Source organism: Arachis stenosperma, chromosome 4, assembly GCF_014773155.1.
Source record: "Arachis stenosperma cultivar V10309 chromosome 4, arast.V10309.gnm1.PFL2, whole genome shotgun sequence".
Classification (NCBI taxonomy): domain Eukaryota; kingdom Viridiplantae; phylum Streptophyta; class Magnoliopsida; order Fabales; family Fabaceae; genus Arachis; species Arachis stenosperma.
This window is the reverse complement of record NC_080380.1, coordinates 133,955,533-134,027,621: the sequence shown is the minus strand read 5'-3', so window position 1 is coordinate 134,027,621 and position 72,089 is coordinate 133,955,533. Positions and strand designations below refer to the sequence as shown.

General features: G+C 32.7%; 6 protein-coding genes across 8 annotated transcripts in view; 4 read left to right on the top strand and 2 right to left on the bottom strand.

The window, feature by feature from the left end:
* LOC130976047 (shaggy-related protein kinase theta-like) overlaps window positions 1–447 on the top strand; it is a 4,899-nt gene extending 4,452 nt beyond the window's left edge. For both annotated transcript variants that reach the window (XM_057900788.1, XM_057900787.1), the window contains one exon: window positions 8–447. In XM_057900788.1, the coding sequence (XP_057756771.1) occupies window positions 8–69 (62 nt within the window). In that variant the 3' untranslated portion in view covers window positions 70–447. The remainder of the gene's footprint in view (window positions 1–7) is intronic.
* Window positions 448–15,894: 15,447 nt separating this feature from the next.
* On the top strand, window positions 15,895–19,141 carry LOC130972918 (E3 ubiquitin-protein ligase At1g63170-like). The gene is made up of 5 exons (XM_057897259.1): window positions 15,895–16,642; window positions 17,459–17,578; window positions 17,693–17,825; window positions 18,084–18,245; window positions 18,722–19,141. Exons 1-5 carry the CDS (start codon window positions 16,104–16,106, stop codon window positions 18,890–18,892), a joined length of 1,125 nt encoding a protein of 374 aa, XP_057753242.1. The 5' UTR covers window positions 15,895–16,103; the 3' UTR covers window positions 18,893–19,141.
* Window positions 19,142–22,975: 3,834 nt separating this feature from the next.
* On the top strand, window positions 22,976–37,833 carry LOC130973613 (cuscuta receptor 1-like). The gene is made up of 8 exons (XM_057898234.1): window positions 22,976–23,422; window positions 24,008–24,169; window positions 24,344–24,505; window positions 33,928–34,080; window positions 34,169–34,255; window positions 34,891–35,037; window positions 35,165–35,311; window positions 35,575–37,833. The coding sequence occupies exons 1-8, from the start codon at window positions 23,032–23,034 to the stop codon at window positions 37,713–37,715; spliced, it is 3,390 nt and encodes a 1,129-aa protein (XP_057754217.1). The 5' UTR covers window positions 22,976–23,031; the 3' UTR covers window positions 37,716–37,833.
* Window positions 26,472–28,346, top strand: LOC130973614 (uncharacterized). Its single transcript, XM_057898235.1, has 2 exons — window positions 26,472–26,520; window positions 26,596–28,346. Exons 1-2 carry the CDS (start codon window positions 26,508–26,510, stop codon window positions 27,015–27,017), a joined length of 435 nt encoding a protein of 144 aa, XP_057754218.1. The 5' UTR covers window positions 26,472–26,507; the 3' UTR covers window positions 27,018–28,346.
* A 2,562-nt stretch (window positions 37,834–40,395) lies between the features above and the next one.
* LOC130976733 (BON1-associated protein 1-like) lies at window positions 40,396–41,341 on the bottom strand. Its single transcript, XM_057901652.1, has one exon. It carries the CDS (start codon window positions 41,127–41,129, stop codon window positions 40,512–40,514), a length of 618 nt encoding a protein of 205 aa, XP_057757635.1. The 5' UTR covers window positions 41,130–41,341; the 3' UTR covers window positions 40,396–40,511.
* A 7,497-nt stretch (window positions 41,342–48,838) lies between these two features.
* Window positions 48,839–49,744, bottom strand: LOC130977107 (BON1-associated protein 2-like). Of its 2 annotated transcripts, none has more exons than XM_057902121.1 (2): window positions 49,137–49,744; window positions 48,839–49,055 (listed from the first exon to the last, which is right to left on the bottom strand). In XM_057902121.1, the coding sequence occupies exons 1-2, from the start codon at window positions 49,641–49,643 to the stop codon at window positions 48,945–48,947; spliced, it is 618 nt and encodes a 205-aa protein (XP_057758104.1). In that variant the 5' UTR covers window positions 49,644–49,744; the 3' UTR covers window positions 48,839–48,944. The 2 variants fall into 2 exon arrangements, with proteins under 2 accessions (XP_057758104.1, XP_057758105.1); XM_057902122.1 differs by having other exon boundaries at window positions 49,143–49,744.
* Window positions 49,745–72,089: the final 22,345 nt, after the last annotated feature.

Below are 72,089 nucleotides of genomic sequence, written 5' to 3'. Positions count from 1 at the left end.
GATGCAGAACTAGCGGATGCACCCGATGAGTTGCGTCGACGTCTAATTCCAGAGCATGCAAGAAATTAATTGAAGCAATTGTGACACATTATTTGTAGATATGGTTTTTTGATGATTAATTAGATATTCAAATTAAACCAGCAATGCTTTCACATACATACATACATACATATATAATATAATATTAATAATTTTATTATATTATATTATATAATATATGTATGTACATATATATATATATCTTCCATAACAGACAACAGTTTAGGTTTCTTTGCTGTCCAACCTATGCACAAACATGACACAAAATTATGAACCTTAACATGTACACCTCACCGTGTAATAACCTCTTTATGATGGACCATTTTTAAAGACCACCATCCATAATATCAAGAGACCATGTTGTTATTAATTAGTTTATTTGATCAATTGTAGGAATGTATGGTTGGGGATAGGGTTACATTGTTGTTTAATTAAGTAGATTTTTTGATCGATGTATACCTCAATTATCAAATATAATTAATTAATGATCAGTTCTTAATTCCAATCCTTTTATCCCCTATTTTATTAAAACTTCACTGTTTTTTCAATGGATTATGTGGAGTATTCAGGTCATTATAGATTCTTTTTGGCGTTTGTTTATTTAATTTATCTTGTTTTTATTAAAAGAAACAAAGATGCTAAGACTTATTATTATGAATTAAAAAATATATTCCACAAATAAAGTTTAATGCTTTATTGCTTTATATATATAAGTTTGCTGACTACTAATAAACATTGTACATCATAAATTAACCTCAATATATTGTATAAAAAAATTACAAATTTTAACATTTATTGTTAATTAATTGAGTGAAGATGGTATATTTAAGAAGCTACGACCCACCAGATCAAAATTGCAATTTTATAATTTCAGAGACAAAACTATGCAATTTATCAAAAGAGAAAAAAAAATCATTAATAAGCGGTGGCAATGGAATTATTGTCAGTTGAATATCACTATTTAACAACTCATACCAATTGATGAAACTGGCCCACAACATTTGAAAAGTCCACGGCCAATGTTAACGCTTTGATTTAATTATTTGGTTCGTCCGTTGAGTTCTCATAAAAAATATCGACTTCTGAGTCTGAAATATATATTCTGAATTAGTTACTCTTTAAAACAAACAAGCAAACAGAAACCAACAAATTTTCAATTCCTTGTTCCCAAAGAATCCCTTTATTCTATTGACTACATTGAATCCAGAATATAATTACCTTCATTTTCAACATTAAAACCTCTTTCACAATCAACCCCCCACCCTCTTTTGCCTTGGAAAATAATTTAGAAAACTTTCCTCTTATTAAAGTACATAAAAGGTAAAATGCATGAATGATAACATTATCAAAAAAAACATTTTTTACTCTTCATGAGTGATTTTTTATGGTATATTTGTATGAATTTATAAAAAAATAACATTATCAAAATAGAAATAACATTATTGTTTTTCTTAAAAAAGATTGCATGAGAAATAAAAAGGTTATATATATTTTTTTACTTTATATATTATTAATTAAACATTAAAATGTATCATATAATATTCTCTTATTACAATTAATTTTTTTTAAATTAAAGAGTTCTTTTTGTCTTCTTATTTTTTTTGTATCTTCTATCTTCCTTTCTTTTTTTTTTATCTATTATTCTATTATATATTATTACTAATTAAACTATATAAATTTTATAGGTCTCGAAAAAATGAGAGTTTAAACTAAGGCATTTTTTTAATTTTAAAACAAGTTATTGAGCAAGCAAAAAATTTTTCTCATTTTGTCTTTAAAGAATGAGAGAAAATGACCCCAACATACATATATTTTTGTTCAACTTAAATACAATGAGATCTAGAATTATGGTGGAGTTCACTATAATAATGATCAATATGATTATAAATACCAATTCAAAGATCAATTAAAGACAAATGAACTCAAATCGATTCTACCCTAAGACAAACAAAACTACAATTCTAAACATAACCAAACCAACTAAACTAAGAATGCCAAGACCAAATCAAAACCAATATTAAAACACAATTAAGAACAGAAACAATATTTTAATTTTTCTCATTACAAAAAAATAGTGAATGTTGTTGGATTTATTGGCGGAATAATAAAAATTATTCGTCGGTAATATGTTTACCGCTAGAATCAATCTAATGGTATAATTCTCGCCAATAATAAATTATCATCGGATTTTTAATCCGTCGATGGATACGATGGATTTTGCAACTGATTATTTATTTAATCTGCTAATAGTTTTGGCACTCTATTATTTTAATTTCTTTCCCGCCTATTTATCATCGAATACTACCTCCGGTAAATCCCTTTTTTTACGCAATAGATGGTCAAATTCTTTTATTTTTATTTTATTTAGTTTTTTGTATAATTAGTAGTCAAATTCTAAATATAGAAACCAAATAAGATAAATTGAATATCAAATGTACAAAAAAAATTAATAGTCAAAAAAATAAAATATACAATGAAACAGTCTACAACAAAACTCTAATATAATTCCCCTGGTTCGATCCTGCTGAGGCAATGGACTATGCGGTGATATTAGTGCCCCTGTAGCAGTGCCAGTGCCACCAGCAGTTCCGCTATCACTGGCCCGCATCTGCTCTTGGTACACCGCCATCTGTTGCTCTATCTGCTGAAGTCGTTCCAGCTCCTATCTTTACTTCAACCTGAGAGAATCTGTGTTTGAGACTCATGTGAAGATCTCTTGATACTTCTTCTCACACATTGTTATTTGATGCAAACCTATCAATGAAAAATTTAAGATTAGTAGTTTACTCAAAAATTATATATTTGAAATAATCTATAAACCTCAATTAGATTTAGATTTTTTAAAAATTTCGGCAGAGTTTCATCTATAAATAGAATGTGCCACAAAGTCTATCCGTCAACAATAAACTCTAAATAATTCACAAACAAACTGATATAGAATTATATGATTTAAGTAAAAACATCCATCAACAATCAACTAGTATGCATATAAAACTAAATATCTTAACAATCTAAATCTACTAACCTAAATCTGACCTATCTTAACAACCTAAATCCACTAAAATTAGAAAATTGAGTGTAACTAAATTAAACTAACTAACTAAAATAGTATATATATAAAAGACTTAAAATAATACTCACGCGGTCAAACCATCAGGCCAAATCATCATCCATACGATGGGAGCTGATGGAGGGCCATCTAGCTGGGATCTGTGAGAGAATTTTGGCACCGTGCTATCTGTCATTGGAGGCGTCGTCAAAACAGTGAGCTGCTGAGCGGATGGAGGTGGTGGAAGAGTGTACTATGATGAAGCGGCTGGATGAGTTTCTAGTTGTGAGGGTGGTGCAGCAGAAGGAGCCACGTAATTGGGATTAGGGACCATGATGAACGGCTGATCCTGTATGTGTACCCATTGTCTGTGACATTCCAGGAGAAGTTGGAGTTGAGGACAATGACCGAGAAGTCCCAAAGGTACTAGAAGACACCCTTCTTCTACCACGATCACAAAGTTGATTCGTGACACATTTGCCTATCGTCATGTTTGCAAAGAGCATACAAATTACATTCAAATTTGTAACCATTAAATTTCCCTAAAACTTTCGAAAACATAATTTTTTACTTAGAATTAATCAAATTAAAATCTTATAAAATCTTATAAAAGTCAAATTTGCAACAACAATTCTCATTATTCTTAATTTTCAATTTCATTAAAATCTTATAAAAGTTTTGACAAAATCTCTCTTAAAATTCAAATTTCTCCACCCTTAAAAAATTTCCTCCAAACTAAATATTTCTCAACCCTACTCAACTTTTCAAATATTAAACAATTTACTCAACATAAATTTTTTTATTTTGTTATCTTTATTTGTCTTTAAGTCGTTATTAATTTTTTCAATCATTAAGGCAATAAATAAGAATTCAAATCCTAATCCACCCACTAAGAAGCTTCAAAAATTATTACTAATAAATTTTATTAGTAGAGCTAGTAATCCCTTTTTAATCTTTAATCAACTTTTACTCATTCATTTAAACAAACTTCAAAAACATAAATCATAATACCCTAAAATGTTAATCAACTTAAAAACCTAAATCATAATATATTAATTAACAACTAAAATCTAAATTAATCCTAAATTTAACTAAAACAAAAAGAGAAATTAATTAGAAAATGATCCTATTACCGAAAAAAGGAGATAGGTGGCTAGAGGTGGTTGCCAGTGGTCGTCGGAACGTCAACAACTGTTGCTGGAGGCAGAAGGAGCATCGACGGCAGAATGCTGGTGGTGGTTGGTGATATAGGAGCGGCTGGTAGAAGTGGAGAGAGAGAGAGAGAGAGAGAGAGAGAGAGAGAGAGAGAGAGAGAGAGAGAGAGAGAGAGAGAGAGAGAGAGAGAGAGAGAGAGAGAGAGAGAGAGAGATAGGGGGCGCCAGAGCCTCGGAGGGCTGAGAAGCACGACTGTTGAGGGAGAGATGAGAAGGTTAAAGAGAGAGGGAGGCGAGACGGTGAGAGGAGAGAGAGAGTATGAGTGAGTGATTTAAAATGAGGAAAAGAGGGTTTGCGGTTCAAATTTAGGGCACAATTACCATCAGATTTACTAGCGATTTATTTGACGGTAAAACTTCACAATGCTCCAAAACGCAACGTTTCACTAACCCAGGTACCATCAAATTTATCCGCCTGTAAATCTGACAGTAATGCACGCGCTAATTACTCTTTTTTTCCTCCAAATATTACCGGTGAATTTATAACCATCGAAAATTTGAATCCGACGGTATTTTTTTCGGCAAATTTATTACTAAATATGTTGATAAATTCGACGCTAGCATGCAGTGATAGTCACGCAAGTAGTGTGGTGGTCTGCTAACCCGAGTTGACTGGCGTAAGGAAACTATAAAAGAAGGTGCAGATGAACTATTTTGATGCAAGGACTTAGACGATGAACTATTTTGATGCAAAGACTCAGATGAATCCCCAACATGCTGATTAACAACTAAAGGATGGGATGAATGAGATGCAAATGCAAAACGGAAAGATGCGACACTATTCAAAGAAGAATAATCACAAGTAAAAGGATTGAGTAGTGCAAGATACGAACAATGGTTGGGACCAACAGATTTGGAGGTATCCATAGCAATATTAAAATTGGACAGCATGTATGGAAAGGAAGATTCATAAAACTCCACATCCATTGACAAGTAAAGCTCCCTAGTGCCAAGATCAAATAAAAGAGAAAACCTTTTGTACTTGATTTAAAACCAAGAAAATGGCTCTTTCTTGCCCTCTTATCAAACTTCTTCCTACCGTGAGTGATGAGCGGATATTTTATACGCTTTTTGGGGGTAATTTCATGTAGATTTTAGTATGTTTTAATTAGTTTTTAGTAAAATATTATTAATTTTTAGGCAAAAATCATATTTCTAGACTTTACTATGAGTTTGTGTGTTTTTCTGTGATTTCAGGTATTTTCTGGCTGAAATTGAGAGAGCTGAGCAAAAATCTGAGTTAGGCTGAAAAAGGACTGCTGATGTTGTTGGATCCTGACCTCCCTGCACTCGAAATGGATTTTTTGGAGCTACAGGAGTCCAATTGACGCGCTCTCAATTGGGTTGGAAAGTAGACATCCAGGGCTTTCCAGCAATATATAATAGTCTATACTTTGCGTGAAGATAGATGACGTAAACTGGCGTTCAACGCCAGTTCCATGTTGCAGTCTAGCGTCCAGCGCCAGAAACAAGTTACAAGTTGGAGTTCAACGCCCAAAACACGTTACAACCTGGCGTTCAACTCCAGAAACAGCCCAAGCACGTGGGAGGCTTAAGTCTCAGCCCCAGCACACACCAAGTGGGCCCCATAAGTGGATTTCTGCACCAATTATCTTAGTTTACTCATATTCTGTAAACCTAGGTTACTAGTTTACTATTTAAACAACTTTTAGAGACTTATTTTGTATCTCATGACGTCTATAGAACTGAATTTTATATTCCTTGGCAGCATGAGTCTCTAAACTCCATTGTTGGGGGTGAGGAGCTCTGCAGCGTCTCGATAAATTAATGCAATTGTTTCTATTTCTCCATTCAAACGTGTGTGTTCCTATCTAAGATATTCATTCGCGCTTAATTATGAAGAAGGTGATGATCCATGACACTCATCACCTTCCTCAATTCATGAACGTGTGCCTGACAACCACCTCCGTTCTACATCAGATTGAATGAGCTTCTCTTAGATTCCTTAATCAGAATCTTCGTGGTATAAGCTAGAATTGATGGCGGCCGCTCTTGAGGATCTGGAAAGTCTAAACCTTGTCTGTGGTATTCCGAGTAGGATTCAAGGATTGAATGGCTGTGACGAGCTTCAAACTCGCGATTGCTGGGCGTGATGACAAGCGCAAAAGGATCAATGGATCCTATTCCAACATGATCGAGAACCAACAGCTGATTAGTCGTGCTGTGACAGAGCATCTGGACCGTTTTCGCTGAGAGGATGGGAGGTAGCCACTGACAATGGTGACACCCTACATACAGCTTGCCATGGAGGGAACTTTGCACTTTTCCATGGATGGAATATTACATTACAGAAATTCAGAAGACAAAGCATCTCCAAAACTCCAACATATTCTCCATTACTGCATTACAAGTAATTAATTCACGCTCTTTTATTTTTCTAATAATTCCAACTGATAATTTTAATTGATATCCTGACTAAGAATAATAAAATAAACATAGCTTGCTTCAAACCAATAATCTCCGTGGGATCGACCCTTACTCACGTAAGGTATTACTTGGACGACCCAGTGCACTTGCTGGTTAGTTGTGCGAATTGTCAAAGAGTGAGATTGCATTTCGTGCACCAGTGAGCTAATATAGATGCATAGGCTAAACAACTGAATGTTCTAAGGTCACTAATATCAACATTTTTCCCATATAAAGCAAAAAAGGGTGTTTGATACTTTAAAATAGGAGATGGCAGCCGATTAATTATATCCGTAGCCTGACCTATAGCAAAGTTCCAAAAACATTTAGGTAAACCAGATTGAAACATCAAGGCTCTTGCCACATTGAGTAGATGTTCATGCTTCCTCTCAATAATACCATTTTATTGAGGGGTTTCAACACAAGAGGTTTAATGTAAAATACCTTATGTTTGGTAAAAAGTAGTTAGTTTAAATTCCAAACCATTATCCGAGCGAAATTTTGATTTGAGTTTGAAATTGTGTTTTAACAAATTTTACAAAATTCTGCATTAATGAACCTGCTTCAGATTTCAACTTCATAAAGTAAATCCACACAAATCTTATTTTGTCATCTACTATTGTTAAAAAATACTTGAATTCTTGCATTGAAACAACTAAATTAATTCCCCAAATGTCTACATGTATCAAATCAAAGCTACGTGCACTTCTTAACTCGCTAAGAGGAAAAGGTAACCGCTTTTGTTTAGCCAAGTGGCAAGAATCACAATATCTATTACATTCATGCCTATTAAATTTTACACAAGGATAAACCTTCCTAACACTTTCAAATGCACTATATGGTAAGTGACCTAGCCTATTATGTCACAAATTAGTAAGAGAAAAGTGATGATGTAATACCAAATCTGCTATCCCGATATTCGAACTAAAAGTTGTTTTGTTGTTATTATTCTTCTTTGGTTGATGTATGATGTTGTCCATAGATATAGAAGGAACTAATGCTAATGATACATGTAAATTAGCTGGTGTATCTAACATGTACAATCACTTACATGCTCTAGCTGTGCGCCTGTGCCAATCTTCTTCAAGGAGGTCTGACTCTGTATTTCACCACCATTATCAGTAAAAACACATTTACAATGCAAGCTTTTTGTAGACTGAGATATAGAGAGTAAGTTGAAATTGAAACTAGGTATGTACAACACATTAGTGAGATATAATGTGTTTGAAAATACCACAGTTTCACAAATATTTGAGGTTGCCTAAGATCCATTTGGTAATTTCACCAAAATCAGCCTAATATGCCTAAATTTTATAAAAAAATGCAGTGAGTGTGACACATGATCAGTTGCTCCTATGTCAAACACCCAAGAATTTGAGAAAAAAGTTTTTACCGATAATAGATGTGCAATATGTGAGCTTATCGATAATGTGTAAACAACTAAAGTTGTACCTCCTTATCTTGTGTTGGAATTACAGGTTTCTTTCATGCTTTTCATGGCAAGCTTGTGCACATTCCCATTGAAAAAGGGCAACTAGTGCATCTCTCAAACTCTAATTGGATAATAGTGGATCGTCCTTCTCTTTGTCCTGCTTCAAACCACTGCCATTGTTATCATTTACCTCAGTAGCAATGTGATTAGCTGCTGCTAAATTGTTCATTTTCCTTGGCTGTTGCTGCCTCTGGAGGTATGGTGGAAATTCATGCTTGAAATAGCATGTGTTCACCAAGTGTCTTGCCTTATGACAGTATGACAGTTTTTAGGTGAGTTTCTTCCACTTTGTTTACCTCTTCCACATTGCATTCCTCATCCTCTCCCTCTAGGGACGCTATTATCATTGAAATTGTGAGTGGAATTGGCAAGAGCTGCGAAGCTCCTGGTTTCAGTATCCATCCCACAGATTTGTCTCTCTTGTTGAGTAAGCAAAGGGAACATTTCATTCACAGTAGAAAATAGCTTCATCAGCATAATCTGTTATCGAACGCCACTAAATTGCTCCTTCAGTTTGCACAAAAATCGAACCGCATAGTTTTTTCTTCGGTAACTCCTAACTACTTCAAGTCACATTCACAAGTCACATCACAGCTAATACACACTGGAACGGGTTCGAAACTCTCATTGTCTTCCCAAACTGCCTTCATTTTTGTGTAATATTCTGTAATATTCAAGTTCACCTACTTCATAGCATATAATTCTTCTTTTAATTCCACAATTCGAAGCAATTTTCCATGGTAATATCGATGCTTCAAGTCTTGCCATAGATCTGCTGCACTTTCGTGCCAAGCTACACTCTAAACTATGTCACTGTTTAGCGAAAAATTAATCCATGACACTATGTACATGTTACACTTATCCCACGCCACAAACTTGGGATGGTTCTTAATTGGTTTTGCAAGTGTACCGTTAATAATTCCGATTTTATTCTTCGATCTCAAAATTCTCTTCATAGATCTAGACCAGGAGTTGTAACGATAGGTATTTAACATAACTGACACTATAGAAACTCCAAGATTCTCACCTCGATTGAAGTAGTAAACACTCGACGGATTTGCTAAAGCACTCGCACTTGACCTAGCTCCATTCGAGTTCGGATCTGGAAACCTAGAGTTGGAAAGCTTCAATAGCAAATCTCGCTAAGCTTCGAAGTTCCGCTGTGGTTAGATCTAAGTTCTGATCGTGATTCTTTTCTATTTCTAAAATGGATATGTCTGTTATTAAAGCAAAATCACAGCTTTGATATGCAACTATTATTCACTTCTCGTTAGATTCCGATTTTTTTATGCTCACCACATCAGGTAAAAACCGTGCTAAAAATTAGAATTGAGAGATGGATATGTGATAAGAATACAAAAAAAATTGGTGAAAAAAATAAACTTCTCATTATGCAAAAAAATAGAAAGAAAAATCACAGTATAATATTTTTGGCTACTTCTATATATAGCTATTACTAATAGACAATAGCTAATTAACTTAATTACAAATGCTAAAAGAACTATCTAACCTGATAATGAGTGAGCCTAACTCTTTTACAAATATCACAACTAACTATTAGTAAAATATGCTAAAATAATAAAATTAACTAATTTTCATCTTCATCCGTTTCATTTCTTTAACTTGATCATTGACTTTCAAATTAAATTTTATTACACTTGTTATCTAGGAGTATATTCCAAAGTCCGTAAAAGAAAAAATATAAGATCCAATAACTGATGTACATAACCACATATGTACATATACGTTGAATTTTAGATTTAAATTTTATTTTTGAAAATATTAAAAAGAAAAGATCCGCAAAATATCATCAAACTGGTGAGCTTCTTTTTAAATTACCTGTATTTTCAATAGTGCAAGCTTAATAGTTCACGACCAAAAAAATACCCTTAATAGTTCAACCTTTTTATATTTAATATGGATACGTATGATTATAACAAATATAAAGTGTTAAAAAATAAATATTTTATACAAATTATCTTAAATTTTTGTAAAATAAAAGTAGGGATGTCAACGGGGCAGGGCGGAAGCGGGGGATGCCTTCCTGCTCTCCACCTCGCCCCTAGATTTGCTTCCCATTTTCGTCTTTATTTTCTGTCGTGGGAGAATATTGCTCCATATTCCCATTCTCCACAGGATCCCATTTTTCGCAGGGACTCCATTCCCCATTTATCTGATAGTTCTAACTAATTATTAATTTCCATATGAATAGAGCTGCAAGTATCCATCGTATATAAAAATAGACATAGTGGGTGGACACAACGGCGACCCAGAGGATGGAGCAGTAGACGAGGTGGGAGATGCGACAACAGAGAGAAAAATGGATACGACGACATAGTTACAGAAAGGGACGCCGCAAATAGAGAGCACGATGCAGTGAGAGTGATGGCACCGTTAGGTGTGACGATGCGTGTAACACCCTACCATACAGAGTCCTATGCTTAAGTCATAATTCAGATATGGCAAGGTATTACGACCTCTAAAAATAAAGTTTAATACGTATAGCACGTAGTGTGAATAATGATTATCACTAGGAGCCTCTGGAGAAAAGGGATAAAACAAAATCGATAAACTGAAAGGCGCAACACTCCGATCGATAGCATAACGTAACGGATAAAGGACAAAGCTAACGCGAGCTTATATATATACAAAGGAGTGCCAAAAACATGAATATCAAGACTCGAGATCCGGTTGCGAATATAACCGATCCGAGCATATAAGTATATACATAAATAAATAGAGCGAGGAACCTAAAGGAAAACCCAAAGGGCGGAAATACAAAACCTGCTCTCCAAAACATCCTCTAAGAGGAAGCAACACAGTATGTATTATTTAGTGGAGATAAAAGTATCTAAACAAAGACATAAAACTAAAATAGAGTCCCGAGAACAAAGGATCTTCGCTAAACCAGAAGCCTCCAGCATGCCTCAGCGAGAAACCTCACGTCCTGCATCTGAAAACTACAAAATCCGCATGGGTAAGAACCAGAGGTTCCCAGCATGGTAACAGTTCCCACATATTTAACATGTAATATCTTGGGAAAGCCGAAGGCAATCCTAGAACTTCCACCAGATAAATCAAAGCTTATAAATAGACTAAACCATAAATGGCAACTGAGTAAAGATCTTCAGTCTAACTAATACTTCTCTTTCCAAATCCTGCAGACCTCCTCCCAACCACCAGCAGTACTATAATATGGCAAACACAATTATATCAGACAAGGAGATATACAAATAGAGAACATATACGACATTTAGACAATTAGCGAGTAATACACAATCAAATAGGCATTCCAAACAATTCACATAATATGCATATGATGTATGACTGTCCTAATGGCTGATGAGTCTCATCTGTCGATTATAAAGCCAACTCGACAAGTCCCGGTAGCTAACCGTTGGACTGTCCCTCTGTCGTGCATCCCCAACTCGAGTTATACTCAACATAATTCATAATTCATATCCAACACCCTCACTGGTGTATATTCACGGGGGCGAGCTCATCCGGAACTTTTACAGTGTTCAGCCACACTTATGACATAAAGTCAACAGAGTATCGAATCTTCACCTAGAGCACGTGGTGGCTAGCTACTGCTTTCACCCAGGAAAACTCGTATCTCAGATAGTGGAAGTACAACAATTCACATTTCAATCAATAAGCATGTATGCATTTCATACTCAACCATAATTCAATAATGGCTCCACCGTAATTCGACATTAACCCAGCCATCCGACTCATGATTAAATCTATAACCAGCCAATTCATTAATAAATACAGCCTTTCAGCTCATGGCACATAAAGCACGTCTACCGTTATTCTCCGTACCTCATACAATCATCTTTGATCATCATTGATCATTAGTTATCCCCTTTCTTCATCCACAAATTACCACATCCCCTAACTCTTTTCTCTTAGCTAGGCATATCATAATAATTTAAGATATAAGGGGTGAGATCAAATGCTTAGAAGCAGGAAATTTGGCTTTAAAAACTCAAAAATTAACTTTGGAAAGAAAATAAGGTCACGTGTGTGCGCCACCCACGCGCACGCGTGGAAAGCCACAAAGTTTATCGACGCGTATGCGTCGTCAACGCGCACGCGTGGATGGAAAAATAGCCAAGTGACGCCTATGCGTCCACCACGCGTACGCGTGGGTGCGTTTGTGCCCCATGCACAAACTGGCACAATGCTCGCACAACTCTCGGAAATTAGGCTGGGCAAATTGATGCAGCTCACCGACATGTACGCGTCGGCCACGCGCACACGTGGGTAGTGAAAACGACGCGTACGCGTCTTTCACGCCTATGCGTGGATGCGCGTTCTGTCAAAAATTTTTCTAATTTAAAAGCTGCATAATTCACAACGTCAAACCCCAATCTTCCGACGGATATAACTTCTTTGTTTCAAATCATTTTTGGCCCGTTCTTCGAACGACATGAACATCCCGGATCCAATTTTATTTCTAAATAAGTTTGACACAAAACAGGAATCTGGAGTCCAAGTTATGCTCCGTCAAAGTATGCCCAAAAACTATATTTTCATACAAAACCACAAAGTGCCATTTTCAAAACAAGCAAATTTCAACCCTTTTCAAAATCAACCAAAACATACCCATTTCAACCCTTTTTGAAATCAATCAAAATATACCAAAAATCAACTTCAAGCATCCTCAACTCACACATTGACATTTTTATTAAATTCACTAACATCATCCAACCATTTTACCCATCTCAATCAAATGGCTAAATTACAAACACATTAACATGTCATACATTCTTTCTCATCCCAATTTTTAACAACATTATTTCCAATCATCCATCACTACATATAATCACTATCACTTTCACTATCAACATGGTTTCACCCACAATTCAACCTCAATCAATCATTAAGCATATATCAAACATGCATATTTCTCATACATCATACCATCAACACATCCATGTTCATAATTATATATATGACCACACAATATATCTCAACCATTCAACAACCTCAACAATTCAATCCCTATCTTAGGGCCTCTAGCCCAAGTATTTTCCACCGTAATACATTTTAGATACAGGAAACCGAGACCAAACCTTAGCCGATTTCCCCTACTCAACTGGAGCACTTCCAATTCACTTTTTCACAAGCTCTCAAGGTCTCAACACTTCCAAGAACAGATTTTTGCACACCAAAGCCCATTTTCAAGCTTTTCAAAATCTCAATCAAGCTTCAATATATATATAAAATGCCTAAGCCACAATATCACACCAAAACACAAAAGCTCAATACCCAAAACCACAAATTCAATATTCTCACTAGGGTTTGAGATATCTTACCTTACCCAAGAACCAAGGGAGCTTGAACAAGCCCTCCTCTCAAGCTAATTTGATCTTAGAACCTAAAGGAGCTCAAAATCTCACATTTTTGTCCATGAAACTCGAAAATAAGAGCTAAAATTCGAAAAAAAAAAGTGGCTTACCTCAAGATTAATTGTATGAATTTTGTAAAGTTCTTCGCGGTGAACGCGTGGCCGCAAACAGTACGGCAAACGGAGCTCTAGATCAAAAGTTATGGTGGTTTAAAGATCAACTAAGGGTTAGAACTTGAGAGATTGTTCTTCCCCCTTGTACCACCATTTTCAGCGTGAATTAGTGTGTTGTGAGGAGAGAGAGTGCTGAAAATTAGGGTTTTGGTTAAATTAGGTTAGGCCAAGGGTCCAATATGGGTCCGGGTGGTCCGGTTTAGCCCGTTCGATTCAATCTTGGTCCGATTTCTATAAAATTGGTATCAAAATTCTCGTCTCGATCTCCTTTATCATATTAAGCCATAAAAATCACATTTTTGGCTTTTTAGAATAAATTCTCATTAATGGGTTAATTAGCCATTAATTAACCGGGTTTTACAATGCGGTGAGAAGGGAGAGTGGCGAGAGAGTGGTTGCAGAGACATTGGATGGAGTATGGACAGCGTTAGGGATTTTTGTATTGAAGAATGGTTATGCAAATGAGGATTATGAGTTTTGGGTTTCTATATACATATATGTGAAATGACTAAAACACATATATGAGAAATAAACTATTAAGGGCAATTCAATAAATTTATGAATTTCGTGGATTAGTGGGGATGGGGCGGAGATCTCCGCTCGAGTCCCCGCGTTTGCCTTGAAGAAATTTTGTCCCCCATCCTCATCCCCGCAGAAAAAATTCTCTACAATCGGATCCCATTCGGGACAATCTTCGCAGAGATCCCCGCGTCTCGAAAAGTTTACCATCTCTAAATAATAGTTATTATAATTAACAGAGTATATGCTTAAATATCTTTAAAAAATTTTGCGTTCAAAGTTTTTATCGTTAAATATTTTTTAGGATTAACCACCAAAAAGTCCCCGAATTATTCAAATGCTGACAAAAGTACACCCGAATTTTATTACTGATAAAAATGCCTTCAAATAATTTAAAAATACAACAATAATAACCAACAGTAAGTATATATTTTCAAAAAATACCTTAGAGATTGAATTTTGATGCAATTTTTTACAAGCATGATTATAAAAATAATATATTATTATACATAAAAATTGGTAATTTTTTGTTAAGTATATAATTTTTTTATAATTGTTTTTGTTAATAACCAATAATACTTTTAAAAAATCACAAAATAATATATACTTAACAAAAAATCACCAAATTTTAAGAATAATAATATCTTATTTTTCTAATTATACTTGCAAAAAATTGCATCAAAATTCAATTTCTAATGTATTTTTTGAGAAATACATATTTAATGTTAGTTTTTTTGCAAGATTATCTAACATTAAATATGTATTCTCAAAAAATATATTAGAGATTGAATTTTGATACATTTTTTTACAAGTATGATTAAAAAAATGAGATATTAGTATCCTTAAAATTTGGTAATTTTTCGTTGAGTATATATTTCTTTGTAATTTTTTTTGTTAACAACTAATAATACTTTTAAAAAATCACAAAAAAATATATACTTAGAAAAAAAATTATCAAATTTTAAGAATAATAATATCTCATTTTTTTAATTATTCTTATAAAAAATCACATCAAAATTCAATCTCTAAGATTTTTTTTGAAAATATATATTTACTGTTAGGTATTGTTGTTATGTTTTTAAATTATTTAAAGATATTTTTGTCGATAGTAAAATTCGGGTGCATTTCTGTCAGTGTTTGAATAATTCAAGGACATTTTTAGTGGTTAAAACCTATTTTTTATTATACTAAGATTTCTAAATGTTATAAAAATAATATATATATCTTTTTATTCCACTTTTAAAAATTTTGGTTATTCAAATTAAAACAAATTTAACAACAATAAAAATTTATGTCTTACTTTATAAAATTAAAAAATTTTAATATAATTTTTTTTAAAACAAAAATATCCGACACAGAATTCCGTAAAAACTATTCCGAGTTACACTGGAAGTTAGTAGTTACCTTGTAATGCATTGTCTCTTACAACACGTGTTAATGTCATAAAACAATTTTCTTACACAAACTTCAGTTTAGTGAGGTTTTGATTAAGTGATTTGAAATTTAGACACGTTACAACAAAGATTAAAAAACATACAAAGTGAAATCACAGTTTTAACCCTCGGTTTTCCAAGGAAATCACAATTATTCAGCTCCAATCCAGTTCAACAGTTAAAATCTCACACTGTTGATTCCAAATGAATTCACTTTCCGCGATTCAAAATCCATTTTTCACTTCACCCAAATAATTTCCCTTCAGAAAAGTTTCCATCTTCGGCTTCAATTTCAATTAACCATTTCTCTCAAAAACCATAAATTCTCACAAACCCCAATTTCATCTTTCGACAAGCACAAAAATTTGCCAGAAAAAAAAAAAGAAAAGAATTTTCTCTGATGCAAAATACAAACGCTTCGCCGTCCTCTCCGGCCGCCGTGGATACGGCCCCGTTCCTCCTCCGAAGCCGCCGCTTCCTCCGGCGCACACCACCTCCACTTCGTACGGCGGCTCGTCTCTTCCGTCAGGCCTCAGGGCGGAGAATGATGCTTCGGGAACCATCCGTTCGGGTCCGGGAGGCGGCGGCGGCGGAGCTTGAGGGGCGGCAGAGCGACTGGGCCTACTCGAAACCGGTGGTGGTGGTGGACGTGCTTTGGAACCTGGCGGTTGCTCTTGTTGGCGCGGCGGTGCTGTGCGTCAGCACGAAAGAGGAGCCATGTGTTCCCTTGAGGGTGTGGATCGTAGGGTACTTGTTGCAAGGTTTGCTTCATTCGCTGTGTGTTGTTGTGGAGTTCAATAAAAGAAGGAGAGTGCGGAGGAGCCAAGACGGTTCTACTTCTTCTAATGGTGGTGCTGATAGGGAATGGAGTTTCAGCTCTGAGAGCGATGATTTGGATTATGATAATGTTGAGCGCTTTCTTCACACTGATGATAACAGGTATTCTTGGGGGAATTCTTATTGAATTTGATTTTTATCCCTTGTTAGTGTGTAGAAATTTAAATTCTGCATAACTGTATTTATGAGGTTGTGAGGTTGTGTTTATGTATTAGGTAGTCGGATTCATGACATGGATAAATTATGCAATTGTGGATTTGCTTATAATGGTTTTTGAATTGCAATTCGTAGCTGTAATTGCTGCTTCAATATTGCTATTGCTGCAGTTTCATATGCGTTTTCCTGTAATTTTTTTGCATTGCAACACACTTATGATTGAGACCCAAATTTAGAACCATAAGATGGTCCTCCCAAGTGCAGTAACTGATAGTGATAGGCGGAAGCTTCTTTGCTTTAGAGGTGACATTGTGAGAAGACTATAGTACATGTCACTGATATTGAGGGTCAATTAGTGTTTGCCGTTTGTGTGTTAAACTGTTAACCTCTTGGGGGATGGTTTAATTTCATGGTAAAGTGAAGTATGGAATGAGGCTATAGAAAGCTTGTGATAGGTGGTTAAGATTGATTGTCCAACCTTCTCTTGTGTTAACCTACAATCTGATTCTTTCACCAACCCTCTATGCAAGGAGATGTGCATGTTGGTGACAAAATATGCTGTTCATTATCACTCTCTAGTCACCCTCTCTTTTTCTTTTTCGATAATTCTTAGTCGTCCTCTCTTCCTCTCCTCATAGTTTAATGACATCAAATCATTCTTTTAGTAAGGTTTATGCTTTTCTGTATTTAGCATCTGAGGTTGCATAATGGATGTGTTTTTTCTTACATTATTTGTAATTGAAATGTCCATTGTTATGTCAGTATCACGAAGCATGTTGAGTCAGCAAATACCATGCTTTCATTCATATGGTGGGTCATTGGGTTCTATTGGGTAACCGCCGGTGGCCAGAATTTGACGAGGGATTCACCTCAGCTTTATTGGTTAGTCAAGTCTTGGAACTGTATATATCTCGTTAAAATGTTGTTTTCTCTTTGAATTCATCCCATATTCTTCCATGCATAAATTGTGATGGTTGTGTTTGTTGTATTTTGCAGGATCTGCATTACATTCCTTGCTTTTGACGTGGTGATTGTGCTGCTTTGTGTTGCTGTTGCATGTCTGATTGGTATTGCTGTTTGCTGTTGCCTGCCATGCATACTTGCTATCTTGTATGTCGTAGCAGATCAGGTAACTAAGCTCTTCTCATATTTGATTGTTTTGATCAATTATGACCTTTATATAACTTGACAAAGGGATTAACATCTTTCATATGCCGCTAGAGGCAGTGATATTCATGGAAGTTTAACTTTTAATGCAGTGCGATTAATTTCACATAAAATATTATATTATATGTTAGCTCATATTTTAGTCATGACACTAGCATATCCTTATATTCCACTGTTTTCAACTTTAATCAGACTTACTTTGACCTTAATGTGGGGACAGGAAGGGGCAACCAAGGAAGAAATTGAGCAGTTGCCAAAATACAAGTTCAGAGTGATAAAGGAATCTAAGAAAGAGGATGATATTCCAGAATCTTCCAAAGGAATAATGATGCAATGCGACAGCGAAGCAACTGCCGAACATGCTATTGCCTTAGAAGATGCAGTAAGTCCCCCGTTTATTGGCAAAATATCATCTAGTATAAAAATTGTCATGGCTTGAAACTGGCTGCCTATTTTTATATTTATTTGCATTTATCCATGTCTTGGTCCTGAAGCTTAATAATGAATGTCAAAGGGTTTTTCCACGCTTGTTTGTTTATTAATCATGAAGGGGTTGCTAAAAACAGTTATACTGTTGCTACTTATATTTTAAGCTTCTGTTGGTATGTTCCCCTTTTTAACACCTGCAAAATCATTGTACCTTTGCATTATGCAAATTGACACTTAGCTTCCTTATAAATATGACATCGACAACGACGAGTTGTGTGAAATATTACTTAACTTTAGGTGTGGTTAGTGTGATTGGGCTTCAAATTACTTGTTTCAGTTTCCCAATTTTGCATTCCAAATAAAAACTTGAGCAACAAATCTTCATTTCTGACATAGGGACATTGATGTTTTTGTGGTAAAACATAACAGGAATGCTGCATCTGCCTTTCTGCCTATGATGATGGTGCTGAACTCAGAGAACTTCCATGCAACCACCATTTCCATTGCACGTGCATCGACAAATGGCTGCTTCTAAATGCCACCTGTCCTCTCTGCAAGTTAAACATTTTAAGGACTAGTAATCACCACCAAGAAGTTTGAACCAAGCCCTTCAATGAAATTCATTAGGAGAAAACCGATCTGTTACATCCATCTCAGTGATGTATATTTCAGAGCTAACCATATTCCGAAACACTTTGTTTGAGTTTGTATAAAGAAGTTGAATTCTCCTTATTTATCTCATAATATATATGGCCATGAAGCTTGAATTGAAATATTCAAAAATCCGTGTATAAATGTTGTTGGTCTCCTGTAATTTCACATTTGATAAATATAATAATATATATGCCATTTTCAAAAGTATACTCATGTGATAGCTTTTCTTCATACAATTCTACATAATCTCTAGTCATAATTGGTGGTTTGGTGAAATCTCTTCTAAATTGCAGGTTACAGTATTTGAGGCTTTAATATTGCTACTAAATCAAAGCTTTCCATTTTCAATTTTACTGTGGCAAACCAGCATATGATAGTCCCGTTTATTTTGAGGTACGTTTGATGTTACAATTTTTATACGGTTAATTTATTGATCCGTGATAAATTTTTAAACAAAAGTTTAGATCTATTATAAATTAGTTTTAGATCTACCGACTTAGTGAACACCGTGAGAAAAAAAATAACCTTTGTCCTCATACAATCATGTAGGTAGCGAGTAAAAATTGTATATTGGTACATGACATTGAAAATGTTTTAGGTACGGTAAGGCTAGTCAATTTTTAATTCAAAACCGCCTCTGTGAATTGGGAATGGATTTTCTGGATGAGAAATTTTATTTGCTCATATTAAATGTAATTTTTTTTTTATTATTAATGAGATATTTTTGTGGGCTCTATGTCATATTTTGAACATTCTCGAGAGCTTATCTTGCTCATCTATTAAAAAATAAACAAACAAATTCTCGGTCCTTATAAAATATTTATATTTTTTATTTTTTATAATTTTTATTTTATTTTATGGGAGAAAACTTGGTATCTTTTTGAGACAAAGGAAAAAATAAAATAGAGATTAGAGCTGAGAAAAGAGAAGGAAATAAAGTTCGATACGCTAGGAGGAGGAAATATAGCAACATGAGTGATAAATTAATAAGGGTAAATTAATAAAAATAATAAGAATATTTTTAGATTATCAATTTACTGATAAATTTTTGTTTTGTTTTTTTTGTTAACAATAAAATATTATCAAACTATTTAAAAATACGATAAAAATATCCGACTAACAAAATTGTAACCAAGTTGGGTTAGTCTAGTGGTTAGCTCACTAGTCCGCTTAAGTAAGTGTCGGGAGTTTGAATCTTGTCTTATGTATGCAGTAACCTATTGCTCAGGAACAATAATAAAAGGTAATGATTATAAAAAAAATCCGCGTATATTTTTGGAAATGAGAAAACACTTCCTCAACAATGCGGTCCAACAAAAAAAACACCAAGCCTTTGATAGAGTTGCTTAGAAAAAAAAAATGCTAACTAGAAAATTCATTTATCATCTACCTTATCAGTTTTAATCTCTCAATACTACAGTTTCATCCTTTGAATTACTATTGGTGGGACTAGTCTAATTCTTAAATAATAAATAATAAATTTTAAATTATAATTTTAAATTTTTCAAAAAATAAAAATTAAAAAATTAATTTTATAATTAAAAAATTAATTAATATTAACTCATTTAAAATAAATTATTTATACTTATTCTAATCCGTATGTCAAGTACATATTATGATAGAGAGAAAAAATAATAAAAATTACTTTTTATAAATAATTGAATAATTATTACATAAAATGTGTCATTTTATTTTTATTAACTTAAATATTTCTCTTGGTTTCTCTTCTCTGCACCCAAAGGGCTTTGATCATAAAATAGGCCTATTTTTAAAGGCTAACACTACATATTATTATTTTATTACATGATTGTGTTTAAGTCCTCTATTAAGTAGTCTCTTATCGTGTTTATAGGTTTCCGCAGAAATTGCTCAACGTCAATCCATGTCTGTGCTTTGAATTGTAAGCATAATTGCCCCTAAAGTCAACTGAATTGAAAACTTTTCAAGATGGTTAGTTGAATGTAAATTACCAATCGGTTAGCAATTTCTTTTCTTCTTATAATTTAATCTTGAAATGTATGGTTAAAACCATATCAGAAAACGCGTTGAGGTGACAAAGTAATCGGATGGAAGAAGGTAGTGTATATAACTGTATGTAGGAAAAGTTTTTTTTATTATTTGCATTTTAATAATAAATATATATGTAGTTTGATTATATTATATATCAAGTTTAGTTATAAATATATAAATCTAATTTGTATTATATTATTTATGATATTTTATTATTACAAATATAAATATAAAGTTATTTTATTTATTATGTAAGTGATTGATAAGAAGACAATGTTTAGTGTTCATATATATATATATATATATATATATATATATATATATATATATATATATATATATATATATATATATATATATATATATATAACAATGTTAGTTGATATTTTTTACTATAATAACATAAACTTTGGTAAAGCTTGTAAATAGTAATCGTATTTTAAATAAAAAACGAGTAACTCTATCGAATCATGTTTAATTACTTATTTTTTAAAGCCTTCAAATTATAAAAGGAGATGAATTATACTAATTATATCTAATTTTAATAAATTAAATACTAAAGTACATGAACTAGTTAATATTATATGAAATAAATCAAACCAATATATATATATATATATATATATATATATATATATATATATATATATATATAATGAACAAATATTGTATCAGTATTTTATGGTACTATTTATACATGAAAATGTTATAAATTATTTTTCTTAAATTTATATTTTTTCTACAACAACTAATTTATTCGTACATGTGAAAATTGGAAAAAGATCATCTAAACTGAAAAAATTGATAATAAAATGATAAGGTAAGAGTTTAATTATTATTAAATTTACATCTATTAATATGAGTGAGTTCTATAATCTTAATTCAAAAATAATTTGAACATTATTTTTTATTTTACAACATTCCGTTTTAAAGGTGTTTAGTCCATGGAATTTTGAGAAATAAAAGTTTATTTTGTTATGTATCTGTTTTTAATCTTAATGGAGTGCATAGTAGTAGTGATTTGTTAGCATACTCCAACACGTATTTAATTTTAATAATAATAAATTATATTATCAGAAGACACACCCACAAAAAAAGGTTATATTCTCCCAAAATAAATTGACATTCTAAAGTATTAATTCACTCCTAAATTCTAAAATTATTTATCTAGTTCAATGATTATAAGACAAAATTTACACATTGTATAAATAGATTTTCAGTCTAAAATTTGCATGAATAATCTTAAAATTAATCAAACGGAATTATTATTAATTAACTTAGACTGAACAGTCTGAACTTGTAATAATTCGACAGCCACACAAATAAAAGAAAACAATATTATCACTGTTAATTTTTTATAATATATTCTATACATAATTTTTTATTGTATATTTGCATGAATTTATAAAAATATAATATTATTAAATTAAAAATGGCAATATCATTTTCACTGCCATAAATAACCTAGACCAAACTTAGACCAAACTTTTGCGACACAAATAAATTTTGAGTAATATACCAAATTAATCTCCAACTGTTTTTTAGTTAGACAGTTCAACCTTTAATAAATTTTAATTACCTAATCAATTTTCAATCTTTTTATTTTGTTAGATATATAGATATTCACGTTGAATTTTGATAAAAAAAAAATAGAAAAATTAGTCATTTTCGTTTATTTAATACAAATTTTTAAAATTCTAATGATCAATTTTTTCATATAAATAAATAATTTAATGTGAGAATTAATTTATTTAATAAAATAAAATTTTAGAGACTATTGAGGATATTACTTATAAATTTGAGAAAGTATAGGGATATGACCATTAGTGTTATATTGTCCTGTCAAATTACATTTTTGAGATGAGTGGGTTCATGACATAGTATTAGAGTTCTAGATTCAAAAGGTGAAGGATTCGATTCTTGGTGAACTCCAAAATTAACTTAAATTTTTGGGATAGTACTACCCTATAAATTTTAGTCCACTCCAAATAATCTTTATTTAAATCCGGAAGTGACATTTTGGCCATTGAGTTCAACATACACTAGTTGCTTTTTTAGTGATACTCTGAAACTGAATGGGTACACCAACAAAATGGTTTGCTTCAGTGTTTTTCTTCTGGGTTCTAATAATTGAAAGCAGTTTGAGCGAAGGGTGCTTGAAGAAAGAAAAAGATGTTCTTTTATATATGAAAGGCCGTTTCAGCGACATGGAACCATACGCGTATCCAGATCTATCCCGTTTGCAAAAATGGGAGCCGTACATTAATTGGATGGACGGCACTGATTGCTGTCAATGGAAAGGGGTTCGGTGTAACGCCATTACTGGCCGAGTCGCTACGCTCACTCTTCCTGATCAAAATTATATGTATGATCAACCCAGTCACTTCAATTTCTCAGATTTTCTTGTTTTCGAAGATCTGAAAGCACTCTACATTGATGGAATCGATTGTTGTGTTGAAGATGCAGGTATATATATTAAATTTGCATTCATCTTATTAAATTTGCAGTCCACTTTACGTGAAGTTGATAGCTAAAAGTCGTTAGATAAAAATTTAGTCAAATCAAATCATCTAATTAACAGCTCTCAGTTATCAACTTCATTTGAAGTTGGCTGTACCTAAGTTTTCACCGATTATTATTATTATTATTATTATTATTATTATTATTATTATTGCTAGGCTCAACTTATCTATGCATAGTTGGTATCAACTTTTAGAGTCTACTTAGTTTGTATTTCCGTATTTCTTGTTTTCTATTTTTTTTAATTTTAAAAATACTAATAATATTTTAATTAGTTTGAGTAAATTTTTTATTCTTGTAATAAAATACACTTTTTATGGTCTTTACAAAATTAGTTTTTTTTTTTTAATTTTGATTTGATATTTTTGTTTTTATTAGTTGACTCTATCAAATACTGATGATATGGTAGGTTAATATTGACTGATATATCTTGGCACATCATAATTTAAGGAAGAGTCTTTACAATGAAAAATGAAATACATAGTTTTTAAATTTTAGTCATCATTATCCTAATTAATTTTCATTTGGCAGGAATACAAAGAAGGAAGTTAGGAAATTTAGAAGTCCTTGAGCTTGACTTTGAATCCAATGGTGCCTGTAAAATTGAGCATTGTTTTAGCGCTATCTCATCTCTCAAGTCTCTACACTTAAATGTTGCTACTAAGGCTACCTTGACTGGCAAATCATTTCAAGGTGAAACCTATCCATACACAAAATTACTTGAATATACACACTCAATAGTATCTATTCATATTTTGTTTCAATTAATAGAATGAAATTAAACATTACGCCAGGGTTCCAATTAGTTTTGTAGTTGTTTACTTTGCACACATTATTTACTTTAGTCATATTATTCTTTACTATCAGCTAGTTGGAAAAAGATTTCTTCCAAGTTGAGGAATCTGGAGCATCTTTACCTATCCTTACCATACTTACCTAATGAGATTCTGCCATCTATGAAGAAACTTACCTCTTTGCGAACTCTCAATTTGGCTGGAAATGGGTTAGACAATAAATTTAACTTTTCAGGTACGTACGATTTTCATTCTTAGCTTATTTGTGTTTGCAATAATTATTCAAAGTAAATTACTAATTTATCATTTTGGTCCCCAAGTGCAATTTAAAAAAAAAATTCAAAAGAAGAAAAAACCAAAATTTTAAAAATGGAACCGATAATTAAATTAATAGAGTTAGAGGATCAAAGATTTAAAAATTTAACTAGAGTTCAACCTGAATATAATGAAATATATTTCTATATAATATATATTTAAAAAAAAGTAATTTTTTATGTTTTATTATTTTAAACCAACTGCACCAATTTAACTAATTAACCAATTTTTACTTAGTTTAAACTAATTTTATGACCAATTTTCGATGAATCTAGTTTGAATTGACCGATGTAGTGTGTGCTTGGATTAAAATTTGCAAACAAAAGTTTGTATAAAATTGATTTTATAAATTTGATTTTGATGAAAAGTAAGTTAGTATGAGTGTGATTTATATTTAGTAATTTTATATCAAAATGGATTATAATAAAATGAATGTTGTTTGGATTACATTATTCAAAATTAGGTTTAGACAAAAATTAATAAAAAAAAACATAAATTTATATCATTCAAAATTATATTATTTTAACATTCTTTGACTATAATTTTTTTAAAAGAATTTAAATTTATATGTTGAAATTTAGGAGTTTTTTTCCAAAATAAATAAAAAAATATTATTTCTTAAAACAAATTATTCCAACTTTAAATACGACGATATATATATTTTTTTGTAGTTTTAGGTAAGTTCGCCGCACCTCCAGCAAACTCTATTATTTTTATAGAGTTCGTCGCACCCCGGCGAACTTCATCCCGAGTTCGGCAAATAAAAGCATGGCTATTGGAGAAGCGAGCTCAATATATACCATTATTTCATTCTTTTTCTTGGTTCTCATCTTGACATTTTTTCTCTACAATGTCAATCAATGCGCTGTTATCCATTCATTATGATGGTGAAATAGTATATCCTAAAGAAGGTTCTATCATTTTTAGGTCCGGACAACCAATAATTACGTACATGACACCAAAAGTCAACAGTCTAACAGAGTTGAAGAATTTGATATTGCGTTCCGTTGGACAGCAACACACGAAAAGTGAGAGTTGATGATAGTCCATTAAGAGGGGTTGTTAGAAGAAATATTAGAAGGACGATGGTTGATCTAAATATGCCAGCTGAAGGTAGTCAAGAGGAGTCAAACGTTGAACTTCCTAATGCTGACATGATGCAAGATAACGTTGAAAGTCAAGAGGGTTCTGGTATTAGGGATCCGATAATGGACCCCTATGAAGTGAACCCCGATGACGGAGACGATGCTGGTGATGAACCAACGAAAATTCCTGACGAGGGTGACGAGGAAGAAGAGATGAACTACTACGGTGATACATAAATCGCTCTGATACATCCTGCCATTTCTCGACCATATGACTGGCCGGATCACTTCTTCAGGTTGAATCTGGATGCAGACTTCGGATTAGTCATTTACCCATGGAAATCCCAAAGAGGATCTAACCAACGAGTTCAAGATTGGACAACAATTTAAAACAAGGAGGAAGATGTGTTGGAAGTTAAGAGGTACAATATCAGGAGGACTGTGGAGTATAAAATACTAGAGAATGACCAGTTGAAGTATGATGTACAATGTATCCGGTTTGGGCTCAATTGCTCTTGGAACATACGCATAGCATATTACCGAAAGCAAGAAAAATGAGAGGTTAGGAGATACAATGGTCCTCATACTTGCACGCAAATATTCATGGGCCAAGACTATCGTAACTTGGATTCGAAGGTGATTGCTCAACACATATTCATCATGGTCAAAGCAGATCTAACAATCAGCATAAGGGTTTTGCAGGGAGGTATAGAATCACTTCGGTTATAAGGTGTCGTACAGAAAGGTTTGACTTGCAAAGCAGAGAGTCATTGCTAGGATATATGTGATTGGAAAGAGTCATGCAACGAGCTTTCTCGCTAGTTATTCGCTATGTAGATGTACTCAGCTGGTAAGATGCAATACATTCTGCTTAGTTATGTATAAAATCTCCATCTACATATGCTAACTGTTGATTGGTATTCAGATACTTGGGTGCAACTTGTAACACAGCCTTGGTCTGGTGCAGTCGACACTATCATGTTTCATCGGATATTTTGGACATTTTCACCGTGCGTTGAGACTTTCAAGCATTGCAAGCCACTTATTTCTATCGATAGCACCTACTTATATGGTAAATACGGAGGCATGTTATTCATGGCTATTGCTCAAGATGACAATGTAAACATATTGCATATTGCATTTGCCGTTGTTGAGGGTGAGGCGAAGGAGGCTTGGTCGTTTTTTCTTTCATATTTGCGGCAGCATGTGACACCACAACCCAGCGTCTTAGTGATTTCAGACAAGCACAAATCAATTGATGCTACATTGAACACCGATGGAAGTTTATGGAAACCACCGCATGCCTTCAGACATTTTGTACAAGACACATTGCTACCAACTTCATGAGTCACTTCAAAAACAAGGACTTGAAGAAGATTATGGTTAATGCAGCATATTCGAAGTCGCAGTGGGAGTTCGCTCATTATTTTGGTCGTCTGAGGGGTGAGAATTTCGCAATTATGAACTGACTTGAAGAAAGCCTCGTTCACATTGGACTCAGTATGGGGATGAGGGTCGTCGGTTTGGTCACATAACGACAAACATCTCGGAGTGCATTAATGCTGTCATAAAGGATTATCGTAATTTGTCCATCATTGATTCTATATAGGTGAACTATTTGCTAGAGAGTGTGATTGTGAGTATTTTCAGGCTCTTTATGTTCCTTGTCGTCACATTCTTGCAGTTTGCTCTAATGCACGACTTGATTGGAAGTGGTATGTACTTCCCGTGTATCGCATGGAGTCGGTATTTAATGTTTACAGATCAGATTTTTGACCGATTGGTCACGAGGATGACTTGCCATACTATGACAGGCCCGTATTCGGCCTAACCCTAGGAGAGCGTGGAATACAATAATTGGCCCAGGAGAGTAGCAAACTGACGCAACCACCTAAATTGTGCTGACTATACTCTGTGGCACGACACATCTGGAGGTACAGCCATGTCAACACAGTTGAATCCCATGATAACCTGCCACATCTGTCAAGATCTCCTACCAAGGGCACCCACTTGATGTACACCCGAGAGACAGATGCGTCTGAAAATAGGATACATCCGATTACCTGCATGATATACCCTCTAGTGTAGCACAACAGGCAGTCCTCGATCGCATCCTCCTCCAGATCTCCGCAAACGGTGTTCTGAAACCAGTTAAGTTTGACAGTCCACTTGGTTTGTGACTGTCTATCCTCTGGACCTGCAACAACACCCAATAGCTGCTGGCAGAAGTCTTCAATGGATCGACCATCATGATGCCGCTCCCACCCACCGATGCATTCACTAACAGGATCATCATCGATTCTGAGTCCCAATCGGTGCGCCACATCTTGCAAGGTGATAGTCATCTCCCCGCATGGCAGATGAAACGTATGGGACTTAGGTCTCCATCGCTCAATCAACGCTGACGCTAATGGCCAATCATACTCGAACTCCACCATGTATGCCACATACTCAAATCCAGCTCATTTGAGATATGACATAATCTGCTTAGTCGAGTGTCTCATAGAATTTCATCTCGTGCGTAAGATCCGAGGCTCCTACCGAACAAAATAAACAAGTTCAAAAAAATAAGGTCAACAATTAAAATTACAAATTCACATTTCATTACAATATAATAAATAAGAGTGATAACAGTGTACCACTCGATCAAGTCTGCCTGTTATGTGCTCAGCCTGATCCAATCTATACAGGGTATGTTCGTACCCCCAACAACTACTGCTCCATCACTACACTCTAATAAAATAAAATAAATTAAATTTAGTTCCTTTCACATTAACTAAATTTTTATCAGACATATTTAAACTAATTATCTATTTTAAATCTTAATCAGTTTATAAATTTACTAATTAACATGTACTACAACTAACTGCATGATCACAACTAACTATGTAAACATACTAATTTATCAATTCACTTATAATTTAATCAAACTAGTTACTCATACATATTCCAATCTAACTACATATTTAACTAATTTACATCTAAATTACAAAAGAAGCACATACTAACTTAGAACTGACAATAGAGCAAACAAAAAATTTTACAGATGTTAGAAGATAAAAAATCTAACAGAAAAGAGGCCAGTGCTATGGTGAGGATGGTAAATTTTTTCAGCATGTGAGGAAAGAAGGTGGATATCGTCTGATAAAGACACGTGTTAGAGTGGTCTTGGTTAGAAGAGACAAGTCCTGCTAGAAGTTCAGGTAATGCAGGTGTTGTAGGCCAGCCTGTTGTTGACTGATGCAAAATTAGGTTAGCAGTAATTATGATGTGGTGATAATTAAGTTATTGGATTTTTAGGTGTTGAATCCAATGATTTTTGTTAGGTGGTGGGCTTATGTTGTTATTGATTGGAACATAATAAAAAAGGTTGGGGAGATAACAAAAACCAAATAAATGGATAAAGACTTCCGTTATTTGGGCTGCGTAATTATTTTTTGTAGCTGGATTATTTTTGAAAAATAAATATATTAGGATAGTTATAACTCTTCTTCCTGGGTTTAGTCCTCATTTAATAATAATAATAATAATAATAATAACTATATAAAAAGAAGTATTAAAAATAACGTGAATAAATTATTTTTATAATTAAATTTAAATATTATTTTTTTTATGTTTCTCATAAGTTATTAGATTAATTTAGTTGAACTTAGTTACTAATTAAAATGACTCAATTATATAATATCATCGTATTATATTTATATATTATATATTATATTTATTTATTTATTTATTTATTTATTTATTTTGGGTATATTTTTCACTGAATATATAATACTATATTTATTTGTAATTTTTAAATGAATTAATGAAGATTTTTTGCTAGACACTTAGACGATTATTATTTTACCTGTCAAAATTTTTGTCAAAAATTAAAAAGAGTTAAAAATCTGAAAAGTGCTTTCTCCACCAAAATAGCTGTATAGCTTAAAATATACTTTATTCTTTTATTAATTTTTTTTGGATAGAAAGTACTTTTCTCTTTGTTTTTTATTTTTTTTGGACATCTTTAATTTAAAAATAGTAATAATATGCTTATTTTTTAATTTAAAAACTTAGTTTATCAAAATTAAATAAAATTGTTAATTTAAATTACATCCATTTAAATTTTAAATTAAATTTTTTATAAATATAAATTATTTAAATAAAGTTAGATTAATTAAAAAATAAAAACAAATAATTATTACCCACGGCACCCAACCCAATTCACTGGCTTCATAGTTCATATCCTACCACGCACTTGCTTCTGGTGTAATTTTTGTCATTGTTTTTTTTTTTTGGTTACTATTATTCTTTAGGTCCATATCATATGTTTTGCTTAGTTTATAACCTTATTAGCATCATATCGTATGGATCACACAATATTTAGACCAATTTTGCAAAACAAAATCCAAATACCATAGACCAAAAATATTCTTCGGGACACCAGACAAAAAGTTCGGAAGATTATTCATGGGATTACCAATTAATCATCCATTAACACTACTGACAATTCGGTGGACAATTTCTGCGAGTTCTGTGAATGCAGCAGCAGGTAGGGGTGAAAACAGGCCAGGCCAGGCCAGGCTTTACTCTTAACAGGCCAGGCCTGTAATAGAATATATTGGCCTTAGCCTGGCCTGTAACCTGGTATAGGCTTTTTAATGAGTACTGAGTTTGGCCTGTTGTTAAATCTGGCCTGGCCTGAAGCCTGTCAATAGGCCTATTTTTTTAATAATAATTAAATTTAAGATATAATTTAATTTTTAAAATTATAAAATATAAAATAATAAATTTATGAATAATATTGATACAAAATACACATATATAATTAAAGAGACAAATGGTTGAATGGATAAAGGTATTATTATAACATAGAAGACCCAAGTTCAAATCCTTCTAATAGCATTTTTACTAGTATAATAAAGTTCTCTATATATATTTGCAGGCTCAGGCCGGCCTGACAGGCCCAACAGGCTATTTCAAAAGCCTAGACCTGACCTTTTAAAGAATATAGGTTTTTTTAATAGCCTAAGCCTGGGCCTATTTCTTATCAGGCCAGGCTAGGTCAGGCCAAACACAGGCCAGGCTGTAGGCCCTTGGCAGGCCGCCTGGCCTATTTCCACCCCTAGCAGCAGGATATTTGGCAACGTCACAACACATGTCAACCTCTTTAATGTGACGCTACCAAATACCTTGCAATGTGTTGCTGCATTCACAAAACTCGTAAAAATTATTCATCGAGTTGTCGGTAGTGTTAATGGATGATTAATGGGTAATTCCATGAATAATCTTCTGGACTTTTTGTCTGGTGTCACGAAGAATATTTTTGGTCTATGGTATTTGGGTTTAATTTTGCAGAACTGGTCTAAATATTATGTGATGCATACGATATGATACTAATAACGTCATAAACCAAGTAAGAAATATGATATAAATTTAAAGAATAATAATAACAACAACAAAAAAATAAAACAAAACAAAAAAATAATTACAAAAATTATACCACAAGCAAGTGCGTGGTAGAGTATGAACTATGAAACCAGTGAATTGGGTGGGGTACGATGGATAATAATTATTTTTGTTTTTATTTTTTAATTAATCTAACTTTACTTAAATAATTTAAATTTACAAAAAATTAATTTAAAATTTAAATGGATGTAATTTAAATTAACAATTTTATGTAATTTTGATAAACTAAGTTTTTAAATTAAAAAATAAACATATTATTACTATTTTTAAATTGAAGATGTTCAAAAAATAAAGATATCCAAAAAAAATAAAAAATAAAGAAAAAAGCACCTTCTATCCAAATAATAATAATAATAATAATAAAAGAATAAAGTACATTTTGAGCTATACAACTATTTTAATAGAGAAAGCACTTTTCAGATTTTCAACTCTTTCCAATTTTCAACGAAAATTTTGACAAATAAAATAATGATCGTCTAAATGTCTAACAAAAAAATGCTTCATTAATTCATTTAAAAATTACAAATAAATATAGTATTATATATTCAATGAAAAATATACTCAATGAATAAATAAATAAATATAATATATAATATATAAATATACTACGATAATATTATATAATTGAGTCATTTTAATTAGTAACTAAGTTTAACTAAATTAATCTAATAACTTATGAGAAATATAAAAAAAATAATAATTAAATTTAATTATAAAAATAATTTATTCACGTTATTTTTAACACTTCTTTTTACATAGTTATTATTATTATTATTAAATAAGAACTAAGCCCAAGAAAAAGAGTTATAACACTGTCCTAATATATTTATTTTTCAAAAATAATTCAGCTACTAAAAATAATTACTCGGCCTAAATAATGCAAGTCTTTATCCATTCATTTGGTTTTTGTTATCTTCCCAACCGTTTTTATTATATTCCAATCACTAACAACATAAGCCCACCCACTTAACAAAAATCATTGGATTCAACACCCAAAAATCTAATAACTTAATTATCACCACATCACAATTACTGCTAACCTAATCTTACATCAGTCAACATCAAACTGGCCCACAATACCTGCACTACCTGAACTTCTAGCAGGACTTGTCTCTTCTAATCAAGACCACTCGAACACGTGCCTCCATCAGAGGATATCCACCTCCTTTCCTCATATGCTGAAAAAATTTACCATCCTCACCATAGCACTGCCCCAGAAAAGATAGTAAAAGAACAATAATTGACTATGGAAGAAAGGAGATTTGGGAGAGAAGAAATCTGAAAACGACAAAATAAAGATTCCACAAGTTTATATAGTGTGGCGAACTCAAGGTGAAATTCGCTGGAGGTGCGGCGAACTTCAATAAATTATGAAGTTTGATGGGGTTGCCTAAAACTACCAAAAAAAACAAGCGTATCGTCATATTTAAAGTTGAAATAATTTGTTTTAGAAAATAATATTTATTTATTTATTTAAAAAAATCCTAAATTTTAATAATCTTTTAATTATAATTTTTTAATACTCTTTTTTAATATTCTTTTTGTATTTAATTATATTTTTTTAATATAATTTATATTGTTAACAATAATAAATAAAATATGTACTAATTTAAGAAAACACACCACCACTCGTAAATATTAATTTCATCTTACAAAATATTTTGTCAAATATGAGACGCTGTCGAGAATAGAAGGATTTTTATTTTTGTAATGTGTTATATATATTTTATATACTATATAATAAGTTAATTATCCATACAAATATACAATTAATGTATGAAATAAATTTTCTTTTACAATTTGAATTTAGAAATTGATTTTTTTTAAAACTATAACATTCTATATATTTATTACGTTTTATAAAATCTTATTGTAATTAGATTGCCAAAATAATAAAAAAACTGGGATAAAATATACTTTTTGTCCCTAAAATTTGATAAAAAATTTTAAAAATATTCCTAAATTTTATTTTGTTTCATAAGTTTTCGATTTGCATCAAATATATCTCTAACGGCTAATTTTTCAAAAAATTTAAAATCAATTCAACAACAATTTTATAAGAACAACTCTCAACACAAACAAATTAAGCATAATTTTTATGTATTATTGTTAGATTAATCTTAAATTTTTTAAAAATTTAGCCATAAAAAATATATTTGATGCAAATTAAAAATTTTTAGAACAAAATTAAAATAAAATATAATTTAAAATGTTTTTAAAATTTTTATTAAACTTTCAGAATAAAAAATATATTTTATCCTAAAAAAGTGCATAACCGAAAAGGTAGAACCCACAATAAAAAAGATCAGAAGAAAAGAAGAGAGACGAGAGGCCGACAATTTCTTAAACTAAAATTAGTGGGTGTCTATTTAAAAAGGTTAAAGAAAATTAGTAGAAGAAAAGTACTAAAAGATTTAGTAAAAAGTTAACAAAACAATTTATTCAATCACTTAAATTTTTTTAATATTATTGGTGGATGATTGGTTAATAGACATTTTGGTGCTTATAGATTCACATTTTTTAGTGTGAATTTAAAATTAAATTTTTATTCATAGTTGTAATAAAAATAAAAAAGAAAAAAACGAAAAACGTAAGTGAATTTAAATTTTAAAATAAATAATATGTACTACTGTACTAGCTAGGTAGTTTATTATTTTGGACAGGTGGTGGAGAGCAATTTTGCATAATCTCAAATTTGAAGACCCCTTTGTGGAAATAATATAAAGAAGGGACTTCAATTCAATGTATTTGTCCATTAATATTGGAAAAACAATTATGTATAATTTGTCTTTTTTTTTTTTTTTAGATTTAGCTTCCAAGTTCAGCAATCTGGAGGTACTTGACTTGGGTTTCAACCATTTCAATGAGACAGAAGAGATATTCTCCGCTCTCAGTGTTCTATCATCTCTCAAGTCATTAACTTTGCGAGGCTGCGAACTAACTTCCATATCATATACTAGTAATAATAATAATAATAATGACGTCATTTATATCTTCTTTTTTCTTTTTCTTTTTTCTAACTTCTTTTTATACTGGATTATTTGTAGGTTTGTCACAGTTACACTCCTTGGAGTTTCTTGATGCATTATCTGCTCTCCATTTGAACATAAGTTTTCCCACCACATCACCCCAAGGTTTGTATGCACCGAAAGGAATAATATAAAAATCTTTTTTGCTCTTTAATCATTTGTTCAATAAACAATACTTTTTTTATCAATTATAAAAATACAAATCAATTTTTAATTATTTTTTTATTTATTCAATTCAGTTCATGTAATTTATTGACAACAAGTCATATATTGACTTCTCAGATAATGTATCTATATGAATATGTTTATATAGACACGATTAGTAGTGTGAATTTAGTGCAAATCTTAAGACTGGTCCTAAATTCTTTAAAATAATTCTAACTCACAACTCTAAAAATTACAAAATCATATTTTGTAAGTCGAGCACTAATTAAATCTTTCCAATAAAAATTAAAAGAGGGCTAGTTCTACAAACCCTAAAAGTCTCAAATTTAATCTCTTTTTTCTGAGATCCTGATTCGAGAACTACTTGTGTTAAATCAGGATATATGACACATTAGTATGTGATTTGTTGTCAACCGATTGTCAGATTTGACAAATAAAAAAATAGTTGAAAATCGATTTACACTTTTACAATTAAGAAAGTACGGACTATCCATCAAATAAATAAGTAGAAATCGAAAAAGACTTTTACTCAAATTGTAATGTTTTGTCTTTATCATCATCATCATGTCTTTCAGGCACAAAATTTTCAAGCAGCTTGAAGACCCTTTATTTCAATCCCAAGAACGTAGATGCAAATATCTTACGTTCATTAAAAGCTTTCCCATCTCTTACAATGCTTGAAATTAGTGAGAGCAACTTCGACGAAAATGTTACAGCTGGAGGCAAGTAAACGTTAGCTACTTGTTGAAGTTTAATGCTATCATTAATTAGTTATTATATTAAAGATATAGGATCTTACCATGATTAAATTATTATCTATTATTATATTACTCTTTTCCATATATATAGATTTTACTGAGCTAAGGAACCTAGAGCACTTGGTCTTGGACGCCTGTTTCAATCTGCAAAATGAGTTTTTCAAAAGAATTGGAGCCTTGACTTCTCTAAAAACTTTATCTGTGAACTCTGATATACAAGGCTTCCTACCAGAAGCAGGTAAAGATACAATTTTAAGCATTACAGAATTTCTAAACTTTAAAGTATATAATATCTGATTAAACAAGCATATTGATGTTTAAAAAATTATTATGAACTTATTATTTGTCCAACATGTATTATAAAAAATTTGATTGAAAACGATGAAAGAACCAAATTATTTAGCAAAGTGATTTCCAAATTTTTTTAGAATAATAAAAATTTATCGAGAACTACAAGACTCTGTTTATAATATTTTCCCTCCAAATAATTTCATGTTTCAGATTGGTCTAATCTGAAGGAACTGCAGGAGTTAAATATAAGTTATAATGAGTTTGAAGGACCACTTCCCTCATCTTTTGTGAACATGACATCACTTCAGAAGTTAGATTTTTCTGGAGGCAATCAATTCAGTGGGAATCCAGCTTCCAACCTTGCAAGCCTTACATCACTTGAATATCTTGATTTCACAGGAAACCTATTTCAAATCCCAACATCCTTTTCATTCTTTGCCAATCATTCTTACCTAAAATTTGTTTATGGCAATGGTAGTAACATCATACCTGAACCACACCCTGCTTCTCAAACTTGGGTCCCAAGGTTCCAATTACAAGAACTCATTTTGCCAGCAACAACCCAGAAAAGCATCATTCCTTTTCCTAACTTTTTTCTAAGCCAAACTGAATTAACCATTGTTGATATTACTGGATGGAAATTGACAGGGGAATTCCCAAACTGGTTGTTGGTAAACAACACAAAAATGATTGACTTTTCTTTAGGGAACAATTTCTTCACAGGTCATGTGAAGTTTCCATCACATGTTACTCCTAATATTCAGAGAATTGATGTGTCTGAAAATGTGATATCAGGTCAGATCCTAGGTAACAATATCAGTTCAATCTTCCCAAAGTTGAATATTCTGAACATGTCAGGGAATGCAATCAGTGGTTCACTTCCTTATGAGTTTGTTCTAATGAAGTCTCTGGTTTCCTTGGATCTATCTGATAATGATTTGTCAGGTGAAATTCCAACAAATATACCAACAAGTTCTTTGATTAGATTGTTGAAGCTATCAAAGAACAAATTCACTGGAGGGGTAACTCCTTTGTTAGCTCTCAAAAACTTGGCATACTTGTGTTTGGATAGAAACTTCTTTTCTGGTGAAATTCCAAGTTCTTTATTCTCTGATACATCACTACTTTCTTATGTGGATCTAAGCAATAACAACTTTGTTGGAAAGCTTCCAAGGCTAGCTTTTAATTCCTCAATGTTGAATGAAGTTTCTATGTACAATAATCATCTTGAAGGAAACATTCCAAATGAATTTGGACGGGAACTATACGCTTTAGATCTCTCAGGAAACAACTTCTCTGGGCCGGTTCCATCTTTCAAGCATTCTGTTTTGTCAGTAATCTTTCTGAGAGACAATAGATTAACCACTTTGCCAAGAAGAATGTTCGGTGATAACAATGATGTGAAAATATTGGATCTTAGCAATAATGAAATATCTGGAACCATTGAAGACATCATAAGCATCATTGGTGTTCTAAATATTCTTATCTTGAAAGGTAACAAACTTGTAGGAAACATACCCAATGAATTGTGCAATGTTACTAGTATGTTATCAATTATAGATTTCTCTCATAATAGTCTTTCTGGTCCAATACCTAAATGTCTTGGAAATATAAGTTTTGATAGTCCAGATTTTTTCCTGCTGAAGTGGCCTAATGTATTGGATCAAGTCATATATCCGCCATCGATTGTGCTTCGTCGAGTAAACTTCACAACGAAAAGCGGAACATACAATTACCAAGGGACAATCTTTGCTTATATGAGTGGCGTGGACTTGTCGAACAACAAATTCGAAGGGAACATTCCAGCCGAACTTGGAAACATGACAGGGATCAGAGCAATAAACTTGTCTTACAATGAGTTAACAGGACATATCCCATCTAAACTTTCCAAATTGAAAGACATAGAGAGTTTGGATCTTTCTTTCAACAAATTGAGCGGCAATATTCCTTCACAGTTCACAGAGTTAACCTCCTTAGAAGTGTTCAGTGTGGCATACAACAACCTTTCAGGTGCAACTCCGGATAGGAATGGACAATTCATAACCTTTGATGAGAGCAGTTATGAAGGCAACCCTTATCTTTGTGGACCACCTTTGAGAAATCCTTGTGCTGATCATAGTGGACAACCAACTTTACATTCACCAAGTGTGGAGGGAGACAGAGACAATGGTTTCATGGACATGTATGTTTTCTGTATTAGCATGGTAGTGTCTTGGACAATGGTGGTGTTGGTAATGGTGGCGGTTTTCTATATAAATCCTTATTGGCGACGGATTTGGTTTTATTTCATTCAAGTTGTCATTGACAGTTGCTACTATTTTGTCATTGACTATTTTCCAAGGTTGTATTGATGATGGGCCTGTAAATTAGTTTGCTAAATGTATGTCTTCTCAAACTTCAATGTACAAGGAGTGATAGGGACTAATAAATTTTGTGATTTATAACTATTAATTAGTTATCATTGATGTTTTTAATGGTGTAATATTTCATTCAATAAAATTACTGGTCTTCTAGATTTTCTCTTTCAGTATTTACACTTTTCACTTGGTAATTAGTAAATACCATTTGCTACTATCTATTAAAAAAGGAATTTAAGGTGCACTTTATTGGAGTGGTAAAGCAAATTAAGAGTTAACCATCAAAATGTTCCCGATTTACTAATTTGTGGGCAAAAATAATTAAATTTTTGTTAATTACACTCTCAAAATATTTTAAAATGGGATAAAAGTATCAATTATGAATAATTGTCATTTCTACTTATAAAAACGACTGATATAAAATATAAAATATAAAAGTCTAAAAATTATTTGTTTTATTTATTTTTAATGCAAATTAATTTATTTAATTTATCAGCTCAAGCCGTCAAGCGAATCGAACTGCTATTTAATTTATTTAACTCGTCAAAAAAACATACCAACTCGTTTAGAAATTAGAAGATCTTTGTTTAGTGAACAAGTAGATAAATTTTCCAAGTATATCTTTGTTCATCCAATAATTACACTGCCTTCTATGATATCATCTTCAAGAAAAACATGTCATTGATAAAATTTTTGTGATAATCAAGCTTCTCATACACAACTCACACAGCCACACATAGTATTCAAGTTTCCTTTTAGGTACATGCATCAAAGATGATATCAATATTTTCGGATAAAAAGGTTAGAGGCTGATAGAATCTTAAGTTTCTTCACCAGTCAAGCCCCTTTCGCTCATATTCAGTTGCCTTAAAGAATAAAATGATGATAGAATATTTTTATTAAAAAAATTAAAGAATACACACATATAAAAATGAAAATAAAATGTTACTAACCTCTAATTATCTAATAATTCTACTAATACTACTCCAATATTGTTATTATTATTGTATAACATTCTATGGGCTTCGTCTATATATAGCGGTTTAAATATTAATAGATCTAATTCCTTTCACCAATAAATATTGGCCATGAATGATTATTCTTTAAAAAAATTAAAATTAAACTCTTTTTAATCATTTTAAATTATAAACAATGAAAAGTTCTTGTATGAATATAAATACAATAATTAACTAGCTTGAATACATATAATATCCCCGCATTTAAACCATAAAAAAACCAGAACCAAATCCTAATATGTATTGCTTTTTAATCCAATAAGTTAAGAACTAATTTGATATAGGTCTGAATTTTATTTAAATTTAAACGGATGAGTAAATTGATCACTCGACCAAGCTAAGTTGATTAAAATAACTTAAACACTATTCTTTATATGTGTAACAAACTCAAAATCAACAAACATTATATAATAATAACAATTATATTAGGTGTATACTAAAATTAACCACTAAAATTAAAATATATTTTAAAATATAAAATACACATTAAAATAAATTAAAATATATATATATTTATACACAAATATATTATAGAATTTAGTAGTTAATTATGCGTACAAATAACGTTTTTGAAATAATAATTATTAGAAAAAGTATGAAAAACCAATGTGTGTTTTATACAATGTATGCAACAGGGTTAAATTGAAATTAAAATTGAATTAGAGGCAATTAATTAATTTTGAATAGTTTCCAATTTAAAATTTGAATCAAATTATGATTCCTGCCCGTTATGGAATTAAATTAGGATTACCTAATTAAATTAGAGGCAATTAATTAATTTTAAAAGTTTTCAATTTAAAATTTGAATTAAATCATGATTTCCATCAGTTATGGAATCAAATTAGGATTACCTCCTTTTCTCAATACGTATAAGCTTCTTCTCTCACTCTCTTCTCGAAGTAAAAGCCGGTACAGTGCCGCCACGGTTACCAGTCGCCGTCGGACATCGCGCCGACACTCTTTCGACTGGCGCCATCATCCGCACATGCCACCGTACGTAAGGAGGACGTGCAGATTGTGTGAGTCGAGCTCGTGGCACTGCAGCAATCCGGACGTCCCGCGCCTCTGTTGCAGCCGGTTTGTGCCTTCTTCCTATCGCCGGATGTTCACTTTTTTCTTGTCACCGGTTTGTACACGGTCATTTGGTTGGTAGCTAGTCCTTTTATAAAGTAATTATGTTGTTATTTATACACGTTCACATTGGATGTTCGTTTTTGTATGATTTTGGATGTTCACTTTCTCAGTTTTCATAGATGTTTATTTTTCGAGTAATTCAACAAGACCCATGCAGCAAGGTGGCGCTGGGATGACTCGAGCACGGGGTTCGGGGCTGTAACTCACGTCGGTGACGCTGACAATTGCAGGTCACGGATGTTCGGCCGCATGAGGAGTGACGGAGGTTCTTCTGGCGAGGGCGTTGGCGCGAGGAGGCAAAACGCGATAGTTCTGGAGGTTGTTGCGAACACAGCAGGGCGGCGGAGAAACGGGAGTTTTTCTGCAGACAAACAATGGAGTTTTTTGGGATAGGATAACGGTGGGTGATGAAGGGTTAATGTCAAAGAATTTGAAATAAATTGGGAGTAGATATCACAAAGTTAAACAAGCAACTAAAAATTAGGGATAATAATATTTAATTTACATTATTAATATATATTGGGATAAATAAATAGTCCATTGTATATATTATATAAATACATCGTTGTCTCCCTAATGGACTCTAATTATTAACTTTCTCTCCATCACAAAAGAATTAAGAAAATAACTAAAAAAAGCTTTAAATATTACTAGGGTAACTCCACCAAAGTGGAATGCCAACAGCTACCCGATTTGAATTATTACTCTCATCCACCTTAAACCCCAAAACCCTTCCCTCAAATCCACAACTCCTCACTGGCATTCCCTTCGCCGGCTCCGTCACCACCGCTTTTGCTTCTAATAAAGGATCCTCCTCCGGCAGCTTTGCCACCCTCACCGAGAAATTGATAACCCCATTTCGCCGTCCATCCCAATCCCTCAACCTATAACTCATCATCTTCTGCATGGTGCATTCATAAATTCCCTTACTACCATTAACATTATTCTTCTCTCCAAGAAAATGAGAAATGGCTATCCTTGCCACGCCAACGCTTCTAACGGCGCCGTTTGAGTTCTTGCATTGCACCTCAAAGGTTATGGACCTTGCATGCGGGGGTATGTCCATCAAGAATTTCTCATTCCATGAGAGCAAGCTCGAAGTGTTTTCACCACCGTATTTCGCCATCTTTGTGGTGCAACATTTGAGGGACTCAGCTCGAATCACAACATAAGCTTCCTTCACTGGATTCTGATTCATGCATAGATTCTCGCCAGATATAACCATAATCTCTAGTGTGCTTGGCCTAATAGATTCCATATATAAAATCAAAAGGCTTATAACTTATAAGTAAACTTTTACTTGTTCTAAAAATAATCAAATTCAAACACTACTATATAGAGTATAGTACTTTGATATATGTGATTATGAAAGTGTGTTTGATATGAAAGGGCAGGAGTAGAGTGCGTGGTTTATATAAGAATGGTTATTATGAAGGGAAATTTAATTAAAAAAAAAAAGTGGAAAACGCTGTTTGATTTCGCGTAGAGTTGTTGCCTGACGTATAGAATAATGTTGGTGTTTTAGATGATAATTTACAATTTGATTATTTATGAAAGACTATATACAAAGTGTCACAGTTAGGTAAATTGAGTGTAGTTTTATTGGAAATTATATCGGAAATTTCTTTCGGAAAATTATTTAAAATTTCGTGTGCGCGTATGTATGAATTTTCCTGGTAGAGTGGCTGGTGATCTCTACGAAGTTGTTTTGGACCAATTCAATTGAAAATAGAAAGGAGAGAGTTTACCGAAGACCGCGGCAACCAAATTATATTGTCAGTAAATTCTGTTTTTCATTCATCACAGTTGACTTCTCGTTTAGCTCTATTGACTTCTTTAATTTGCTGCTGGTTTAAGTTTTCTCTAGTTTAAAAATTATTTTGAAAAAAACATGGGAGTTGTACAATCATTTTTTATATAATAACATTAGGATGGTTATGTATTTGTCCATTCATTTACTAAAAAGGGGGAAAATACGTTTTTTATTTTGGAATTTTTTTCTCTTTGATAAAATTAATTTTCCTTGAATCAATATATATGAAAATATAATTGTACCCGTATATATATATTTTTTATTTTTTTACTTTAGTGTTTGAATATTCGTTACAAGTTACAAACATACTATATTTTTTAAATATCAGTATTTTCTTAACAAATGCATATATTTTTTTTTGTTTTATTAATTAAAAATATTTAAATATTATACTAATATTAAGAGTATCTAGTATATAAATAATATTATTAAAATACATAATAAAATTATAGATATTTTTTTTGGTCGTAGATTGTAGATTTAATATATAGGCGGTGCACAGTTGTTTTTGGACTGCGATGGACTGGACTCAATTGATTTCTTTTTTGGTCTTGGACCCAATTGTGTTTTTGTCTTGGACCCAATTGGTTTAATAGCACAAATAAAAATGAAACAAGAAAATCAACTTGGGTTTGTCGAGTGATCAACTCTCTCGTCCACAGGGTTGGAGAATACCGTGAAAAACAAAAAAAAAAGAAACAATAATTTTTTTAAATAAATAATTTAATTATTTTATTTATATTTAATATAACGTATTTATTAATTTACATTGATTTTTCTGGGTAAATCCGATCCAATGAAACGAACGTGAATATGTTAACCAAAAAGAAAAGGTGAATATGGGTTTGGGTCAACACATGTATAACGCCTAAAGACCAGGTCTGCTTCCAGCCAACAAAAACAAATGTCTTATTCGATTTTCAAATTCATTTTTTCAGCCTAAAAGGCTTTTTTCTTTTTTATCATTTTAGTGTAGAGCAAACCGAAAAAGTATAAGGACTTCTTTCACTTTTTCCATTTTTTTTAAGTTTTGGAAATGAAAACTGGAAATAGTAAAAATAAAAATTTTGACAATGGAAAATAATAAAAATAAAAGGAACAGAAACCAATCAGGCCTAGATTTTTTTTTTGGTTTGGATTTTTTTATATTTTCAAAAAGTTTACTGCTTTTAGAATTTGTGAAGAAAAAAAAACGAGAAAAGTAAAAATAGACAATAAAGTTTTATTGTTTCTCTATATTTTTCCACAAAGTTCTACACTAAAAAAATCTTTAAATAAAAAACAAAATATGATAGACGTTTTTTCTGTTTACTATATTTTCTTTCGTCCCATGTTTCTACCATTATGTGATAGTCTAATTGAATTTATGTGATCCATGGATTGTGATAGCAGCTACATTGTAATAAGACTTGTCAATATATGAAATCTCAAATTAATGATCACATCAGGGTTAGGTTGCATAAATCAAAATCCATTAGCTAATATATATACGTGGGCACTTCAAACAACCACAGGTGGATGGTATTATTGAAAAGTTTATTATTGTCAAAAGTTAAAAGAAAAATGAAGCTTCCTACTACATTGAAGCTTGCATAGGCAACAATAACATGATCATAATAAAAAAAATAATATCAGAGAAATTTTTTCGGTTATTCCAAGAATGTTAATGTTTTATTAATTTTAACTGTTGATTTAATTATAATAAATTTTAAAAAATTGATATCAACAGTTAAAACTACGTACTAGAACATTGATATTATTAGAATGTCTAAAACTCTTTCAATATGATATTGATTTGGAATTAGTTTTTTTTTTTTTTTTTTGAGACAGTGTCTGAAAGCTCTCCGAAAACAACAATAAATAGCCAAACCCAGGCTCAAGAGAGCACTAGAGAACAAAATCAATTAAAAATGGTTTTGAGAGCTAGACCAAATCAACCGATTTGATTGGGTGATTGAGATTCAGTTATTAAATTGATTTGGTTTAAGATAAAATTTGGTAATCAATAAATGGGTAAAAAAATCGTTTGATTTTTTATTAGTAGTTAGTTGATTTAAAATAATAAAATAAAAAAATTTTTAAAAAAATATATATTGTATACACAAATATATATGTTATTACATCTAATTCAATAATTCAATTGAATCTTTAAACCGTTTGTAATTCGATTTCTAAAACCTTGAAAATAATATTAGAATTTGCCATTTATTTAGCCAACAAAAAATTTTGACATTTATTTTACATTAAATTTATTTTTGTAACATGTATATTTTGAAACAAAGAAAGCATTCCATTTAATTATTATCTATGATGCACTGACACTGATACAGATATGGGGATACAACATGATACAGGAGATGCGAGTATACAAATTTAAAATTTTTATAAGACACGAAGATATATTATATAAAATATTTTTTAGATAAATTATAATGATATTTTAGTATTTTATTGATATTAAAATATAAATTAATTTTTTAATTATTTTTAGTGTCTTTTTTTTAATTATATAAAGTATTTAAAATATTTTTTGTTTTAATAATTAATAATATATACTATTTCTAAACTCATTTCAAAAATACATGTTAAGAATAAGGTTGGACATGCTGACATGTGATGGTATTTAAGTGCGTTCAACCGTGTCCGGAGACGAATTTTTTGTTTTATTAAAACACAGTTAGACATAGAAGACACATGTCAGACGAGTATCAATGAGTGTCGTGTTCAAAATGTATCCGACACATTAATATAAGGATAAGTATTGTTTTGATCCCTAACGTTGAGGTTCAGAATCAAAACTGTCCCTGATGTAATTTTTTATTTAGAATTGTCCTTAATATTTTATTTCGTATTAAAATCGTTCTTTTTAATAAGATTTTTTATTTTATTACTAAATTACCCTATTAATAAAAAAATTATAAAATAAAAAAACAAAAGAAATCGACACGAGGGGCAGGGGAAAAGGGGAAAGGACGCGAGGGAGGGGCGGAGAAAAGGGGAAAGGGAGAGGGGCAAGAGGGGAAGGGGAAGGGGGGACGACGCCGGTGAAATTTGGAGCTGCTGTCGCCGTCGCCGTTGCGAGGCAGGGAGAGAGCTTCTGCTTCTGCACCGCCGCCTTCTCGTCACTCCTTCCCGCCGCGTTCTCGCTGCTCCTCCTCGTCACCTCGCCGCTGTTCCTCCCTGTTTCTGTTTCTGCTTCTTGTTTCGCTTCTTGCTTCGACTTCTGCTCCTTACTTTGACCTCTGATTTCTGCTTCTGCTTGAGCTTTTTCTTGAGTTTCTGCTTCTGCTTCTTCTGATTCTGTGACTGCTTCTGTTTTTACTTTTAATTCTGATTTTGATTTGTTGTTTTCTTATTTTATTGTTGTTGTGTATTAATTTGGTTGTTGAATTTGTTGAATTTATATTGATTTGTTGAATTTCTGATTCCTTAATTTGTTGAATTTGTGTTGATTTCATTGATGTTATTTTTAGTGGTGGAGGTAAAGGTGCTGGTGGTGATAGAGAGTACTTTTGTCTGAAAAAAGTTGAAATGACGATTTTAATACGAAATAAAACATTAAGTACGATTCTAAATAAAAAATTACATTATGGACGATTTCAATTTTGATCCTCAACGTTAAAGACCAAAACAATACTTATCCCTTAATATAACAAATAAAAAAAAATCTCCGTGCTTTATATATTATTACCCTGGAATTAGTCAATATTATCCTATTATTTTAACAAGTAAATTTTAACAACTTTTCGAATTCTATTTTTTTTTCAAATTATTTCAAAAGGTGGAAACTTCCATGAAAGCTAGGGCAGGTGTTTGTATTAGCTAGGTAGGGATTGCGATTCATGATTGCATGGATTTATTATTCCACACACCCCATGAATTAATTAAGAACACTTTGGTGTTTGTGCTCATCACATAGCTGACGGATAGAGATTCACGTCATGTATCATGTGTGTGCTGTCGTTGTGGAAAAATTGAGCACACTTCAATTTGTTAGATGTACTTTCTTGTGTGTCCCACCATTGGAAGAACCCAAAATAATTACATGAAAAGAAAAAAACGTTGGCTGAATAAAAAGTTCAAGTGTCAAAACTCAAAACTCAAAAAGTGTGTATATTAATTCAAGGAGGAGATAGACATGCTTTACAAAAAGAATGTTACATATATCTTCCTTTTTTTATTTGACAAAATAAAGCTTTCATTAGCTAGTATATATTGCTCAATTTTGGTTATATATATGTATATATCTTTTCTTTATCATTCATCCTATCAACGATGAATTGGAAATGTCAGCCTTGCATTGCAATATTATTTTTTCATGGAAGGGAAACCAAATAATTAAATCGCCTAAATCCTTTTTTATAGATTATTATAGATCGATCTTAGTCCACGAGTTTGATAGTGATGCATTAATATATAATATAAACAAAAATAATTATTATATCCTTTATATGCATAAATCATTTAAATAGTAGGTACGACGTACGAAGCCAATTGTATATAATAAGGAAGCTTCTTATCACTGCAGTGATAATTAACCAAACAGGCTATATATGTGAGGTGGCTAGCTTAGTTGCTGTGGCAATATATAATAGCTTTCACTAAATTTAATTTCTTTCCAAAACTTAAATTAATAAAAAAATTTATGAATAAATTATATTTTTAAATTTTAACACGTTTTATTTAATAAGAGTTTTTTTTAAAATTTGTTTAAATTTTTATATAATTTTTTTAATTTATCTTAGATAAATTCTATAATATTTATAGTTTGGTACCTAATTTTGTCTAATTTATTTTTTATTGTAAATTTTAAATATTTAATAATCTTTTACTTTTATACTTTTAAAATATTGATTTTTAACTTTTTTTTTTGATAAATTAGACAAACACTTTTAGATATTATTGTAACAATCACACCTTTATATTATGCTAACTGTTTTTAGGTATAATAATAAAGGTCAAATTTTAAATTTTTCGGTTATAGAAATTTTGAACCATATTGTAAAACTATTTCTTTTAAAAATTTAAGTTGATAAAAAGAGACACATGAATGACTATATTTTTCATTTTAATTAAGATAAAGTTTTGTTTAATTTCATTAAAAAGAAAAAACAAAAAAAAAAAGAAAAGAAAAGAAGACTTTGACGATGTATATACTATCGTAACTCTATCATATATAAAGCTAAATAAAACAAGGTTAGGCTGGATAAAGATAATTAGATATTAAAAAAATATAAGGAGTCAATTATACCATTAGCCAACTTTAAACAATTTTTTAAAATATAGAATTTTAAATTGTTAAGAAATAAGATTATGAATAATTAGGATTAATTCTACAAAATTAAGACCCTCATCTATGAACGTGAGCACATATAACTTTGTGAGCGTGTAGCGCTCTTTCATTGTTGTCAGTCCGTTGAGAACAACTGCCCGTCGTGCTACCGCTATGTCCTCCACCAAAATTCTTTTGTGTGTTGTGCGGGCCGACCTGCATCAAATTTTCATCGCCGAGAGTAGGGCGTTCGGATCCTTGACGTCGAGTTATGTTTGGTGTCCACTATTTGAGATCGCCGCAGAGTGCGTCGTCCTCCTTATGTCAATTCCTAATCGCTGTGATGCGCAATTTTCCGTGTAACATATCCTCGCACGCACGATTGGTCTCTTTTCATGGAGTTTCTCCTATGTCGTCGTCGTCATCATGGAACTCTTCTTTTTAAATGATTTTTTTAATTTTGGATGTTTCTTTTTTCTAAGTTTTGGATCTTCTTTATCGTTTTGAATTATTCTTTTTTCTAATTTTAAATGTTTCTTTCTCCTAAGTTTTATATGTTTTTTTTTTATGTTTTGGATGTTTCTTTTTTTTTGAGTTTTGGATGATTTTTTAAATAGTTTTAGATGATTTTTCTAGTTTTCGAATGTTCTAATCTTTTTATTAAAAATAAAAAAAATTAGATATCTCATTTTTTTTTAGTTTTGGATTTTTTTCTTACATTTCATATGTTTTTTTTATTAGAAAATTTTAAAATAATTTTGAAAGTTTTAAAATAAATTTTTAAAATGTGTACCGTTGTTATTTTTCAAATTTACTGTAAAAATTTGATAAAAACACCCAAACATAAAAATATGACGTCACATTTAACAGAAAACATTTATCTGACAATCAAAAGAGCTTTAATGATGGAGGAATAGAGCTCTAATGGAGTTTCCGGCGAGGAGGGAGCTTGCAGTTGCGATAATAACTAACTTTACCTCACTCACTCCAACTCCAATTCTCGATCTTTCACCTCCTCACCCCCAACCCGAAACCCTAATCTCTTTCCTCACCGCTTTTGCATACTCATCTTCCCCCAAGTTTGATTCGCTCCACCAACTCACTCGACTTGCCAAGCACGAATCACCCTTCGCCGCCATCTTACCGAATAAAAAATTGTCCCGCCGTTACTCCCCTACGTCGAGTCCCACGACCACGACTCCCTCCACACTCTGTCTTTGCTTCTCAATCCCAGCCTCGACGATCACAACAAGATTGGACTCATCGCTACCAGAGTCGTTACTCGTCTCGTTGTCATCATCTTCGGCACTACTGTCAAAAATTCATTCTCGGACTGTCGCCCCCTCGTAAGAGACAAAGAGGGCAGAGGAAAGAAGAAAGCTGCGACGATCCTCTATATTCTCTGCTCAGTTGTTGGGGTTGTTGGAGTTCTTGCAAAGTGGAAGGAAGGAAAAAAGCAGATAGAGAGATTCCATGGATGCACTTAGATTCTTAGTCAGGTTTTGAGGAAGGGACGAGGTGCGGGAATTCCATTGTTGCAGCTGCAAGCTTCCCTCCTCGCTAAAAATATTATCGAAGTTCTTTATCACTATTATTGAAGCTTTTCAAATTGTCAGATCAGTGTTTTCCGTTCAATGTGACGTCATATTTTTATATGTTTGGATGTTTTTCTCAAATTTTAAGATTTTTCGGAGATCATTTTGTTAATAACAAATATTAGATACCATTTTGTTAGCACTGAATTATATTTAACATATACCTCCAAAACTATATGCAAAAAAAAAACAAGTTAATCAATAATTAATTTATTGCGAATAATAAGTGAATGTACATACAATATGAGATTTAAACTTTTAATAATATTTGTTTGAGGAGACGAGCAAACAAATTACGACAAACTTTACAAGTTGGTTTAACCTCGAAATATCTAATATAGTACCAGTTACATGAAAAACTAAATTAAATTACATTATATGATTATATGTTGTTCAATCTAATATTTGTAGGGTAGCGATGATTACTCCAGAAAAGTGGAACCCCATTACAGGCTCTTCATTTTCACGCATTGGCACTTGTTCCGTTCTCTTTGCTGCTTCCAACTGCATCATCGTCATCATCAAAGAGCATGAATAAGATGAAGATGATGAAGAAGAAGAAGAAGCACACTGAGATGGTCTCACCCTCACCGAGAAATCAATGATCCCGTTTCTGTCACCCTTCTTATCCCAAAGCCTATAACTCAAAAACTGTGCTCCAAATAACTCAGACACCGGAACGTGAGCCATTGCCACGCTTTCAGAACTGTAACCCAACCATTTCTTGCGCCGAACCTCAATGCTAATGAACCTGCAGGTGGCGGGTTCAACCTCCATTGAGAACTTCTCGTTCCATGAAGGGTAGTGTTTTGTGGAAGAACACTGTGCGTGAACAACTATGTAAGCAGCGTCGTTGTTGTTGTTGTTGTTTCTTCGTAATGGTTTCCCTTTCACGATCAGATTCTCTGCGTTCAAGATGGTTAATTCAATGGGGATGAGAGAGCTTGTTCTTGATTCCATATGCAGAGAATAATAATTAAAATGATGTTTGGATTGTGAGGGAGATTTTACGGATTGGAAAGTTTGCATCAAATTAAAGGTAGAAAAGGAGGAAGAGACGTGCCCGGATTGAAATTCCTTATAGTCCTCCATACTCTATCTTTCTACTTATATATAAGTCCTCCTCAATTACTATAAAAAAATAAGGTAGATAGTCGTATGTAATTTTTTTTTTTTAACTTTTAGATGATAAATTATAGGATTAAATTTTAATATGATATAAAAGTATTATTTTTATTTAAAAATGTGGTCAAATAAATAAAGAGGAAGTATAGAGAGTCAATGGAGTATATGTACAATGTGTACAATGAGATTTAGGGATGTTCAATTCAGTAGGATATCAGATGTTTATTATCCTTAGTATCCGGATGATTATTTTGGATAGTACAGGTGTATTATGTTTGAGAAATTAATAGTATTTTACTCTTAATGTTTATTTTTTAACTCATATTGGACCAAATAATCAGTTTATTGTACATATTTGTACAAATACTCAATTGGCTCCCTAGCGAGATTCATAAATAAATCACATTTTTATACGAAATATTTTCATAAAAAAATATTTTTGACATTTTTATTTGAGTAACTCCCAAAAAATAATATATAAATAATATGAATTTAGCTAAGATATCACACATTAAAATTTATTAATTAAAAAATTTATAAAAAAAATACAAAATTAAAATCAACTATATATGTTAGATATACAATAAAAAATAAAATATACTAAAATTAGTTATCGAATAAAATATATATTAAAATATAAAATATAGATTAAATGAGTTAAATATATATTGACAAATTTTAATAGTTGATTTTAGTGTGTAAATAATATATATATATAAATTGAAGATATATAGGATAAGTTAAAAAAATATCATTATTTCATTTAACTAAATTTAATTACTTCATGGCTATTATTGTCATAATCACATATCCAATCATGATTATGATTAAGTGGTTCCTTAGCTTTTGTCATATGATATATACTAGATCGGTAATACTAAAAAAAATAATTTAAAGTTATTTTATTTTATTTAATTTATATTAATATTTATAATGATATACTATTTATTAATTTTAATATTATATAATTATTTTAGTAATAATTAAAAAAATATAAAATAAAAGAAGTGAATGTAAAATAACTTTAAATTATTTTAGATTAATTTCATATTAATTCTAAATATTTTTTACTTGTAAATTCATAATTAGTTTTATCAATTGTTTAGCTATAGAAAGATAATTTTTATATACCAATTCACCATTTACCTTATTATTTTTAAATTTTTACCCTAACTCTAAGGCCTCCGCCCTCAAGTGCTTAGAGCATCTCCAACGGGAGTAAAAATTGAAGCCCAATTACTGTATGTCAGAAGAAAAGAAGGCTTATGCGTTGGAGTGGGAAGGAAGAGAGTTCCCACACAAATTCCAAGGAGAGGGAGTCCCTCTGAACAGAGACTCCTGTGAAACAAGCAACACTTGCCAAATGGCAAGTTAGTTAGAAAATAAATAATTATATATAATGTTAATTAACTAAATAGATATATTAAATAATTAAATAATAATTAATTCAATAATAATTATAATAATTAATTATATTAAGTAATTATATTTTTATTTAATTAATAATTTATATTAATTATTTAAATAATAATTAATTAAATAATTAAATTATAATTAATTTATTAATAATTATAATAATTAATTAGATTAAATAATTAAATTTTTATTTAATTAATAATTTATATTAATTATATATATCATAATTAATATTAAATATTATTTATAGTATCATATTAAATTATAATTAATTAAATTTACTTAAATCAAAAAATAAATTTAATTTTTATATTTCTCCAAAAAAATATCCAATTTCAAAATATACAGCAGCATAGCATAGACAATTGAAAGAGGACTTGATTGAATACATATGGCAATTTCACAATGTTTATCGTTAACTATAGAGCTTAATTATGTTTTTCTTTGTATTAATTAATTTTACAAATTAGTGTAATCCCGAATTATATATTGTGTATTATTGTTATATATAAATTTATTTAATATTAATATCTTTTAACTATGAATTATTTTTAAATTTATAAATTTGAATTATATTATTGAAAAAAATTAATTACATTTATTTTAAGTATTTTAATTAATTAATTAAGTGGGACCACAACAGGGATTAAAGTTAGTTCCTCATAATGGAGAAGAGAGAGATGCTTTGAGTTCTTATTTACTGTTTATAACACAAAAGCTGATGTGGAGTTACTTTTTATGACAGGTGAACCATAAACAAAAACTGAGATGAGTTCCCTACTAGAGATGGTCTTATATTCCGCTGTCATCAGTAACACTGCTCTACATAAAATGAGAGAACCACGGAGTTGAGAAACGAATTTTCATATCTAATTTCATACAAATGATTAATTATTAATGTTGACATTGACTTCGAACCAGAAAAAAAAAAAAAAAACAAAACAAAAACTTCTTGTCATTAACTCATTATTGACTGCGTCAATATGTATAGTGAACATTTAGATGATTATGGCATTAAGTCACGAATCCAACTAAGGCACTAACGTCAGATATACTGAAAAAATAAATAAATAAATAACAACTATAAATATATACCAAAATTAATTATAAATATAAAATATATATTAAAATTAAATTAAATAATACATATATTTATATACAAATATATAACATATCATTAGTTCTAATAATTAATTTTAATATACAAAAAATATTTTCGAATAACAAATGTTTATTTGGTGGCTGACTGGCTGGACATAGGAGAATTATCGTTTCTCTCTTTTGCTCGGCCATACGTTTTTCTCCCATGACATAATTTATCATATTCTTTTTTTTCCCTTTTAATACTTGATACTTTTTAAGAAAAATTTTAGAGAAAATGACAAATCGATCATGACTTTTTGGTCCGTAAATATTTAAGTTGCTGATGGAAAAATATTTTCAATAAAAATAAGTTGTTTCGAAAAAAGGCAGAGACAGATTTCGAAAAAGTGCATGCACAAGCGTGGAGCAGGAGGTAATCGACGCGGATTTGATTATGTTTGATTTATCAAAATCGAATAGACCTAATCGAATAGCATATATCGAGACAGGTAATCGAACAGGATATTCGAATGAATAATGGATCGAAGTGGAGAAGTTAAAGGCCCCCATCACGCGAGGAAATCATGGAAAACGTTCTTAAACCAAGTGGCGGAAACAGTTACCAAGGAGAATGCATTCAAAGGTGTGATCTTGTAATTAATTGTAATTAATTGTCAGTTACCTAAAGTAGATTATAAATACTAGGAAGTCTTAGGGAATAAGGGTTAGAACTTTAAACTCAGAAAAATACTCAAGCACACTCATATCCCAAGAAATTTCTGAGTCTACAATCGAGTTAACTTTTCTGTAGGGTTCCTTCCATGTTTTCATTCTTTTAATTTATCGTCCTGTAAACTTTATTCTTCAAGCAAATTTATCTTTTAAGTATCTTTTATCTTCTTTGTCTGATTTATTTATTTCTGCATCTTTAAATTTCCTTGTCAAAGTCCTTTGACCTAGTCGAAGGCATTCTACTGCTTTCTTTCAATTTCAATGCAAACCTTTCTACTTTTAATACATTTTCTCTTTGAAAACTTTTTTTTATTGATTTACAAATTTTCTTTTATCTTTATTTTCAATACGCATCAAATCGAAGATATTTTGGTGCACTTTTAGAAAACTGGAACCCGCAAAGAGGAGTAGGTTTCGCTCTCAAACCACTAGATATCGAACCACTATCGATTTGTTAAAAATCGACAAAACAAATTGGCACGCCCAATGGGACAGTTTTTAAAAATCAAAGCGTGTCAAAGAAATATTTTCCAATATTATTTGGTGTATGCGATTACGAAGTGGAAAGATCATTTACATGGCTGATGAGTTATCAAATGTGAATGGTGGTTCATCTATCAATGATAGCATACCAGTGTCCACGCAATAGGCGGACGTGACTTCACGTTCGGAAAGTGCAATTGGAACTGAAAATATATCAGTTACAACTGTTCAAACCGGAAATATAAGACGTAATATTTGTCCACGTGGTACCTTACTACCATACCAACCTCCACTAACCGCTGGTAGGCCTCCTTATGGTCTTCCTCCTGGTTATACCCCACCAGTGGGTGGTTTTGTTCCACCTATTCATTTTGGGAGTACAAGTGGAGTTAATAATAATCAAAACCCACAACAACATTTTGAGTATTCTCGAGACTATAATGTGGGCTCTACTTCGAATGCTGCTAATTCGATGGCAGTATATCGACAACAAGTAGAGGAAAGTAATCATGACTTAGTCAATTTATTGACTCAACAAATGACCACAATTCTTAACCCTATGATGGCTAATCACAAATCGAAATTCGAACGCCTTGTTAGACAAGCCAAACATATTGCTTAAATCGTAGATTATGAGGAAGGTGAAGGGCATAATGCTAGGGGAAATAATGAAGGACTCGAAAATATTTTTCAAAATGAAAATAATTTATGTAGTTCCCCAAGGTCAAAATGCTGATGACGTACTAGCCAGATTACGTGCTAATCATGGTGGAGAACGTTATCAAGTCACCAGAATTGTGGAGGAAGTACTTAATCGAGTTGGCCTGAATGTTTATGAACCGGCCACACTTTGTGTCTGCTTTTTCTCAAGTTGTTCAAATGGCCGAAGTGGCAAGAGGGGTAAAAAATCCAAAGATAGTTACAAAGTTTGCTGGAGAACTTGGAGAATCAACCACTGAACATATTGCTCGATATTTGGTCGAGATTGGGAACTTAGCCAATGATGAAAATTTGAAAATGAAGTTTTTTCCTTCTTCATTAATGAAGAATACATTTACTTGGTTTTCAAATCTTAGACCAAATTCGATAATAACATGGAATTAGTTGGAAACCACTTTTCACGCTCAGTTTTATCGAGGAGAAATGAATGTGGCAGTTACTGATCTAGTGACTTTGAAACGTGAAGACGGTGAAACCATTGATGATTATCTAATACGTTTCAAAAATGCTAGAAGTAGATGCTATGTATCATTACCTGAGAGTGAGATAGTGAAAATAGCAACCATGGGGCTAGGGTTTTATATGCGCAGAAAGCTGCTTAATGTGCATATCCCTGATTTAGCCCATTTGGCTGAAAAGGTTCGTCAGGTCGAACTCATAAAAAAAGAGAAAGAGAAGTATAGGAGTGAGCAAAGATCGAGGAGTAAACCTTTTACTCGAAAAGAGAAGGTCGCTTATGTGACCATGGAGTCCTCAGAGGAGGAACTCGATTTTGAAACAGAAGTCGATTTAGCTGAACTTAAGAAAGACCCTCCGTATGTTTGTTCTTTACTGAAAAAGCTTCCTAATAATGAAAAGTCAAATGATTCAAAACTAAAAAGTGGAAAGAAGTATAGTTTTGATATTTTAAAATCTGATCAGATTTTCGATGTGTTGCTTAAAGATAAACAATTAATTTTGCCTGAGGGTAGAACTTTACTTTTGGTGAAAGATTTAAAAGGGAAACCTTATTGTAAGTTTCACCAAGCAACAAGTCATTCGACTAATAGCTGTGTTCATTTTAGGGACTTAATTCAGGAGGCAATAATGGAAGGACGATTGAAATTCGATAATGGCAAGAAAGAAAGGAAGGTTGATGTTGATCCCTTTGATGCTGATGCTAGCTTTGTTGAGCCATGCTTTGGAGTGAACGTGGTTGGCATGTCTTATGACTTTGATGTGGCTCTGGATGACTTTGAGTCACAAGTGAGATCTATGTATCCCAGAGTAGGGGATGGTTTGCTGGATTTTCTGGTTCAGCAAAAGATCAAAGACCGGGATGTATTTCTGTGTCCACGGTGCAATGCTGTCTTTGATGCCGAAGCAGCTGCAATCTTCAAAAAAGAGAGATGAAGAAAGAATTGGCTCATAGAGAAGAGCAAGCGCGCCAAAAGCAACCAATTCGACGTATAGAGGGTCAGACTTCGAAGACCCCTCAGCCAAGTGTGACCACACCTTTAAGCCGATCTCAGGCAATAGGTGTACAATGGATTTGAAACTGCCAGGAGTTCCAGAAACGAGATCACTTGTACCGACACAATCCACAATGGGGATATCGGGGACCTCCTCGAAACCAATACCCCTATTATCGTGGTCGGGCTAGAGGATATCCTAGAGGTAGAGGGGGAAGAAGAAACTTCAATCAGAGTAAGAAACCTTAGTCAGAAGTAAGTAAAGAAGTAAGCAAGGGGACAACGCCTTCTATACACTCTCAAATAGTTTTTTCGTCTGATGGAAAAACTTATCCGAAAGGAATTCCATCTCCTACAAAGATGGAAAGAAGGCAAGGCAATAGCCCAATCCTCAAGAGTCGATAAAAAACAAAGAGGTCGATGGTGATGAAGAGTATTTTAACGAAGGGAATGATGACATGATCGGAATAATTTTGATCATTCCAACAGAGTATCTGTGTGAGTATGAAGGGGACCCAGAGGAAGATTATGATATGGAGGATGAAGAAGCTTTTTCCTTCATTCGAATTGAGGATGAGCCAGGGTATTTCCTTCGACCCACTGAAAAACAAATGTCTCATCTCAGTCCACTTCATATTACTACCATTTTGAATAGGTTCAAGATAAACAAAGTCTTGATTGATGGTGGGGCAGCAATCAGTCTTCTGCCTAAGAGGATGTTAAGGAAAGTGGAAAAACATCCTGATGATTTGGTTCCCACAAATATTGCTGTGACGGACTTCAGTGGGACTTCTACACCAGCAAAAGAACGGGTTACTCTGATTGTAAAGGTCGGATCATCGGAAACAAGAAGGCTACGTGCTCATCATCTGTAACATCAATGCCTTCTTCACCCATGTTTTAGGCAATGAAATCACTATAAGAATTGGTTAGGGTAACATTGTATTGGTGCTAAGGTTGCATGTCAGGAGTACAGTCAAGAGAACTTATCGGAAACCTCGTGATAGCAGTTATGTCTAAAAGAGACATTCCGATCATTCCACCAGGGAGGTAGAAATTGTTGGTTGTCCTGTTCCAGAAACAGGTCACAGCGCCAATCATCCAAGGAAGTGTTGCATGTGAGAAATGAGAAAGTCTTAGTAGTTTTTGCATTCCTAAAGCCCTCCAGTCAGCATTTTTTGTGGGTTCAAGACGTTGGTACCAGGCCGTGAAGTCAACCCTCGAGGATTAATCTTTGGATTATTCCTGAAGGGTTTCTGGTTAATGAAATAGGAGATGTTGAAAGTCTAGTTGATCAACAGATCTTCCCCCACAGCACTAGGAAAGAAAAGAAGTCTCTTGTTTGCCTTTTCTAGGGATTTAACTGGCCGTAGGAAACAATGAGTATCTGCACCCACCGTAAAAGGGATCAAGATTCTAGTATCCTTAATTTGAAGTTGAGGATCGTTAATGACTTCATCATTGACTTAATTTAGAATACGAAGGGCTGGTGGAGCTAGTGGTGCTACTGCAGGGCCTTTACCTTTGTCTTGGGTTACAACATGAGAGGAAGAACTAGCCATTGTTGAACAGAGAAAAAGGAAACAAAAGATTGGACATTTTGTAAGGAGGTCTGATGTAAGGGGGATTCAGAGAGCAATGAGTTCAGAAAGATTTGAACAAAGGTGAGATTGATGAATTTAAAGTGTTACTGTAGCCGTTACTGTAGAAAGAATGCGAATAGAGGTAACTTCACAAGGAAGATAAAGTGGTAGAGAGAGAAAGCGCAAGTCTCGGAGACGTGTCAAGTGGGTCAGTATTAATGGGGAGTTAAAAATGGTAATTATTACTGATTCACGAGTTTGAGATTTAAATTTAGATTAAGTGTTTCATCTTCTGATAGTGCTATCGAATGCAAACACATTAATCCAAGGAAGCAATTTGTTGATCAAAAAATATTTTCGATAAGATAGGTTGTTTCAGAAAAAGGTAGAGACAATTTTCGAAAAGGTGCATGCGCAAGCGTGGAGTCGGAGGTAATCGACGCAGATTCGATTTCGTTTGATTTATCAAAATTGAATTGGCCTAATCGAAAAGCATATTCGAGACAGGTAATCAAACAAGATATTCGAATGAATGGATCAAACAGTTATGGTAGTGGAGAAGTTAAAGGCCCCCATCACGGGAGGAAATCATGGGAAACGTTCTTAAACCAAGCGGCGGGAACAGTTACCAAGGAGAATGCATTCAAAGCTGTGATCTTGTAATTAATTGTAATTAATTGTCGGTTACCTAAAGTAGATTATAAATACTAGGAAGTCTTAGGGCATAAGGGTTGGAACTTTGAACTCAGAAAAATACTCAAGCACACTCATATCCCAGGAAATTCCTGAGTCTGCAATCGAGTTAACTTTTCTGTAGGGTTCCTTCCATGTTTTCATTCTTTTAATTTACCGTCCTGTAAACTTTATTCTTCAAGCAAATTTATCTTTTAAGCATCTTTTATCTTCTTTGTCTGATTTATTTATTTTTGCATATTTAAATTTCCTTGTCAAAACCCTTTGACCTAGTCGAAGGCATTCTGCTGCTTTCTTTCAATTTCAATGCAAACCTTTCTACTTTCAATACATTTTCTCTTTGAAAACTTTTCTTTTATTGATTTTCAAATTTTCTTTTATCTTTATTTTCAATACCCATCTAATTGAAGACATTTTGGTGCACTTTTAGAAAACAGGTACTTGCAAAGAGGAGTAGGTTTTGCTCCCAGACCACTAGATATCAAACCACCATCGATTTATTAAAAATCAACAAAACATAAGTCTTTGAAAATTTAAAAATACATTTAAGTTCCTGACCTTTTTAAAATCTAAACATATCAGATTTCTAAGTTTAATTTGTCAAATTTTAAAAACTCTCTTATCTGTATCAACTAGGTCAGTACAACGGGAGTCACGTTTGATTTTTTTGTTGAATCTGACAGACTAGGGCTGAGCACGGGTAGCGGGTACCCGATTATCCGTCCGAACCCGAACCAAACCAATTAAATTGGTTCTGAAACCAACAGATAATTGGGTCCAACCCGAACTAAACCGATGGCCTTTATTAGTAATAATTGGTTCGGGTATCGGTTCTGAGGATGTGGAACCTGAACCCACCCGCGAACTCGATCAGATATTAATTAAATAAAAAAATTAAAAATATATATTGCTTTTCTATTAGACAATGATTATTCACTATTAATATGTTTGGATTTTAATGAGTTTAGTTTTTAATGTATTTGGTGTTTAACATGTTTAGATTATTTCTATTAATGTTACATGTTTATTGTACTTGTTGAATTTTTAAGATAAAAATTTGGTTTTTTTTAATAAATTTCAAAGTCATCTGGTACCCAATTACCCGAATCGAACCAATCCGTTCTTAATCGGTTTGGTTTGGTTTGGATACATGTACAAAAAATCACAAATCCGAACCAAACCGAATCAATTATATTTTGATCGATTCGGTTCTAATTTTATCATAAATCTGAACCAAACCGACCCGTACTCACCCTTATGACAGATCCAAGTGAATGTGAAGGATCAATATGTCCAGATTTTAAAAAAGCTAAAAACTTAAATGTATTTTCAAATTTTCAAAAACTTAAATATATACGAATCAAAAGATCAAAGATCTATTTATTTTTTTTATGGTGCTTAATAAATTTATGTCTAATTTATCTATTAAGAAAGTAGTTAGTTTGAATTAATATAGTTAGTTAGTTCATAAAGCTATTACACTAACCGAAGTTAGTAAGACTTAATTTTACTGTTATAGAGCGCAGTTAGTTGTAAATCTTGATGACTTGAGTCTTAGTTACCACATTGTTATAAATAAACTTCTCTTAGCAAATATAATTAACACAATATAATCATTCTCATCAATAAATAAATTTTTTTCACATTTGTTTCATTTTTCTGTAACTGTAAGATTCATTCATTATCTAAAAGATAAGAGGAAAATAAGTAAACTCCACTTTTGTTTATTTGACTATAAAAATTGGATTTTTGCACTTAATTAATGATAAAATTGACGTAGCATACTTTTGAGAGTATTTTTTTACGGGCCTGCCACACATACAAGCAAAAAGGCCCTACAAGTCATACAAGCTCCCAGCCCACACTCCTTGCACATGCGCACTGAATTACTTTGAATGGAGCGTAACATTCATGCGCTCCACTCACACACTCGCGCTTCGCAAAAACCACTCCTTAATGGCGCACTCTTCCACTTTTCCAAGCCATTCGAAGAAAACACAACCGTTCCATTTTTGAGCAACATTGCAAACGGTAGAGATAGCAATCATCGCGAAGATTTGAACTCTCCATAAACACAGCATAGAACTCTCGATCAAGAATCTCCAGAAAAAACAAAATTATAATACTCAAGGTACGTTACGTTACTATTTTGCTCATCTTGTATATTTTCAAGGTTTCGAAAACGAAAAACTAGGTTTTACTGTTCTTCTACATTCTTCTAGGTTTTACTATTCTTCTACGTTCTTCTAGGTTTTACAGTTTTTAATGTTCTACTTGTTCTAGGTTTTAGTGTTATTCTTGGTTCTAGGTTATACTGTTCTTCTTAGTTGTTCTAGGTGTTACTGTTCTTGTTGTTCTAGTTCTTCTGGTAATTGATTTTTGGAAGTATATTGCTTGATTTGGTGGGTGTATATGGAGTATTTTGTTCGGTGTATATTTCTAAACTGATATACTGTAATATAGTGATCATTTGCAACTGTTCTAATATTTACTTGTCCATGGGTGTATATTGCTTGACCTTGTATATTAATGCATGTTTGAGTAATATCTTACTGATATCTATGGGTGTATCTGACTCATATCTATGGGTGTATCTGAATCATTTGTATGGGTGTATCTGAATAATATGTATAGGTGTATCTTACTCATATCTATGGGTGTATCTTTATGATATCTATGGGTGTATCTGACTGATATCTATGGGTGTATCTGGCTCATATCTATGGGTGTATCTTACTGATATCTATGGGTGTATTTTTCATTTCAGAAACAATGGCAGGCAGAAACTAAGCTGGAAAAAATGTAAGAACAAATATATGTCTTAGGAGAAATCAGTTTTTTATAATAGAATAATAACTGACTATAATTTTGCTTTGCTTTGTTTAGAGCAAACCAAGGACCTTAAGTGTGTAACACGTTTGTTAAGTGAGAAATTCAGAAACATGAGTGAGGAGAAGAAAACAATAGTTAGGGATTTGGGATTTGGCGGCCTGATGCACATCCCGCCGCTGAGGGTGCATCACCAAATATTAAGGGAGTTGGCTAAGTCCTTCAAATTAGGGGAAAACAGACAGGAAACGGGCTACGGTTCATTTAAAGTAACACCAAAACAAATAAGGGCTGCACTTGGCATCAATGCGTCAGGTAACTCGCTACAAACATAGGTGTATATGAGCCATATTGAGCTATGTTTCAATTGATTCTTGGGTGTATTTGAACTGATTTTTATACTATGTTGTTTTCTTTTTGTAGGAGATCTATTTTCTCAGAAAGTCAATTATAAGGATCTTTCTGAAGATGACAAACAAATTTTTAGAAGATTTCAGGGTAAGACGCTAAAAAATCTGACAGATGAGATGATGGCTATTGCCGTTGATAATGAATAGGGGCGCCTCATGTTCAAGAGGATTTTTATCCTCTATATACAGATGGCGTTCCTATTACCAACGACAATAAACAAAATCTCACATGTGCACCTGGCCCCAATTTTCAAGATGGACACGATAACAGAGCGGAACTGGGGAGGACATATTTTGAATTTTATCATCAAGGGCATAACAGATTACAAGGTGAAAAAGAAAAAGGCAATTGATGGCTGCTTATTTGCCCTGATGATAATTTACTTTCATCTGTCAAAAAATAAAGACAAGAAGAGGACAGAAAGACCTTCAGAACCCTGGATTGCCAACTGGAGTAAGGAGCAGTTGGTTGAAAGAATGAGGGCATAAATGGAGGATCATATGGTAAGTGAACAAAATATCTTGGGTGTATTTTATTTACCTGAATGCTGCTAACTAAAATTTCTAATGTTTCATGGGATTGTAAAGATGGCCGACACAAAGGAAAAATGAAAGAAATAAAGAAAAAAGAAAAAAAAAGAAGAAACCAAAAAAACAAAAAAAGGAAGGCAATTTCAACATCATCATCTGAGGCTGAAACAACTGAAAGTGACCATTCTACCTCTGAGTCTGAGATTGAGGAAGACTCAGAGGATTCAACAAGAAAACAACCGACCCGAAAATCCAAAAAGTGAGTAACATGTTTGGGTGTATTTTGTTTCTACATTTGGGTGTATTTTATTTATCCATTTGGGTGTATTTTAATTCTTCATTTACGTGTATTTTGTTTATCAAGTTGGGTGTATTTTGTGCATTCCTTTGGGTGTATTTTATCCCTTTTAGAATGCTTTTAAATAATGATTGTTTGCCTTCCAGAATGGAGTCCAAAAAAGGAAAGAAGATTGAGGAGGATTCTGATTCAGAATCTGAATCAACTGAATCTAAATCAACTGATGAGTAATGTTCTGAAATTATTACTCCTTTCCTTTAGGTTTATTATCGAGATTTCATGTATTAACAGAGTACCTCTTATTAACTTATAGAAGCAAAGAATCATCACCAGTAGAGAAGCAAAAAATAAAGGAAAAGACTCAGAGAACACCAAAAAAGTAAGCACTTCTTTGGATAGTGTTCTGTGATCATATTAATTTTGTATTTCTGATTCATACTTATTTTTTTCTCCTAGGACACAATCCAAAAAGAAAAAGGTCATTGTGCAGGATTCATCACCTGAGCAAACTCAATCCTATCATGGGTACAGTACTTTCTAAGCAATATTACCGTCTATCATCAAAATTATATTTGTTAACATGTTCTTTTATGCATGTACTGTCAGATCTGGAATTGGAACTCAAGAATTAGATGAATTCTTAAGAGAAAACAATGAAAAATCTGCTGCACAGGGGTATGTCTTGTTGGGGTGTATATTTTAGATTTTAGGGGTGTTTTATTTGCTAATAATTGTTTCTTGTTTCACAGGGAGAAACAAGCTGACCTGCGATCGACCGAAGGTCATTATGTCTCATCTAAAATGTAAGAATATTTATTTGATTAAATCTTGTTTTCATGATTTAACAGTATGGTATTTTTTTGTGAATAACATGTACTCTATTATGTTTAGAATACCGGACGTAAACTTGGGAAGTGATGATCCTTCCTCTCAAGGACACACAGAACAAAGTAGCGTAAACAAACCGGCAGAGAGCGTGTAATTTCTCTTTCAAATAACTATTGCTTTTATTCTTTTATTACGTTCTACTTCTAATTCTGTATATATTTTTTTAGAAAAAAATCCCTTTATTGTTTTATTCGAGAAAAAAAAGGTAGGAAAAAAAGCAAAAACTGCAAGTATGTAAGTTCTCAAAAAAACAAAGCATGTCTTTCTTTTAAATTGTTCGGGTGTATTTTTGACTTTCTTAGGGTGTATTTTAGGTTGAGTCTGGTTGAAGAGTCATCCAGTGAGCCGGCTGAAGAGAATATGATGGTTATGAGAGAAGAGACACCATCTGAAGTGCTTGCGATGTGAGTTTTTCAAAAAATTTTCAACCTTATAACCTTTTTATTTTCAAAGGCATTATTAACCTTTTGTTTTTCTTCTTGTTTAGAGTTCCGATTCAAGTGTGTCTACAACTGTCCCAAACAACCACTACACCTGAGACAGAAAATGAACCAACCCCTCTGCTACAAATTGAAGGAACTACAAAAAGGTAAGAAATAGTGTTGGGTGTATATTTGGTTACAGTTTGGGTGTATATTGCTCGTGTTGGGGTGTATATTTTGATGATTGATCCAGGACTGGTTTTTTTACATCATGATTAAATTTATGTACCGTGCAGCACTCCTGAACCCCCCAACAACTTGAAGAAAGCACACCCATACTTCCCCCAGCTCCATCTAAAATGTAAGTTCATCAAAGTAAAATCAATGTTTGGTTATCATCTGTATATTCTTATTCTTATAATACGTTATACATTATCACGCAGTAATCCAGCCCCAGAAGATGCTGCTGCGTTGACGATGATGGCACAGACAGCATCGTATGTTCCTAAAGCAGATCCGTTGTCATCATTCAGCCTTGGCTTGACTGATTCAAGCCAAGAAGAAGCAGCAACGCAGGAGGGGACGTCAACGCAAGAAGGAGGGATGGAAAAAACTCCAGAAACCCCAAAGCTGCTAGAACAATTAAGGGATTTAGTGGAAAAAATAGCAAACAGTGGGGTGAAAGCAAAAAGTAAAAGTCCACAAATTCAAAAGGAGAGTGGCGGAGAAAGTTCTGGAAAGTTTGAAACTCCTGTGAGAATAAATCAAAATACGGCTGAGATGAAAGAGAAGTGCTACATCTGGGGGACGCGATTGAAGAAATACGCAGATGGCAGAACTAATGAGTTTGACAACGTGTGCACTCTGATTGCCCAAGATAAATATATTTTGACAAGAATGCACCTTGTATCACTCACAGCAGAAAGTTATATAGAAGTTGAGGTAATATTAGAATAACATTAATTTTTTTACACCAAAGTTAACTACAATGTTTATTAATGTAAATTGATTTCGGCATATTTTTCTAGATTGTATCTGCCATGTGCCTCATCCTCAAATCAGAAAAATGATAAAAGGTTTCAAGAAGAAGTATACTGTCTCCCCCCTGATATTGTGGTAAGTTTTACTTCTACGAATTTTGGGTGTATTTTCTGTATTCCTTAGGGTGTATTTTTTATGTTCAATTGGGTGTAAGTTGTGTATTCATTTGGGTGTAAGTTGTGTATTCATTTGGGTTTATTTAAAGTATTCAGTTAGGTGTATTTTCAGTATTTCATTTGTTGTTTCACAATTGTTGCAGAACATGGCCATTGCGAAGCATCCAAAGGGGGAATTCATATCACCTAAAACCAATAAAGAATTCAGGGTGAAAGACTACCCAATGTTTATTCCCTTCATAGATGCAAAAAAATTAATATCACATCGATATGTAAGTTTTCATTTGTAAAATTTGTTAGTACCATTCTTTACTTATATGCCAAATAAAATAAAACACTGTTAAAATGTCGCCATGCTTCAGATTTTTGCACCTGTTTGCCACTCAAACCATTGGTGGTTATGGCTAATTGATACAAGAAAGCGGAGATTTTATATACTCGACCCGGTACACACGAAATGTCCAACCGATGACAGAAAAGAGCTTAATAAATTCATTGTAAGTTGGCTCTGTGTTCTTTATTTTAATAGTTAAGTGTATTTCAATTCAATATAAGGTGTATGTATGTTTTGCTTTGGGTGTAAGTATGTTCTCCTTTGGGTGAATTTCCTTCGGGTGTATTACTAATTTGTTTTGTTTTTTAAGGGATATGTAATTTCAGGAATGAGAGTATATGCTGGCGGGGCACCTCTGAAGAGAAAGGAGAAGGAGAAGGAAATTATAGCACCATATGTTAACATCTCAGGCCAAAAGACAATGTATAAATTTGTAACTCTGAACATTAAACTTTCCTAAATGAGATTTGAAATTTATTTTCTTCGTTTTCAGCTATGACTGTGCTATTTACATTATGAAGTGGCTTGAGTTAATTGAGCTCGAAAACATTAAAAGGGCGAAGTATGAGTGGGATAATTGGACACAGGTAACTGTCTTTAAAACTATATAACTCTGTATTACTTTACTGAATTAATATTATTATTTAAACAGAATATACTTTTTAATTGTAGGACGAGGTGGACCACTATAGAGTAGAATATGCTTCTCGGATACTATTCAGTGAAATGAATAAAGACAGAGCTGAAGCAATTAGAGGGAGTAATGCAATAAGACTATCCAAGCCATCCTCAGTATTATTGAGTTCATTTTGTCAGATAGATTCTAATGATATAGAAACTGAGTAATGTAACTGCTAGCTAGTTTGTAAATTGAACACATGGTGTAAAAATTTGCCAATTATAAACAACTTCTTTTCAATGAAATTTTTTTCATAGTTAAACTAACTGTGCTGTTAAACTGTCTGTGTTGTATTCAAAAGTTTTGTATTACAGGTGGTAAAATATGAAGGAAAATATCAAACGAGATATAAACACAAATTATAAAAATTTACACCCAAGGAAAGTTTAATATACACCCAAGATTGCTTAATATACACCCAAACTTCTATCCCCTTAAACCCTAAACCCAAAACCCTAAAAACCCTAAAAACCATTAAACCCTAAACCCTAAAACCCAAAACCCTAAACCCTAAATCCTAAAACCCTAAACCCTAAAACCCTAAAGCATAAACCCTAAAGACCTAAACCCTAAAGACCTAAACCCTAAACCCTAAACCCTAAACCCTAAACTAACGAAACTACTATACACCCAAATCAGTAATTTTTTAACATAAACAGCAGATTATGAAGTGTATATATATATATACACCCATATTCTGTAACTATACACCAAAAAGAACAGTTCTTTAACATAAACAGCAGATTATGAAGTGTATATATATATATACACCCATATTCTGTAACTATACACCAAAAAGAACAGTTCTTTTACACCCATATTCTGTAACTATACACCCAAAGAGTTATCCGTTGCTGCTGGTACCCTGAACTGATAATTCATAACACGTCATTGATATTGGCTAGAATTTGAATGCACCACTGATCCAGCATCAAAGAGGTTTAACTGAATATAACAAACTCACATATTAGCTAAATTATTAACGACAAAATTAAACTAAATTACCACATATTTAAAAAATATCACTTTTACCTCATTTAAAGCTTTCTTTTTCTTCTTGTTTGAGGCATTTTTAATCTGTTTATCCAACTTTGAACCTAGCCTATTTTTTGGACGTCCTCTTGTTCGAATCCTTGGAGGGCTCTGAAGCTCGTTAATGGATTCCAAGTTGGCATCTTCGTGAGATAAAGAAGATGTCCCATTCCTTTTGACTTTCAATTCTTCCATCTCAACCATGACAGTATCAAACGCACGGTGCAGAATTGCAGTCAGCTCCTCCGATTCTGATGCAAATTTGCAAACATTTTGCGAACGAAAAACTAATTTGTCAAACCTCTTGCTTCTTGGCTCCAACAGTGGCTCGTCGTGGCTGCTCTTGAGGTGTGTGTGTCACCTCTTTACCTTCTTACTCCATCGTTCCAGTATATATCTAGGTGACACTTAGCTTACTTGTTCAAAGCTTAACACGCTTAGTGCGTGACGGCACAGTATCCCTCTTGACTCGAATAATAAGCATTGGCATTTTACCTCGGCTGCTACTGAGTTGTAAGTAACCACAAACTTGTTGAATATTGAGCTGAAAACTTGTTCTCCAACTTCGTATACTGAATAGGCTAGAGCAGAATTCGTTAATCTAGTTATGCAATTCGCCTTTCCTTTGAATTGTTCTTGGACTTCCCTAAACTTTTGATGAGTGTACACATCTTGAAACTAAGCTTCAATTGAGGATTTGGTTGCACATGGTATGACCGTATGGAAATCTACAGCATCTGATTCTCTCTCTGCTTGCTCCTTGCTTCCGAGGCAATTATCGTATTGTTTGACAAATTGAATAAGCGAGCTGTTCCGGGTAATAAACTTGTTAAAAAATGAATGCATGCTCTCGCTCCTTTGCGTGCTTCTCATCCCTGCCCAGAAATGGTGATCCAAATAGATTGGAACCTATATATGACGGTCTTCATAGAGATCTGTATAATACACCCAAAAACAGACTATAAATACACCCGACATAAATTTAAATTACACCTCTGCTGCAGATTTTAAACAAACATTACCTGAAAGCCACTTGTTGTCCACAAGACCAAAATTCAGCAGAAAATCATTCCAATTCCTATCAAATGAGTCTTTACTATGAGAGTTCCAAACAACTTGGCTCATTTCTTGTTCAATTTCTGTATGTCCCTTGTACCCATTTAATTTGCTTGGAATCTTCTTCATGATGTGCCAAATACACCAATGGTGAATTGTTGTTGGCATACAGGACTCTAAAGCCCTTTTCATTGATGCACATTGATCGGTGAGGAACCCTTTCGGAGCATTTCCTCCCATGCAACGAAGCCAACATTGAAATAACCATTTGAATGATTCAATTTCTTCGTTTTTCATCAAAGAGCATCCAAGAAGTGTTGACTGACCGTGGTGATTCACCCCGACTAAAGAACCACAAACCAAATTATACCTGAAACAAATTACCATAGTGCAGAATGAAAAATCATTAGGTACACCCAACAAATGCTTTTTATACACCCAAAAAACAACCAATATACACCTCTGCCGCGGATTCATAAAATTACATTAATTTAGAATCATAAAAAGGGACAGTTTGTTACCTGTTTGTATTGTAGGTGGTGTCAAATGAAATAACATCTCCGAAATACTCAAAGGCAGCTCTACTTCTTGCATCGGCCCAAAAAGCTAGCTTAATCAATTGATCCTCCTCGAGTTCAAGCTCAAAAAGAAATTCTGATTCTTCTCTTTCATTCGTAACAAATATTTCCCGAATTCCTTTGCATCTTCTTGTTCAGAAATATTACGCACTTCTCTCGTAATCTAATTCCTCACATTCTTTTCAATAAAATTTAACTCGCGGTGACCACCGGCAGCCGCAACAAATGATTGGTAAGTTTTGCTTGGTCTAATACCAGCCTCCTCGTTATTCTCTATTGTACGACGAATGGACATGCTTAGTTTTCTATGCTGTTTGAGCATCTCTGCTTTACTTGGACAGCAAGGGTGTGAATGATCCAGCACAACCTTTGAAATGATCCAAGCACCAACATCCTTCAATGTGTGTATATAAATTCTTGCAGGACAGTTTAAACCGGCTGTCGGATTCGTCTTCTCGGTCGGAGATATTTTAGATTTCCATTTTCCCTCTCTGCTACATGTAATCAATTGATTCTTAATCTCGTTTCCTTTCCTATTTGTGCTCCGAACTCTTGTAGAAAAACCTGCAGCCTTGGCGTAGTTCTTGTAAAATTTTCCAGCATCTTCAAGGGTGGTAAATGTCATTCCAACCTTTGGAACAAACTGGTCATCAACAACAGAGAGAGGCTGCAGAATACACCATGTCAAAAACTAAAAATACACCAATCATTGCTGATATAATACACCCGAACGGCAACAACTCAACTAAAATGACAATAAAAGCGATAAACTGTAAATACACAAGCTGCAGAATACACCATGACAAAAAATAAAAATACACCCAATCATGTCTGATATAATACACCCAAACGACAACAACTCAGCTAAAATAACAAAAAAAACAATAAATTGTAAATACACATGCTGCAGAATACACCATGTCAAAAACTAAAAACACACCCAATCATGTCTGATATAATACATCCGAACGACAACAACTCAGCTAAAATAACAGAAAAAGCCATAGACTGTAAATACACTCACACTTCCCGCAAAAATACACCTAAAAAGTTCTGATCTACACCCGAGAGTCTGCTATAAGTTCCAGATAATCAATCAAAACTAATACATTAGATTCAATCCACATATTTATGTTCACGCGTTAGTTTCACAGTCAATGTTCATGAATTATTCAGCTACACAATGCTATACAAATTATTGCAACAAAATTCAGAGTAATCGTATGTAAATCAAACCTCAGGAATTTCGTTAGATTCAAATTCATAATCCACTTCGCCCTGATTAAGCTGACAATCTGAGGTTGAATCATCCATTATCTTCAAAACGAGTTCAAACTTTGATTTCAGAAAACAAAAAATCAAATAGAAAATGAAGTTGGAGTTACAGAGAGAGAAGAATGAGAAGAAGAAGAACGAGAAGAAGAACGAAGAAGGAAATAAGGAGAACGAGCAAATCTAGAAATAAGGAGAACAAAGAAGGAAACAAATCTTTTAAATTTAGTAGTTATATATACGCGGGATCTTTATATAGCGCGTGTATGGGATGTAACCCTTGCAGCGCGTTTTGGGTTTTTATTTGCTAACTAACTTGTAAAGCATACAAGCCCTAATGGCTTGTATGCAGAGCTTTTCTGATTTATTTATTTATTTTTTTAATTCATTAAATACAATTCATTACGATGGATTAATTATATTAACTAATTGATTTGATTAGATATTTAAATATCATACAATTTATAATTATGTATATCAATTAATTGAATATAATTGTTAGAATATAATTAAGATCAATTAGCATTATTCAACCTATAGTTTCACCGAATTTTTAATTTGGTCCCTATACTTTTTTTCTTTTCAATTGAGTTCCTATACGTCAATTTTTTTTTTCAATTATGTCCCTATTAACGTTAAACGTTAAAAAAATGTTACTACATTATGAAATTACTTGTATACCCCTATCTTCCACCTTCTTCATAACCTTTTCGTTATTTACCATTACTTGTATAATCCCAACCTTCACATTCACATGTTGTTTGTAGTAGTCTCAACTGTGAAAATTGAGTAGTTAAGATTAAAGCTAGTTTTAAATCAATCAAAAGGTACTCGGCCATGAAAATAGGTCATGTGACAATGTCCAGAAAATTCCAATTAAGATTCCTACACAAAAAATTAAAAATAAAAAAATGAAGAACTTATGCAGATAACACAATTAAGCATATTGACAAGTATGACAACAGAAAAAATTCAAATTACATATACTTCAGACAATCAGATGCAAATTGAATACCCTCATTGGAAAGGTATTCCAGATGTTTTTTCAGAGTTTCCAAAATAGAAACATGAATGCTATCAAATAATATATTTGGGGTTTTGGACTTCAAAGCAGCTATAAGATCCTCTAACTCAAATGGACTCAAAAATAATAAAGTACTGAATGACCTTAAACAAGCATAAATAAAAAAGACTTCAAGAACAAGAACATCATCTGAATTTAAATTTTGGGAAGAAGAGGGTAGTTGCAATTTTTCCTGAAAAATTTTGGACTGTTCATGACCAGATATTACAATTACAGGAACATCCTCTGGTGTGGAATCTTTGAAAACCTCATTCAAATCACTACGAACATCATCAACTTCCATAGATCTCTGATTAAGATTTGTCATGTCTCCTTGGAGCTGATCCATCTTACCCGATATGACATTTGCCTCATAAATACCATTCCCATTGGCAACATTGACGCAGGTTTCCTTGACATCTTCGCACACCTCGACATTCAAATCAAAATTACATTCCCGCTACAACTTCCCGCCGCCCAAAGATCCTCCATTCATGCTGATTTAGGAACCAACCTATCTGAATCGCCCAAAATAAGTTGAAGAAGACGACGACATCCATAGCGGAAGAATCGCCCAATGTGACGACGGCACGCGATGCACAGCCAGAAACGGCACTGAAGGTCGCGCCATCGTGCAGGGGAAGGTGAAGATGAAGGTGCGCAAGATGACTGGGGTGTGTGGCGATAGCAAGGGGAGAGAGAGAGAGGCACCCAGCCACCCTCACAACGGCTGTTCCTTCATGTTCGTCACTGAACCACTACCAGCTTCATACTCACCGCCGCCTCCGCTGGTCCACCGTTTGTATACGCTTTCCATAAATTTTCTTTTTTTGGTTCATTTTATTCAGATGCGAAGGGAGTGAGAGCGGGAATGAGAGAGCAGGAGGTGAGAGCGGGTTCAGAGAGGAAGGGTATGGAGTTTCTGAATCTAAAAAAATAAAGGGTATTTTTGGAATTCAAAAAATATTGAGGTAGTTTAGATTAGGTTTTTTATTTTTAATTTTAGAATATTTTTTTAAAAGAATATTCTGTTATTTTAAACTTTTTTTTAGATGGTAAGGACTTAATTAAAAAAATTAAATAGTATAAGGACTCAATTAAAAAGAAAAAAAATATAGGGATCTAATTGAAAATTCGGTGAAACTATAGGGACATGCAGAGTAATTAAACCTATAGAATATTACGTCTTTATTATTTTGATTCTCTTATCACCTATAAATACCCTTCTATATTGTATCATTATGCCCAACTTGAATACTCACAAACCTTTTTTCCTATTGCTCTCTCTCCTCTTTCTAACATGGTATCAGTCACATGGTATCCTCCTTGAAAAGGATAAGTTGATTTTCTTCTGGTGAAATCACCGTACTTTTTATACTTTTCTTCCGTGCCATTTTTTTCCTTCTCTTTGTCAATGCTTTGATACTTTTCTGACCTCACCGATTAGCTCATCCACTACTTACTTATTCTCACATGGAAAAATCATATGTTTTTCGTCACCTTCTGATAGTTTATCATCTCTTTGCACATTGTCACTTTTCAGCAGTTTTCCGGTAGTTCGCCATCTTTTCAGTAGTTTTTCAGCAATTGGCCACTCTTGTGGCAGTTCCGTCTGCATTCTCTTCCAGCAGTTTCGTCTGCATTTCCTTGTAGTAGTTCCGTCTGCGCTTCCTTCCAGTAGTTCCATCTGTGTTTCCTTGTGG

Excerpts from the sequence above, each read along its gene's own strand:
- LOC130972918 (XM_057897259.1), top strand. The coding sequence starts at position 16,104 with ATGCAAAATACAAACGCTTCGCCGTCCTCTCCGGCCGCCGTGGATACG. Across the intron at positions 16,643-17,458 it reads CTTCACACTGATGATAACAG|TATCACGAAGCATGTTGAGT; the intron begins GTATTCTTGGGG and ends TTGTTATGTCAG. Across the intron at positions 17,826-18,083 it reads TGTATGTCGTAGCAGATCAG|GAAGGGGCAACCAAGGAAGA; the intron begins GTAACTAAGCTC and ends ATGTGGGGACAG.
- LOC130973613 (XM_057898234.1), top strand. The coding sequence starts at position 23,032 with ATGGGTACACCAACAAAATGGTTTGCTTCAGTGTTTTTCTTCTGGGTT. Across the intron at positions 24,506-33,927 it reads CAATAAATTTAACTTTTCAG|ATTTAGCTTCCAAGTTCAGC; the intron begins GTACGTACGATT and ends TTTTTTTTTTAG. Across the intron at positions 35,038-35,164 it reads CGAAAATGTTACAGCTGGAG|ATTTTACTGAGCTAAGGAAC; the intron begins GCAAGTAAACGT and ends CCATATATATAG.
- LOC130976733 (XM_057901652.1), bottom strand. The coding sequence starts at position 41,129 with ATGGAATCTATTAGGCCAAGCACACTAGAGATTATGGTTATATCTGGC.
- LOC130977107 (XM_057902121.1), bottom strand. The coding sequence starts at position 49,643 with ATGGAGGACTATAAGGAATTTCAATCCGGGCACGTCTCTTCCTCCTTT. Across the intron at positions 49,056-49,136 it reads TCATTGATTTCTCGGTGAGG|TTGGAAGCAGCAAAGAGAAC; the intron begins GTGAGACCATCT and ends ACGATGATGCAG.